This window comes from Acomys russatus, chromosome 24 (assembly GCF_903995435.1).
Source record: "Acomys russatus chromosome 24, mAcoRus1.1, whole genome shotgun sequence".
Classification (NCBI taxonomy): Eukaryota; Metazoa; Chordata; class Mammalia; order Rodentia; family Muridae; genus Acomys; species Acomys russatus.
The window spans coordinates 58,011,629-58,072,576 of NC_067160.1; the positions used below are offsets into that span (position 1 = coordinate 58,011,629).

The 60,948-nt window shown below is 55.9% G+C and overlaps 1 protein-coding gene across 1 annotated transcript; it reads left to right on the top strand.

The window, feature by feature from the left end:
- Nucleotides 1-14,132: 14,132 nt before the first annotated feature.
- On the top strand, nucleotides 14,133-60,711 carry Kcnt1 (potassium sodium-activated channel subfamily T member 1). The gene is made up of 32 exons (XM_051166476.1): nucleotides 14,133-14,312; nucleotides 24,685-24,726; nucleotides 30,855-30,934; nucleotides 31,560-31,659; nucleotides 33,836-33,892; nucleotides 34,181-34,229; nucleotides 34,852-34,911; nucleotides 35,258-35,332; nucleotides 35,401-35,484; nucleotides 36,029-36,123; nucleotides 37,445-37,625; nucleotides 41,860-42,024; nucleotides 42,314-42,450; nucleotides 43,833-43,896; nucleotides 43,996-44,104; nucleotides 44,653-44,761; nucleotides 44,975-45,124; nucleotides 45,439-45,677; nucleotides 46,813-47,047; nucleotides 48,571-48,676; nucleotides 49,302-49,474; nucleotides 50,053-50,124; nucleotides 50,283-50,417; nucleotides 50,628-50,739; nucleotides 53,291-53,392; nucleotides 53,672-53,755; nucleotides 53,883-54,008; nucleotides 54,365-54,385; nucleotides 55,102-55,432; nucleotides 56,686-56,748; nucleotides 59,852-59,939; nucleotides 60,150-60,711. Exons 1-32 carry the CDS (start codon nucleotides 14,158-14,160, stop codon nucleotides 60,268-60,270), a joined length of 3,720 nt encoding a protein of 1,239 aa, XP_051022433.1. The 5' UTR covers nucleotides 14,133-14,157; the 3' UTR covers nucleotides 60,271-60,711.
- Nucleotides 60,712-60,948: the final 237 nt, after the last annotated feature.

Sequence of the window (60,948 nt, forward strand, 5' to 3'; positions counted from 1 at the left end):
TGCCGGGTGGGCTTCTGAGCCCAGGAAAACATCAGGCACTGCTGCCTCTCGTGGGGACTTAAATTTAAAATGCCTGTGGGGTGCTTCCCTGGCTCTGCACAGGCGTGGCTGATGGGCAGTCAAGCCTTGCTGCTGCCCACACTTAATCTCTGGGCTGGGGTGCTCAGGGGAGGTAAAATGGGTCATCCGGGTCAGAAGAGCCAGCTCACTGGGCTCCAGGAGCTAACCCTGGATGTCACTGTGCAGCCCAGCCTTCCGTGCCCGTGCATACCCTCTTGTGCCTCCTATATGATTGAATCAAGGCCTGATTTGAGCAGGAAGAATGGGGATGAAGTCTGAAAGGTTCTGGACTGTTCCAGGTACTCTCAGGTGTCCTGAGCTAAATATAGTTTGAGACTTTTCAGGTCATTTGTCCAATTCTGTTTCGCCTCAAGTTGCCACACTCAGCTGTACATGGGGATGGGGGAGTCGCTCATGTCTCCACACTTGGAGATATCCGGAGTCCCCCTACTGTCCCCTGGGCTCCGTAACAAGAAACAGAGCCTGGGATATGAGGCCTGGGGCAGAGAAGCCAGGTGACCCCTTGATATGAGTTGTAGTCCTAGGGTTGGCTCCACCTTCCTCCTTCTGGCTGTCCCTGCCTGGGTGTGGGCGTTGGGACTTAGGCCCTTAAGGCTGCGAACAAGCAGGACCAACAGATGGTAGGTGGGATAGGATAAAGGGACTAGAACACAGGGGCAAGGAGAGGTGTCGGTCCGAACACGGTGCATTTGTGGGAAGGCCATTGCACTGTGGAGCTATGGGTGCTCCTCAGCACCCTAGGGCCCACATCTCCATTCATAAAAGACACCACCTATGTTGTACACGATCAGTAGTTCCTGTGTGCCCACGCTTGTGATGTCCAGAGACACCCTGAGATGGTGCATCTGGCATCTCCAAGGGCTGAGTTCCTCCTCTCATCCTCTGAGCCAACACAGCTAGACACATTGCTTGGCCTTCTTAGGCCATGTCCTATGTCCCCTCCGCCCCCACATCCTAGTGACTCACTTGCATGACTCAAAATCAGAGTCCTCTTGAATTAGCATATAACAGAACACAGAAGGCTGTGTGTGGAGGGGCCCCCTGTGCGGTCATACAGAGGTCATGATTAGTTGGGAGAGGGGCATTGCAGTCTCTGGGGTTCCCCTGCTCCTCCACACACCTCCTATAACCTGCTGCATGTGCCCTCTGAGCTCCTCCTCCATTTGAACGCAAACAGGAAGGCATGTTGTGTTGCCTTTTGTCTCTGTCAGCTGTGGGCAGTCACGGGCAGGCACTGAATAGCCCTCAGGGACAGCTGCCAGCACAGACAGTTATTCTCACAATCTGGTCAGAAGTAGCCATCAGGTTCCTGCATGTGGCTAGCAGGTGCTGGTAGATGGGTTGGAGTCCGCTGACTGTGCTCACAGGGATGTGTGTGTGCAGGCTCCTCTCTCTATGAGGGCACTAACCCTGTGGTGAGGATCATCTCAAGACCTCATTCAACCCCAACTGCCCCCTACACCATGTCACTGGGAGTGGGACTTCAGTGTAGGAAACGGGGAAGACAGGTCAGTCCATTGCAGGTCTGGCTGCCGCAAAAAGGCTGATGGGAGCCTCTCAAGAGACTAGACAGTGCTGTGGTTTTGAAACTTCACAGCTGGTACCAGGGTCCCTTCATCCCCACAGAAAGCCCCTGCCTATGGTCTCCTCGCACCCCCCCCCCCCACTGTAGCACTCACCAGGTTTCCCAGTGTGCTGGTCCAGTACTAGCGTTTAATCAGCCACACGTCTGTAGGGCTGGAGAGATGCTCAGTTGGTAAAGCACTTGCCTTACGAGCATGAGGGCCTGAGATCAGGCCCCAGAAAACACACTAAAAAGCCAGAGGTGGTAGCTGGTGCTTGTAAAACCAGCACTGGGGAGGCAGAAATGAGGGTTCGCTGGCTAGCCAGGATAGCCTAAGTGGTGAACTCCCAGCCAGTGAGAGCTCTTGTCACAAAGGTAGACCAGTGGAGCTTCCTGCTTCCTGAGTATGACACCAAACGGTGTCCTCTGACCTCTATATACATGTGTGTGCACATTTATCTACATAGCACACACGCACACACACACACATGGACACACATGCACACACAGACAGACACAATTGCACATACACGGACACACATGCATACATGGACACATGCATACACACAAACACAAACACACAAATGCACACACAGATACACACAAACACAGACATACATGTGCAGGCACACGGACACATATACAGACATGTGCACACACACACACATGCACACACACACACAGAATTGCAAGCACTCATGTGGGCATTAGCTTCTCAGGCTTATGTAGACAGACATGTGGTCACCAGTGAGGAGCAGGGCCTTAGAAGAGAGCCTTGCTGGGGCCGCAAAACTTATGGTCTGCACTAAGCTGGCGTGAGCCACTCAGCCCCAACTCTGGACATTTGCCCTCCAGAACTGAGAACTCATAGGGCACTGTGGCTTCAAGGTACTCAGTTATGGTGGCCCCCAAAACACTACTACCACCATCAGAGGTTGCAGCTGTCCTAAGAGGCCAGAGCCAAGAATCTGGAAGTCACTAGTGGGGAGCATGCCTTGCCAGGCCCCATGGCACTAGCTCTGAAGATGGCATCTGACAATCCAGCCCTATCCTGGGGCTAGGCTGCTTCCCTGCGAGAACCCAAGTAGCCTGGAAATATGCTGGAAAGTGGAGATGCCGTGAGAGAGGTGCACCCCATACCAGATGAGGTGGGATGGAACAGGAACCCCCTGGCAGGCCAGCCACCTTGCTGCCTGCCAGCTGACCCTCAACACTGAGACAAAAGGTGGAGATTGCATCCTTCCAAACTTGCCTTCCCTGAGAGGCCAAGAAAGAGACCCTTTGCAGCCAAGAAGCGTCATCTCAGGGACTCATCCCCTAGGCCTCAGGCTTGTGGGGCGGGGGGTGGGGGTGGGGGGACGGGGGACAGTAAGAGCCAGGAAAGGAAGGTGTCCTGAGCAGGCTGATCTGAGCAGGATGGGTGAAGGTGCTTCAGGCAAGATGAGGATTTGTGTGGGACACTTCACAGCTCTTTGCTGGGCAGGGCAGCCATTAACTAGCAAGTCTAGGCAGATCCCAGTTTCACAGGGTCCCGGGTGCTGTCCCTGGGTTGTCAGCCCCATGAAGTGCTCGGACACTTCAGAGATAGAGCTCCCTGGGAGCAGAGGCAGCCTGGGAGACTGACTGATGGTGAGGTTCTAAGCCCAGGGGCTCCCCTCTGTTGCTTTAGATGTGGGCGGAGCCACGCCTTCAGGGCTGGCCCCTCCATCGTTCCACCCACACCCAGAGTCCAGCCTCAAGAAGCTCCTCAGTAAGTGCAGCCTGCCTACCCCAGGAAGACAGAGCTCTCTTGCCCTGAAAGGTTCTAGCAGACTCAACTTAAAGGCCTCATCCTGTCCCACTGTCAACTTAACTAATTTGCACAGGCCCAGCACGGAAAGGGGGCTTAGTCCTATGTCCACATCTGGAGGGGACCCTCTTGAGCCAGACAATAGCTGTCATGTCCTCAGAGGAAGCTGTGTCATTGGGCCAATCAGTTTCCACCCAAAGGTATGTCTGCCCTCCCAGGCTCCAGAACACCAACTGTGAGGTACCCTCCCTCTTCCCTGTAGCACCTCCTATGACACCCGGCTTACCCCACATCTGCCCCTGCATCCTCTTGGCGGGAGATGGGGCCTCTGGAGAGCCAGGAATCACCCATAGGGCTAAGGGGTCTGCCTGAGACCCTTTCCCAGGTCTCTGAACAAAAGCCTTCAAAACATCTCTATGTTCAGTTCCTGAGACCTGAGACGAAGACCACATATTACCTTGAAAGGAGTTCTATGGGGGGTTTGAGAAAGAAAAGTTGTCCTGAGAGGCAGTCACAAGTGTCCTTATAAGAGAGAGGCAAAAAGCCAGGCGTGGTGGTGCACGCCTTTAATCCCAGCACTCAGGAGGCGGGGGCAGGTGGATCGCTGTGAGTTCGTTAGACCAGCCTGGTCTACAAAGCAAGTCCAGGACAGCCAAGGCTACAGAGAGAAACCCTGTCTTGAAAAACCAGGGGGTGGGGGTGGGGAGAGAGGGGGCAGGGCAAAGGGCAGGGATACAGTTCACTGACACAGCATTTGCCTGATATGCAGATAATGGGTATTTTACTTGGAAAAAAAAAAAAAGAGAAAGAAATTGCCCAAACATGATGATGGAGGGCTTTAGACATGGAGTGGGTCTCTCTGTACCATCCAAGGTCTCCTCCTGCACTTGGCCTGCTTCCAGCATCCGTCCTCATGTGAGCCAGTTCTCCAGCGAGCCTTCTCATGTGCCTGTGTGCTGTATGGGTTCTGTTGGTCCAGTGAGCCTTCTCGTGTGCCTGTGTACTGTATGGGTTCTGTTGGTCCAGCGAGCCTTCTCGTGTGCCTGTGTACTGTATGGGTTCTGTTGGTTCTGCCCTCCTGGGGCCCCTGACTGTCGTGGAAGCAGATCTTCCCCTAAACTCCCCTATGAGCAGCCACCCTGCCGACACTTGGACTCAAGGCTCATGAGACCTAGAATTGGCCACGCCTGGCTCCGACCTCCACAACCAAGATAATAGTGTGTGCTGCTCCCAGTGTGAGCGCAGTACTTAAAGGGCCTCTTCATGGGGGCTCAGCTTCTCTGATAGCTTCGTGTCCATCATATACTGGCCTCTGTATCTGAGGCCTACTAGACCAAACTTATCTGATGCTGGCACCCTTGGGGTTTGTATGCTGTCTCCTGGATTGGGTACCCCCATTGAATTGGCCAGATGGGCCCACTGGCAGTTACACTTCTTTCCCCCTCTTATCTTTACTTTTTTTTTTTTTTTTTTTTTTTTTTTGCTTTTTCAAAACAGAGTCTCCCTGTATTAGCCTTGGCTGTCCTGGACTCATTTTGTAGACCAGGCTGGCCTCGAACTCACAGTGATCCACCTGCCTCTGCCTCCCAAGTGCTGGGATTAAAGGCGTGCGCCACCACGCCCAGCTTTTAAATTCTTTTTTATTAATTAATTTATATAATCACTTTACAGCCTGATTGCAGCCCCCTCCCTCCTCTTCTCCTAGTCCCACCCTCATGCCCCCCTTCTCTCATCCTTCCCTCCCCTCAGAGAAGAGGAGGCCCCCATGGTTACCAACCCACCCTGGCACATCAAGTTGCTGCAGGACTAAGCACATCTCTCACTGAGGCCAGACAAGGTAGCCCAATTGGGGGAAAGAGATCCAAAGGCGGGCAGCAGAGTGAGACACATCTCCTACTCCCCTTGTTAAGGGACTCCTATGATGACCAAGCTGCACATCGGCTACATATGTGTAGAAGGCCTAATTCTGTCCCATGCATGCTCTTTGTTGGTGATTCAGACTCTGTGCACCCTGTGGGGCCAGGTTAATTTATTCTGTAGATCTTTTTGTGGTGTCCTTGACCCTTATGGCTCCCTCAGTCTCTCTCTCTCTCTCTCTCTCTCTCTCTCTCTCTCTCTCTCTCTCTCTCTCTCTCTCTCACGCACACACACACACACACACACACACACTCTTCCACAGCACTCCCCAAGCTCAGCCTATTGTTTGGCTGTGGGTCTCTGCATCTGTTTCCACCAGCTGCAGGATGAAGCCTCTCGGAAGACAGTTATGCTAGGCTCCTGTCTGCAAACATAGAAGAGTGTCATTAATAGTGTCAGTGGTTGGCTTTCTTCCATGGGGTGGGTTTCAAGTTGGGCCAGTCATTGGTTTGCCGTTCCCTCAATCTCTGCGTCATCTGTATCCCTGCACATCTTGTAGGCAGGACACATTTTGGGTTGAAAGTTTTATGGGTGGGTTGATGTCTCCCTCCCTCCCTCCACCTGGCTATTAGAGGTGGGAACTTAGGCTCCATAATCTCAGCTACGGTGACCCTCATAGACTCCTGGGAGCCTCTCCCGTCCCAGAGACACCCCCCATCCCACCGACGTCTGTTCTCCCAGTCCTGATTCCCACCCTCACCCCATCCCCTCCCCCTCTCCCTCAACCAAAGAATGGATAAAGAAAATGTGGTCCGGGCTGGAGAGATGCTTCAGAGGATAAGAGCACTGTCTGCTTTTCCAAAGGTCCTGAGTTCAATTCACAGCAACCACATGGTGGCTCACAACCATCTGTAATGAGATCTGGTGCCCTCCTCTGCTATACAGGCAAAGCACTGTATATGTAATAAGTAACTAAATCTTTAAAAATAATAATAAAAAAAAAAGAAAATGTGGTCCATTTAAACAATGGAATACTGTTCAGCTATTAAAAACAAAGACATCATGCAGCCTGCTGGCAAATGGATGGATCTAGAAAATACCACCCTGAGTGAGGTAACTCAGGCCCATGGTATGCACTCAATTACAAGTGGATGTTAGCCACAAAGTACAGAATAACCATGAATCAGTTCATAGGCCCAAAGAAGCCAAAGGGGGTCCCAAGGGAGGATGCTTGACTCTCACTCAGAAGGAGAAATAAAATCGTCATCTGAGGTGAATGGAGGGAGGGAGCTGGGTGGGAGGAGCAGATGGAGGGAGGGAGCTGGGTGGGAGGAGCAGATGGAGGGAGGGAGCTGGGTGGGAGGAGCAGATGGAGGGAGGGAGCTGGGTGGGAGGAGCAGATGGAGGGAGGGAGCTGGGTGGGAGGAGCAGATGGAGGGAGCTGGGTGGGAGGAGTAGATGGAGGGAGGGAGCTGGGTGGGAGGAGTAGATGGAGGGAGGGAGCTGGGTGGGAGGAGCAGATGGAGGGAGAGAGCTGGGTGGGAGGAGTAGATGGAGGGAGGGAGCTGGGTGGGAGGAGTAGATGGAGGGAGGGAGCTGGGTGGGAAGAGTAGATGGAGGGAGGGAGCTGGGTGGGAGGAGTAGATGGAGGGAGGGAGCTGGCTGAGAGGAGTAGATGGAGGGAGGGAGCTGGGTGGGAGGAGTAGATGGAGGGAGGGAGCTGGCTGAGAGGAGTAGATGGAGGGAGGGAACGGGTGGGAGGAGTAGATGGAGGGAGGGAGCTGGATGGGAGGAGTAGATGGAGGGAGGGAGCTGGGTGGGAGGAGTAGATGGAGGGAGGGTACATTTCCCTTTTACCACAAGATAAGTGAAAGAACTAGCCCCTTCCCCATGCTACGCCTTCTTATTTCTCAGTGTACCCACTTCAGCCTCAGTCTGAGAGTGGGATTTGATCAGCAGCAGCGAGAATTAGTTGTGCCCCCAAATTATAATTCCTTCCAAAGACACCCTCCACTCTCCCATTACTCTCTCTCTCAGAGGGATGAAGTTTAACAGCTGTCCCACACAAAGGCAAAGCCATGTCTCCTGCACTCCTCTCCGTGAGCATCATGGGTATAGGAATGTTTACTCGCCAAGTCGACCTTGCATTAGTATCGCTGTGCTGATCCTGGAGGCCCGAGACCATCTGATCCAGGAGACACTTTACAAGTGGGATTAAGAGCCATGTGATGACATGGTACTTAGGGTTCTCTACGTGGCCTGGTACCATCTAGGTTTCTCTAATGAGAGGCAAGAGGGCCAGAGCAGAGGCAGAGGTTAATGTGATAATTGAAACGTAGGCAATCAGAAACCCCACCCTGAGAAGCACATGTGGTCACTAGAAGCCGGGACCGCAAGCATTCTCTCCTACGGCTCCGGCAGGAACCAGCCCTGCCCACAGATGATAGACTTGGAGACCATGGGACTCCTCAGCCCAGAGCCACACGATTCATATATGCCGTCAGCCAGTAAGCTTCTAGTATTAGAAGCCAGAGGACACCTGGGTAGCGCGTGTTAGTGATAGTGCCCTCTGTTCCGTTCCGTCTCTCTGGCAATGCCCTCAGAGCACCCCTGCCTGAGGACGTCCTCCTCCAGGGACTGTCTCTCCTGTGAGATGATGTTGGGTCCACAGTCCCAGCTCAGAGCACCTTTATTTTGAATTGCAGCAGCTTGCACACTCCCAATGTCTGCTAATTATATTATTCTCTTTACTCGACAAGCTGTAAAATCACCACAATCTGTTCTGTAACCAGGTTTTGAATAATTATCTAACACTCCACTTACAGGAGTTCCTGCTGACCACGGGCGTCCATTGTGCCCCTTCTATTCTGCCGCTCTTCGACTTGGCATTTCCGGGAACTGTCTGCAAATAACCTTTGAAGTTATCCACCGTCCCCAAAAAGGGCATCTGTGGCTGTGCCATGTTCTTGTGTGCCCCTCTGCACCTAGGGCTCTCTGCACCTGGGATTTGGGTGCTATTTTAGCAGGGTGTCATAGTTCTCTGCCTTCTGGCCTTGGCAGGTACCCTTCCGCATCTTGTGTCTGCAAATGTCCTTTGTCCTTCAAGTTCCGTAGATTGAGGAGGGATGAGTATCCAGGTATACTGTGGCCTCTAGCTTATTTCCCTGGAATTCAGTGCATAGCTCTTCTCCTCCCTGCACAGAGTGGTTCTAAATGCTAAGTATGTCTTAGACACTGAGGCCCATTGGAGACTCTACCCATGGGGGTCCAAAGGCCTGATGGGACAGTGCCCTCCACCCCTGATGCCTAGTCTGTGTGTGCCTCTGCCATGTGATCAGAGCCACTGGCCTGGTCAGTAATTCCATTTCCAGCCATCTCTTCGGATTCAGTTTGATTCACTCTGTAATACTGGGATGCTGCCTGGGTCCCCAGGGAGCCTGAGTTGTAAAACCTTTCTCTCCTTCTATCTGTGGAGATAAGCATAATTATGTAGTCTCTCGGAGCTTTTCTTATTGAATCTTGTGCTCATTAAGCTGAGAGGTGCCTCTAGCCCTGGTGGCCAGTTTCCTTCTGGCCTGGGGTTGGGTTTTGCTGACAGCCAGGCTCTCTGTCTTTGGACTTCTCTTTCTCTCTCACCTGGTACAGTAAGCATAGTCACACTGCTTTGCACAGTGAGCATAGTCACACTGCTGTGCACAGTGAGCCTAGTCACACTGCTGTGCACAGTGAGCCTAGTCACGCTGCTGTGCACAGTGAGCCTAGTCACGCTGCTGTGCACAGTGAGCCTAGTCACACTGCTTTGCACAGTGAGCCTAGTCATGCTGCTGTGCACAGTGAGCCTAGTCACGCTGCTGTGCACAGTGAGCCTAGTCACGCTGCTGTGCACAGTGAGCATAGTCACACTGCACAGTGAGCATAGTCACGCTGCTGTGCAGCTGCCAGCACTGTCCATCCCCATCACACTGTTCCTTAGCCCAGCCCCTGACACCCAACTCCTACTGCATGTCTTTGTGGAGCCAAGGCCTCTGGGACCTCGCATAAATGGAGCCCCACAGGCTCTATCCTTTTCTGAAGGCTCATTTCCCAGCACAGCATCTTCCTCTGTGGTAGCACATGGCAGGCTTCCTCCCTGCTGAGGCTGGATGACACTGGGACTCTCTATCCTCTTGGCTGTTATGTAGTTCACACCATTTCTGCTCTTCCAGTATATGACCACACTGCCTTTCCAGAAGCCCAGAGGTGGAAAGGGCTATGTGTGCCCAGTTCTGGACCTGTCCTTTTTTTTTTTAGATCTTATGAAATCCTTACCTAGGGTATCCAGACCATCTAGCTCCATGCCCTTCCCATGGGACAGTCTGAGGGGAATGACCTTATAAAGAGGTTCATCCCTGGGGCTCAAGAGATGGCTCAGAGGTTAAAAGCATTGGCTGCTCTTCCTAAGGGTCCTGAATTCCATTCCCAGCAACCACATGGTGGCTCACAACCATCTATAATGAGATCTGGTGCCCTCTTCTGGCATACAGGCAAAACACTGTATACTTAATAAGTAAATAAATCTTAAAAACAAAGAGGTTCAGCCCTGATATCTCACCAACTGGACAACAATGCAAGTCAGGGCAGCTACTTGCTGCCACCTGTGTGCCACCAGGGAACCAATGGGGAGAATTCTCAAGATCTATGATTGTCTCAGTTTAGCCTAAAATGGTGACCAGGGTGAAGAGGCCAAGCCTTCAAGCTTACTTTTCTCTCAAGTAGGGTATCTAATGCGTGCCATGTTTCTGTACACTGCTCAGCTCTTGGGATCTCTCCTGTAGACGTGGGTGACATCTTAGCTGGGTATAACAGCTTTCTTCGGTACTTGATCTCCCTGGGACTGCCATCTCCTCATTCTTAGCACCCCGCTTCTCACACTGTTTTGTGGATGTGAATCTGGTGTGCCTTGGCCTGGCTTGAGTCTCAGGACCTGGATTCTGTCCTTTTCTACATTGGTTTATGTCCTTTGGGTCTGGGAGGCTGCCTTCCATTGTGGTTCTTTCAGCACCTGCCCCTGCAGGCTTCACCCACAGGGAGCAACTCCAGGTGGCTTACAGCTTCACGTACCTCCTTGTAAGGTCACTTGCAATGTCACCTGTAGCCTGGTGTTCCTAAAAGGGGGTGAGGTGTCATTTATCTCTTGGTTTCTATGGCATTCATCCCTTGGGACCTTGGGGCTCTAGTCTGTCCAAGCTTGGCACCTGGCACCCAACTTCCCTTTGCCTCACTCCATACTAGGTTCCTTGATTGGAAACTCTCCTGTGCTCAGGTGCCTGGAGTTACTCTTCCCGTACAAGAAACAGCACTGGACTCTGGAACCAGAGGTGTTGGCTGTGCTTAAAATATACCTGCTCTACAGAGATTAAGGGAATGGCAGATCAATGGCTGGCCCAAGTTGAGACCCACTCATGGGAGGGAGCCAACCCCTGACACTATTACTGATACTCTGATCTGCTTGAAGACAGGAGCCTAGCATAACTGACTTCTGAGTGGCTTCATCCAGCAGCTGATGGAAACAGATGCAGAGACACCGCAGCCAAACAATAGACCGAGTTTGGGGAGTGCTGTGGAAGAGTGGGAGGAAGGATACAGGGAGCTGGAGGGTCAAGGACACTGCGAGAAGACCTACAGAATAAACTAACCAGGCGCCCATGGGGGCAACCAGAGATTGAACCACCAACCAAAGAGCATGCATGGGCTGGAACTAGGCCCCCTACACATATGTAGCAGATATGCTGCCTGGTCATCATGTGGGTGCCCTAACAGTGGGAGTAGGGGCTGTCTCTGACTCTGTTACCTGCCCCTGGATCCCCTTCCCCTAGCTGGGCTGCCTTGTCAGGCCTCACTGGGAGAGGATGTGCTAAGCCCTGCTGTGACTTGAGGTGCCAGCGTGGGTCTCTGTCCTGTGATCTGCAGATGTGGCATCTGAGCAGCCTGCATTACTCAGCGATGCAAATGTGTACTCTCTGAACACGGAGCCCTGCATCCCTGACACTAACGCAGGCCTCTAGGTGCCCAGGAGTCCTAGCACTTTCTCTGTGCTGCAACGTATGTGCACAGCATCCTAGGTTATGCTGGGCCCTGCAGCCTTTTAATTTGATTTCCACACATTACTGTGGATCATCCCACGACATGCCCTTGGGGAGTTCCATGGCCCCTTCTTGGGTCCCTGAGAAGGGCAGAGGGACGTCCACCTGGAGGAGCACTTGGTGGGTACAAATGCCTTGCTCCCCTATGGCCAACATGAGCTGTGTAGTCCAGGGATGCTCACATGAATATTGGCTCAGACACCAAGGGCTGGTTTTATGAGGACTTGGAATTGGGGCAGATAATTGAAAGAGGCAATAAGACAGTTTTTTTTTTTGTTTGTTTGTTTGTTTTAATCCAAGACAATTTTATTTGAGTTTAAAGGAAAACCCTGGGGCAGGCAAGCAGTAGAAATCCCAGCTGTTGTCCAGAGAAAGAAAATGGAGGAGAGAAGGGAAAGTGTCATCCCATTTAGGCTGACATGGTGTTCTGACACATGGCTGACAGACAGCTGTGTGCCGCGGACAGAGACGTTAGTGAAAGAGTAAGGTGGTTGCAGCCGTGCACAGCACACACAGGCCTACATTCACACGGACCGACGCATACACCCTTGCACGCCCCCATACTAAACCACACCAGCCAAACCCCATAACAACCTGAGCAGTGCACAGTGGGGAAACTGAGGAGCAGAGGGTCTCCCCACTCACCTGAAGTGATAAGGAGCAGAGGAGGATCTGAAGAGATTTGAAAAGAAAAAGAAATAAAGAAAAACATTGCAAGTTTCCGGATAATCCAGAGTACATGCTGATCTGTGGCCCAACAAGGCTGCTGTCCCAAGTTTCTGTGTTAGTTGGGGGCCAGGATTCTGGAAACAGAAAGTACAGTATCTCATTAAAGAATTAATTATTCTACCTATCTCTTTAGCATGGCTGAAGGTGAGCCCACCTTTGTCAGGGTGGTCCCTTAGCAGTTATCTCTCAAGCACAGTGGTGGCTCTGGGTGTGGGTACCCCTGATGAAGCAGGTCAAAGACTGTGCCTCAGTTTCCCTCAGCAGCCCAGTCCACTGGCCATCATGGCTGCTCTCTACCAGAGACAGATGCTACATCACCTTCTCCCAAAGGACTCAGTGCCCGGAGGACAGCCCTGAGCTGTTGTCCTATTTTGCCAGGATACATGGGGGCCCAGCAAGGATGATCCACCCAAGTGATGAAAGGGTTCAAGGAAAGGAAAAGAGTGAATCCCTACTGTGTGAGGTCCCCTACTGTGTGAGTGTGTGGTGGGCGGGGACACTCCCTCAGCTAGTCAGTACCACTTGGGAGTGCAGAGCCGGCCTTCCCCTCACAGACTTCCCAAAAGGGTCCTGATGGTTGATGGATCCTAGTAGGGAAAGGCTGGGCAGGCGAGGCAAGCCTTGGTCCTGGCCTGGGTGGCTCAGGAGACCCTGTTCAGGACTGCTGTGCACCACAGAGTCTCCTGTACCTGGCTTGGATGTTGGATTCGCCAGACTTCCAGCACAGACACCTGTCTGCTCTTACCCACCTGTTACCTGGGTGAGTCACCTGCAGCCTCAGCTGGGAAAAGGCTGGGCTGCGCTGGAAGAGCCGCATCCCAAGGCTGAATCAGCCATCCTTCCCTTCAGATCCCTGTCCGGCTCCTTACAGCTTCAGTTTAGTGAGGGGACGACACCTCCTTGTCCCTCGGCACCTCAGTTTCCCCACTGGGCACTGCTCAAATTGTTATGGGTTTGAGTTTGGTTTGGTTTAGTTTAGTGTGTGTGTGTGTGTGTGTGTGTGTGTGTGTTTGTGTGTGTGTGTGTGTGTGTCTGTGTGTTTGTGTGTCTGTGTGTAGGTGTATGTGTCTGTCCATATGACCGTAGGCCCATGTGTGCTGTGCATGGGTGCACGTGTACGCATGCACATGTCCGTAGAGACTGGGTCAACCTCAGATGTCTGCCTCAGTCACCTTCTACCTTAGTTTTGCTTGTTTGTTTTTGTATTTTGAGACAAGGACTGGGGCACACCAGTTCGGTGAGGGTCAGCAACCTCCAGGAATTTGCCCGACTCTGCTTTCCCCGGCCCTCAGATTTTCAGTGTGTGCTATCACCACGTCTGTCTGACTTGTTTGTTTGTTTGTATTTAATGTGTGTGTTGAGAATTGAACACAAGTCCTGTGTTTGCCTGGCAAGGACTTTTAAATCACCCTGAGCTATCTCCCCAGCTCTTGCTTAGGGTGAGGTGACACTGTGCAAGTCCCCAGGTACCTGGCACAGACTTATCCCCTGTTTCTGGAGTTGCCACACACAAGATGGGGATCCACTAGCATTCAGTGATCAGTAACTGCTCTTGTGGGACATCTGCAGCAGGGAGGATGGGCACACACTTACTGTTTCCCATCTGGCTGGAGGACTGGGCCACTTCATTTGGTCAGGCCCTGAGGTAGGAGTTAGACGATGGGCGGGGCTTCCTGCCATGCTGACCCAGGACACACAAGGGTACATACCTGGCAGAGATGGCTATCTCCTCTCTCACCAAACTTCCTCTGCAGGTGAGCTGTCCCCTCCCTAAAGCGCTATGACCATTACTTCTGGTAGGAGTTGGGGTAAGACTGGAACTGAGTCTTCCTTGAGGCATCCAGGTTGGGACGAAAGCCTGGGACCGACCTTGGTGCACGGGGACCCAAGCTGACGCCCTCCCCATCCCGGACCATTCCACTGTGCTGCGCGCATTGGGGGTGAGGAGCGCGGTGGTTGCGCCCGGCGCCGCCCCCGCTACCGCTACTGCCACCCGCGCCAAGCGCTCCCGCAGGATGGCGCGGGCCAAGCTGCCGCGCTCTCCATCCGAGGGCAAGGCGGGTCCAGGGGACACCCCAGCCGGCGCTGCAGCCCCCGAGGAGCCGCATGGGCTCAGCCCGCTGCTGCCGGCCCCCGGCGGAGGCTCCGTGGGCAGCGACGTGGGCCAGAGGTAGGGACGCTTGCGGGGACCAGGACCCCGCGGCTGCGCGGGAGGGGCTTCGCATCGCTCGCATTTTGTCTAGCACGAGTTCTGCTCCCCCGCACCTGGTGTTGCCCATAGCCCTGGAAGAGGGCGTCCTGGGGTCCCACCACCCCTTGTCTGCAGCCTGGCCTGGGGAGCCTTAGACCCCAGCCTCTTGCTTAGTTGTTGAACCTAGGGCCCTGCAAGTATGAACTGGGCTCTGGGCCAAGTGGCCCTGGCCTCCACTGCTCCAGGAAGCCCCACTCGGGTGGGTTCAGCGAGGGACCCTAAGGAAAGGTAGGCACTTGAGAGGTAAGCAGCTGAGGCCCAGGCAGGCTACATAGCAAACTGGCTGGGATTCAGTAAAGGCATGGTCATGCTGAGTACCAGCACGGTGGGCAGCTAGGATGCTGGAGGCCTTTGCAGAAGGGAGCCCACCCTTTTCATCCTCCTGCAAGCTCCAGGCAGGATGTGGTACCCCATTTCATGGATGAGGACACTGAGGTCTCTGCAGCAGTGAATCCCTAGCTGTCACCTGCCTGTGCCAAGAATTCTGCTGGCTGCTGCGGGGGAACCAAATGAATCAGACCTGGCCTGGTGTGGGCACATCGTGAGCTCCAAGCCTGTTCTGGTAGCGCTTGGGGCAGGACTGTACGGGAACAGGCCAGGCAACTTCCTGAGCGCTGGCTTTTTAAGGATGAACAAGAGTTGGGGTGGGGGTAGGGCTTTCTGCACAGAGAGATGTCGAAAACCCTGGGTGGGGTGCCTGTGCTGGGTCAGGCCTGATGGGTTGGCAGTGGCTGGGCCAACAGATGGCTGGACTGAGGTGATCAGAGCACCTCTACTTCTTTCCTTGCTTCTCCCATGGGAAGTTTCTTGCTTCTTACATGGGAAGGCTGCTGCCACCCTGTTCTGTTTGCTGGAAGCGGCTCTGGGGGGGGGGGGGCTCCCACAGCTCATGGCCAGCTCAGAGAAGGAGGCTAGTGCTGCTCAAAGCCCCCCAGGGATCCCTCTTGGCCTCCAGTGATCTCAGAAGCTCCCTTCCCAGCTGATATGGCCCCTTGAGAGGTGGGCTGCGGGGATGGCAGATTTTCCCAAGATGCATCTGAGCCCAGAGTGCAACTCCGGCTGTGGCCACCTCCTCCAGGAAGCCCGTCCCCACTTCCGCCTCTGTATGTTGCTGCCCTTGGCCCTGTAGACCACAAGCTGTGCTGCTGGCCCTTTAACAAGGATGGCCTCTCTCCCCAGCATGCAGGGTCCTTGCCAGCCTCCTTCTGCAGAGCAGCTGGGCCCAGGCAGCACCTGGGCCAGTAGCTGGCATCTGAACACCTGCTGTGATGAGCAGTTGGGAGCCAAGGCAGATCCCAGCTGAGAAGGATGGGGTGGTTTGTTGAAGTTTCTAGGCAAGATCATGCATGGCCTCGGACTTGCTTTCACCCCTGTCCTATGTCTGGGCTGCTGTCCAGGAAAGTCAGAGCCTGGGGCCTCTCAACCACTAGGAAGGTAGCGAGGTAGAAAAGTGTCTTTATAGCCCCATGCATGTCCACAATGGTGTTGTGGTCCTGCCCACATAGTCCCTGATGCGCTGGACTTTCTTAAAATACGGCAGGCCTGGGCCCTCTCGCCACACCCAACCTGAACCCTTTTTCTTCTGTCTCCCACTGAGACTTAGAGTGGTTAGGAAATGTGAACTGGGGCAGGAGAATCTATTCCAAAGCTTTGGACCCTAGGAAGGGCTAGGCCATTAAAGGACCTCTCAGTGGGTCAGGTGCTGGGGCCCCTTCTTGCTTAAGCCTCAACACCCCTGGATCCAGCTGACTCAAGGCCCCTGTGGAGACCCTCCCATCTGCCCTCTCTGTCGACTCTCTCTCAGCTCCATGTGCTTCCTTAGGGACTGACTGGGCCAGTGAGGGATGCTTTATGCCCGAGGAGAAGGGACTGGAAGGTCAGGGGAAGGGGCCGCGCCTCTACACAGGCAGGCCAGAGGCCGTACCTGAGCTGTGCCCGTGGGGCCGGGGTTGGAGGACAACTAGAGGGGTTGGATGGAAGAAACGGTCCTAGAAGTTGTCCCTAGTGGCACGCGTTGGGGATCTCTGGGTGCCCCAAGTGACACTAGTGTGTTTCATAGTCAGTTGTGGGATCAAGAGAGCAAGCAGGTGCCCTGGAGTGCTGTGGTGGATGGGTTGTGGGCAGAGAGCTGCAGAAAGACCTAGGAGGTAGGTCCGACTCTGGAAACAGGAATGTTTGCAGCCTGGGCCCATGGGGTCTCCATATCCCAGGCAAAGGGAGGGGATGAGGCTCCCAAAGACACCGCCATGGGGAGCTTCAGGGCCAGGAAATCATCTACCTTTTTGACATCCTGGGGTCTCAACATAAAGATGTAGCTGTGGAAGAGCCACGGGTGCTGGAATGGATCAGAGGCAGGGCCTGAGGGATGCTGCCGAGGCTTGACATGGTCTGGGCCCTCTCCCATCCTTGACAAGGGCTCCAGAGATAACCACTCGCATTGCTGTGTCCTCCCTGGGGCCACCCCTTTGGGCCTGGCAATAGTGAAGCTCTCAGGCTACTGAGGGGAATCTCCTATCAGAGCAGGAGTAGAGGCTGGGGCAAGGGTGCCAGGAGTCCGCCCTCGCCAGCCTGCTTCTGACCTGCCCAGTCCAGGATCAGCCATCAGCCTTACACCTGAGCCGAGCTTCCCCAATACTTGCACACTCATCACTGTCATCCCAAATCAGAGTGTTCTGAGGGCTAAGGTCCCCGCCTCCTGGCTTTGTACCCCACCCCCAGGACGGCCTGCGTCTTCAGCTTTCTTACCAGCCGGCACATACCTTCCTTGAACCTGTTCTCAAAGACCCCATCCTGACATCATCTACTTCCTGGCCACTTGCTACCTCAGTGGGGACATAGCTTCGTACTCTGTGGCACCATGCCTCTCGACAGATAGACTCTCGGTCACACTTCCGTTCCCAGCTTTCATCCCTGCTCATCATATGCCAGTGACCCCCCCCCACACCATCATATGCCAGTGACCCCCACCCCACACCATCATATGCCAGTGACCCCCCCACACCATCATATGCCAGTGACCACCCCCACACCATCATGTGCCAGTGACCCCCCCACACCATCATATGCCAGTGACCCCCCCACACCATCATATGCCAGTGACCCCCCCCACACCATCATGTGCCAGTGACCCCCCCCACACCATCGTGTGCCAGTGACCCCCACCCCACACCATCATATGCCAGTGACCCCCCCCCACACCATCATATGCCAGTGACCACACACACACCATCATATGCCAGTGACCCCCCCACACCATCATGTGCCAGTGACCCGCCCACACCATCATATGCCAGTGACCCCCCCACACCATCATATGCCAGTGACCCCCACACACACCATCATGTGCCAGTGACCCCACCACACCATCATATGCCAGTGACCCCCACACACCATCATATGCCAGTGACCCCCACACACACCATCATGTGCCAGTGACCCCACCACACCATCATATGCCAGTGACCCCCCCACACCATCATATGCCAGTGACCCCCCCACACCATCATATGCCAGTGACCCCCACACACCATCATATGCCAGTGACCCCCACACACACCATCATGTGCCAGTGACCCCCCCACACCATCATATGCCAGTGACCCCCACACACACCATCATATGCCAGTGACCCCCCCACACCATCATATGCCAGTGACCCCCCCCACACCATCATATGCCAGTGACCACACACACACCATCATATGCCAGTGACCCCCACACACACACACCATCATATGCCAGTGACCCCCCCACACCATCATATGCCAGTGACCCCCACACACCATCATATGCCAGTGACCCCCACACACACCATCATGTGCCAGTGACCCCACCACACCATCATATGCCAGTGACCCCCACACACACCATCATATGCCAGTGACCCCCCCACACCATCATATGCCAGTGACCCCCCCACACCATCATGTGCCAGTGACCCCCCCCACACCATCATATGCCAGTGACCCCCCCCACACCATCATATGCCAGTGACCCCACCACACCATCATATGCCAGTGACCCCCACACACACCATCATATGCCAGTGACCCCCACACACACCATCATATGCCAGTGACCACACACACACCATCATATGCCAGTGACCCCCCCCACACCATCATATGCCAGTGACCCCCCCACACCATCATGTGCCAGTGACCCCCCCACACCATCATGTGCCAGTGACCCCCCCACACCATCATATCTCAGTGACCCCCACACACACCATCATATGCCAGTGACGCCCCCACACCATCATATGCCAGTGACCCCCCCACACCATCATGTGCCAGTGACCCCCCCACACCATCATATGCCAGTGACACCCACACACACCATCATATGCCAGTGACCCCCCCCAACACCATCATATGCCAGTGACCCCCCCCAACACCATCATATGCCAGTGACCTCCCCCACACCATCATGTGCCAGTGACCCCACCACACCATCATATGCCAGTGACCCCCCCAACACCATCATGTGCCAGTGACCCCCCCACACCATCATATGCCAGTGACACCCACACACACCATCATATGCCAGTGACCCCCCCCAACACCATCATATGCCAGTGACCCCCCCCAACACCATCATATGCCAGTGACCCCCCCACACCATCATGTGCCAGTGACCCCCCCACACCATCATATGCCAGTGACCCCCCCACACCATCATATGCCAGTGACCCCCCCACACCATCATGTGCCAGTGACCCCCCCACACCATCATATGCCAGTGACCACACACACACCATCATATGCCAGTGACCCCCCCACACCATCATATGCCAGTGACCCCCCCACACCATCATATGCCAGTGACCCCCACACACCATCATATGCCAGTGACCCCCACACACACCATCATGTGCCAGTGACCCCACCACACCATCATATGCCAGTGACCCCCACACACACCATCATATGCCAGTGACCCCCCCACACCATCATATGCCAGTGACCCCCCCACACCATCATGTGCCAGTGACCCCCCCCACACCATCATGTGCCAGTGACCCCCCCACACCATCATGTGCCAGTGACCCACCCACACCATCATATGCCAGTGACACCCACACACACCATCATATGCCAGTGACCCCCACACACACCATCATATGCCAGTGACCCCCACACACACCATCATATGCCAGTGACCCCCCCCCACACCATCATATGCCAGTGACCCCCCCCACACCATCATGTGCCAGTGACCCCCCCACACCATCATGTGCCAGTGACCCCCCCACACCATCATATGCCAGTGACCCCCACACACACCATCATATGCCAGTGACGCCCCCACACCATCATATGCCAGTGACCCCCCACACCATCATGTGCCAGTGACCCCCCCACACCATCATATGCCAGTGACACCCACACACACCATCATATGCCAGTGACCCCCCCCAACACCATCATATGCCAGTGACCCCCCCCCAACACCATCATATGCCAGTGACCTCCCCCACACCATCATGTGCCAGTGACCCCACCACACCATCATATGCCAGTGACCCCCCCCAACACCATCATGTGCCAGTGACCCCCCCACACCATCATATGCCAGTGACACCCACACACACCATCATATGCCAGTGACCCCCCCAACACCATCATATGCCAGTGACCCCCCCCAACACCATCATATGCCAGTGACCCCCCGACACCATCATGTGCCAGTGACCCCCCCACACCATCATATGCCAGTGACACCCACACACACCATCATATGCCAGTGACCCCCCCAACACCATCATATGCCAGTGACCCCCCCCAACACCATCATATGCCAGTGACCTCCCCCACACCATCATGTGCCAGTGACCCCCCCACACCATCATATGCCAGTGACCCCCCCAACACCATCATGTGCCAGTGACCCCCCCACACCATCATATGCCAGTGACCCCCCCCACACCATCATATGCCAGTGACCCCCACACACACCATCATATGCCAGTGACCCCCCCACACCATCATATGCCAGTGACCACCCCACACCATCATGTGCCAGTGACCCCCCCACACCATCATGTGCCAGTGACCCCCCCACACCATCATATGCCAGTGACCCCCACACACACCATCATATGCCAGTGACCCCCCCACACCATCGTATGCCAGTGACCCCCCCACACCATCATGTGCCAGTGACCCCCCACACCATCATATGCCAGTGACACCCACACACACCATCATATGCCAGTGACCCCCCCCCCCAACACCATCATATGCCAGTGACCCCCCCCAACACCATCATATGCCAGTGACCCCCCCACGCCATCATATGCCAGTGACACCCACCCACACACCATCATATGCCAGTGACCCCCCCACACCATCATGTGCCAGTGACCCCCCCCACACCATCATATGCCAGTGACCCCCCCACACCATCATGTGCCAGTGACACCCACCCCACACCATCATATGCCAGTGACCCCCCCCACACCATCATGTGCCAGTGACCCCCCACCACACACACCATCATATGCCAGTGACCCCCCCACACCATCATGTGCCAGTGACCCCCCACACACACACCATCATATGCCAGTGACCCCCCCACACCATCATATGCCAGTGACCCCCCCACACCATCATATGCCAGTGACCCCCCACACCATCATATGCCAGTGACCCCCCCACACCATCATGTGCCAGTGACCCCCCCACACCATCATATGCCAGTGACCCCCCCACACCATCATGTGCCAGTGACACCCACCCCACACCATCATATGCCAGTGACCCCCCCACACCATCATGTGCCAGTGACCCCCACACACCATCATATGCCAGTGACCACACACGCACCATCATATGCCAGTGACCCCCCCCACACCATCATGTGCCAGTGACCCCCCACACACACACCATCATATGCCAGTGACACCCACACACACCATCATATGCCAGTGACCCCCACACACCATCATATGCCAGTGACACCCACACACACCATCATATGCCAGTGACCCTCCCACACCATCATGTGCCAGTGACCCCCCCACACCATCATATGCCAGTGACCCCCCCACACCATCATATGCCAGTGACCCTCCCACACCATCATATGCCAGTGACCCCCCCACACACACCATCATATGCCAGTGACCCCCCCCACACACACACCATCATATGCCAGTGACCCCCACACACCATCATATGCCAGTGACCCCCCCACACCATCATATGCCAGTGACCCCCCCCACACCCACACACAAAGGCCAAGGCCTGTGTAAGGCAGCTTCTCAGGCTCAAACATTGCCTTGGTGTTCTCCCTCGCCTGTCAGTCCAGCTGCAGGGAGCAGAATCCCTCCCCACCCCCCAGCTGCAGTCACTAGTATTCTTGGGCTCAGGAGGGAGTCCCTTCGATCTTCCTTGCTGGGACTTTCTTGTCTACTATGTCCAGAACCTCATGGGCCCCACAACACTGTAGGATCCTGGGTCCTCCCCTTCCCCACCAAGTGGCTCCTCTGGACAGCTTCCATACAGTGCCTTCCTAGGCTCCTAAGTACCTCACTCCCTACTTGGACACTCGGACACACCCCAGCTCCACACATTGCACCCCAAGCCCTTCTGAGGCTCACCTCAGTTGATACCCGTTTGCTCCACTCTCTCCCCACCCTGTGCATGCCTATCTTGGAATATGCATGGATGCCAGGCTCAAGTACGGGGTATACCCCTCCCCAGTCCCTTTAATGCACAGAGGTTTCCTTATTAAGTGGTGGTGAGTTTGTGGGGACTCTTAGAGGCTGGGGTGGAGACCACAGGACTTGATTTTTCTCGTGGTTTGGGGAGCTGGATGTGGGCAGGCTGCTCCGAGACCTCTCCCGCATTCAGGCCATCCTCCTTGGGTAGTCTCACAATCTCTGCCCCTCCTTCTGTCCCTCCCTGTGGTTTGGGTCTTAAACTCTTCCCACCAGCAGAAGCCTGTCTGCATGGAGTCCACCCGTAAGATCCCATTTCAACCTAATTTCTGCAATATTTTCCCCTAATATAGTTAGTTATACCCTGAGTTCCAGGAGTCATGGCTATAGCCTGTGAATTTGGGGGACACAACCCAGTGAAGAATAAATGGGCTTGTTTTCTTGTTTTGTTTTTGTTTTTGTTTTTGTTTTTGTTTTTTAGTTTTAGTTTTTTGAGACAGGGTTTCTCTGTGTAGCCTTGCCTGCCCTGGACTCACTTTGTAGACCAAGCTAGCCTTGAACTCACACGATCCACCTGCCTCTGCCTCCTGAGTGCTGGGATTAAAGGCGTGTGCCACCACTGCCCGGCTGGGCTTCTTTTCTTTTCTTTTTTTTTAAAATATTTTATTTAATTTTTAATTTATGTGCGTTGATGTGTGGCTGTCAAATTTTTTGGAGTTACAGACAGTTGTGAGCTGCCATGTGGGTGCTGGGAATTGAACCCGGGTCCTCTGGAAGAGCAGGCAGTGCTCTTAACCACTGAGCCATTTCTCCAGCCCCTGGGCTTGTTTTCTTATGGAACTTTCCTGTCATGAACTTAATTGTCTGAAAGCCAAAACAGCGTCCTCAGAGACTCAGGGTTCATGGGGTGTAGAGAAGTGGACATCCATATATCCTGACCTCCCATCAGCCCACAGGACTTCTAGAAAGCTGCCCCTTTAAGGTTCAAATGAGGTGTGACTGTGCCTACCCAGAGGCTCCCGTTGGGAGCCCCAGGCTCTGCGGAAAGCAGCAGGCTATGGTGCAGAGAGGAAGCCAGGTTGGAGCTCTCATTTACATGGTGTCCAGGCTCCTTAGGGCTCTTGTGATGATGAGGAAGGCACAGTGGTACCTAGGTCACTAGTTGCTGTCATAGATCCTGCCAGGCCATCTTGGCGTTGGATGCTACAGATGAGCTTGCCTTCTTTCCCAGCATCCCCTGCCCTCCGCAGCTCCCTTTGCAGGTGAGCTCATACCCTCTGGCACCAGTCCTTGGCAAGATGTGCACCAGCAAATGAAGCCCATGCCTCTTACACAAAGGCCATTGCCCTTTAAGGGGAAGATCTGAGCCAGGTCACATTGCAAACGTGGGAACCTCCCAGACAATGGGGAAGTAACCTCCTCAGTCCCAGCCTCAGGCACTGCATGGCTCAGGAGGCCAGATGGTGCCCATGCAGACAGGGATTGGTCTGACCTAGGCAGCGGATCTTGGTTGTAAGCATCAATCAGGTCTGGTCCTCCATGCTAGGGCCCACATGATCTCATTCCCACTGTAGCAAGCCATAGCTCTGTTCGGCTCTTCAGACCCTTCTCTTAGATCTTGTGGCAGAGCTGGGTCCAGGAGGGGAATCTCAGCTATACAAACAGACAGGGCATCTGGAGGCCCCCAGGGATGCCTAAACTTCATCCCACCCACCCCCGTACTGCGCAGAACTGTGCACCTGCTGCCTTGAGTCTTCCAAGGGTCCATCCATCTTCCACCTCGTCCACCCAGGCCAACATATTGGGCTATGAAGTGGATCCTGGCCTCACAGAGGTCCCGACACAGGTTGTACGGGGTGCTGCGTGACGTCTGTAGTGATCTTTGATGAATCTTTGTTTTCTCATCTGGAAGATAGTTGCTTTGAAAACTGAGAGGCTCCAATGAAGTCCTTGGTTGGAGAGACCAGCCCAGACAGCACACAGTCAGCACTAGGCACAAGCTACACTGCAGAGCTGCTGCCTCACCCTGAGCCCCTTCTCCACACAGGATGGTGTACGGAAACTCAAGGTCAGGGTGTCTGGAGCTGGCTAGGTAGGGGGGTACACCCCTGTCACCCAGGAAACATCAGCTCCAAATAGGAAACCAAGAAACAGGCCATCCAAGGTATACTGTGCCAAGTGTGACACTATATAGGGACTCCTCTGCTGTCTTCAGCTTCCTCACTTACAGTGTTCCTGGAAGGGTCACTGCTGGACACAAGGTCACAAAGAGGCCTGAGGTCGGCTTAACTGGAGGGGGAGAGGCAGATCTTTGTCTCTTGGCTCAATGCAGGGCCCTGTCCTCACCGCAGCTGTCACTCTCTCTGGCCAGAGTGCAGGGCCTGCATGTGCCAGCACCTATGGACTCTGCTGCTTTCTCCAATACCTAGGGGTTAGGCCTGGCTTCTACCTGCCTTGCATGCTAGGCTGCCTGCCCTGACACTACCTTTCATGCCTGGGACTCCACGGGTCACAGATGGGGGGCGACTTCAGGCATATCCCATTACTCTGGGATACTGCCTGGAGCCCTGATATGGTCCTGGAGTCCCAACTGCCTCCTATGTTGATGTGTCCACTCTGTGTCTCCAGGCACCATGTGGAAGATTTCAGCCTGGACTCTTCCCTCTCTCAGTAAGTGCTTCACAAGGGAGGGGCTGTCTCGGGGACAGACGTGGTGTCCTCATACCCCTGAGAGCCAGGCCCATGGGAAGGGCTCCTCTTGCTCAGTGCCATAGGCCGACAGCCAGGCAGAACCATGGCAGTGTTGGCCAGCATTTCCCAGGACAGGCACATGCTTCTTGTCCTAGAGCCTGGGGTTGGAGACAGTGGGATTACTGGTCCCCTTGGGGACAATGTGTGGGCAGGACGTGGGCCCCCCAGAGGTGGATACCTGGTCTTGGTTACTCTTTTATTGCTGTGATAAGACACCATGACAAGGGCAGCTTATAGGGGAATGAGTTGATTTGGGCTTATAGTTTCAGAGGGCAGAGTCCATGCCCATCATGGTGGGAACATGGAAGCAGGCAGGCAGGCAGGCACGGTGCTGGAGCAGTAGCTGAGAGCTCACATCTGAGCCACAAGTATGAAACAGAGAGAGCTAGCTGGGAATGGCAGGGGCTTTTGAAACCTCAAAGCCTGCCCCCAGTGACACCCCTCCTCCAACAAGGCGACACGTCCTAATCCTTCTCAACCTGTTGGTGGCCATTCTTTTTTTTTTTTTCAAGACAGGGTCTCTCTGTGTAGCCTTGGCTATCCTAGACTCACTTTGTAGACCAGGCTGTCCTCGAACTCACAGCGATCTGCCTGCCTCTGCCTCCCAAGTGCTGGGATTAAAGGCGTGCGCCACCACTGGCCATTCTTATTCAAACAATCACACTGGTGGCCTCCAGACCTTCAACAGAAGCCACATGACAGGATGCAGGCCTGCCATCGTGCTTGCGTGGGTACAGTGCTCGTGTGTCCCCAGAGCCTCCAGCCTGAGGTCTCCAAGGGCTCTGCTGGGTACCTCTCTATCTTCAGCTAAGATTTAGGTCAAATGACAAAGCCTTGGAGCCTGGGGCAGCCAGAGCCTCTCAGGGAAGTCTGTTATGGCATGCTCCCAGGACCCAACACACCACTGTCAGTGTGGTCTCCAAGTGGGGCCTCGGCTTCATTTTCACTGATTAACCGTCAGAATTGGTGACCACCATGTGCTTAGTGTTTCCAGCTATTGGCAATCTGGGGTGCTTCCTGCTACCGTGGTTCAAACTATTACGAGCCCACAGATGTAGGCTGGGTAGCTGGGGCCACAGCCTATACCTCTGTCTCCTAGCTGAGGGCCCTGTGGTGCAGTAGATAATAAACATGGGTGAGAGGCACCAACCACACCCAGTGCTCTCCTCCTCCCAGGCACCCGAGGAGCTGGGCCTCAGACCTGGTAGTGGTGAGGGAGCAAGAGCCTGTCAGTGTCCATGCTGCCCCAAAGCCAGTGCCTACCAATCAGAGCAGATGTCCTAGGCTCCTCAGAGAGCCCCAGGGTCTCAAGAAGGCTGCCTGGCTACTTGAGTTAGTTTAAGAAGCCTGTGCCCATTTTCCAAGGCCACATTGGATCTCTTCTCTCAGTGTCCCAGGTAGAGCTTGAGGACCCATACCTGGCTAGCCTACCTCTGCTCCCGGCCCCCCAGGCTCTGTGGGGCTGAGGCCTGGAGCCTTCTCGGAGAGCTAATCTAGGATGGTGAGAAGCTAAGAGGGCTGTGAGCCCCACCTTGCTTTTCCAGCAGGATCCAGAGCCACCGGAAGGCACTACAGATGGTGTTCTTCTGAACTCCCCTGGGGATTATGAAGGCTTGGGGTTGTGGGACATCCGGGCTTTTCCTACTTGGTTAGCCCCTGCAGATGCAGAGGGGAGCGGGTTTGAGATGCCCCTGGCAGCTTGTTCTCGGGCCCTTCTCACCCAAGCAGGCAGTATCATGCCTGGGCCCTAGGTCTGTGGGCGTGGCTTCTGTGTGTATGCAGCCAGTCTGTGGGTTTGCAATGGGACCCACGGAACAATTTTGCCCTGAGATGGCTTTCTAGTTACCTTGACTTTGACCCCCATGCCAGCACCCTGAGGTGCTGCTGCTGGTCCTGAGCCCCGTACCCATCACCTCTCACTATATCCTCTCTCTGAGCTCGGTCCCTGGGGACGCAGCGGGACGCGTCCTAACTTCACCATTGACAAAGCGCTTGCATCTGCCGGTTGCTGTGTGACACTCTGGGAGGGCATCATTGCTCTCATTGCCAGTGAGGAAGCTAAAGACAGGTGAGAGGCAGAGCCTGCACCTGCGCAGCCTCCCGGGGGGGCACTGGCTCTCGGTCCTTAGGCTCTGCCTGCTGGGCCAACACAGCTTCTGTGACTCCCATGAACTTCACATAGGCCCAGGGGTGCCTGTGAGCAGGAGCTATAAAGAGATGCAGGTCGCTCACAAACTCCCCCTGCTCCCGTAGGGCTGTGCCCTGTGCCTTCATCTTCGGGCAGATCAAACATGTTATCTTAAACACAGATTGGAGTAAAATGGATAGCTTTAATTCCTGTTTTGTGTGGTGCTAGAGGAAGTGGGTGGCCGCAGTTCATTAAAAATGTAAAAGTAAAAGAAAAATGTTCATTGATTTCTCTGGCATTGCAGAGCTGTGACTTCAAGGGAGCCGAGCAGGCCTTGTGCCGCCCGCCCCTGGAGAACACCTTCAGTCATAGGTGGGCCCTGCCATCAAAACACCTGGGCCATACAAATGGGGCTTGTCAGCCTCCTTGGGAACCCTGCTGGGAAGTGGCTGTGTCACTAGTCATGGTCAGCCTGGTCTGGGGAAGATGTCTCTGGAGCTGGAGGAGGATGCCAGCAAGAGGCAGGACTGAGTGTCACAGGATCCTGGCTGTTCACTAGGCAGCACAGGGCCGTGGTAGCTTCTTGGTCTTCATGGAGAGCCGAGTGTTCTGATCTCAGGATGCTCCCAGGAAGATGACAAGGGCAACAGGAGGTAGCCTTGAGGGCTGGACCCTGGAGAATGGAGCAGGAAGTACCATGGGCAGGGGTGGAGAACTGGGTGCTCCGGAGACCTGGAGACAGTGACCAGACACACCGGAAGCAGCAGGGATTTCCAACAGGAATGGCCGGTGAGAACGCCAATGAGATGGGGCAGCAGGGTGCAGGGCCGGAGGCAGGGCCGGAATTCTGTCTTTCTCCAGGTGGGATCCCTGTGGTTGGAGCTGTAGCTACAACAGAAAGCATACAAGGGTTTCTCCAGTGTGTTTCGCCAGTGTATACTGGGACAGCCATCTCTGAAGGGGGAGGAGAGGAGGCATTGGTGGCTCAGCAATGGATAATTCTGTGTTAGTCATAATCTGGTGGAGTAACGGAGGAGCTTAGGCAGCTCAGGTCAGAACCAGTGTCGGGCCAACATCTTGCAGGCAGAGGTCTGAGGTGGTCCCGGCACCCCACATGGCAGGAGGGAGCACACATGAGTCTGACTCTTTGGTTTCCTCTCTGCCTATGAAGCCACCAGGGCTGACTGTGGGTTCTCCATAGTGATCTTACCCAATCCTAGCCCCCTGTCAGAGCCCCCCCCTCCACACACCACAGCTGTATTCAGTTTCTATCTTCTTCCTGCCTCTTAGGGATTAAACTGTTAACGCATGAGACCCTGGGGACACTTCATTTTATACTGGCATGAAATAGCAGAGGACAGTGAACAGCCAGCCCGGCCACTGGGGACACTGCCATGGCAGGCAGAACTTGGTGCCTTGATCTGGTAGATTGCAGAAAACTCCTGTGGCCATCCCCTAGGCTCCCACATTTAGAGGTATCATGGGAATAGAACCAAACACAGGGGGCAAACCCCAGTGGATCAGAAAAGTCTGTGGTCTGCACAAAGGGACATAGACTGCCACCTTGTTGCCTCGGCAAAGGCCTTGGGCACCTGCTGTGTTCTGCTCAGCAGTGCCACTAGTCAGGGTCAGCTTGGTTTGGGGAAGATGTCCCCGGGACTGGGGGAGGGCCCTGTGAGGCTGGGCATGTGGGAAGACCCTCCCTTGAGGCCTTCATTGTAGAGGAGGTGGGTGGATGGGAGAGTGACTTGTAAGCTCCATGCGTGCTTTTAGGACACAGGTAGTCCCTGGACCCATCTCCATCCAGCCTGTCACCTAGCTTCAGGCTCCTTCAGAGAGAAAGGTTCACAACTGACTCTTCAGAGCCACTATGTACAGTGTCCTCTCCTGCCTGGGGCTCCCAGCACCCTATATAAAATAAGCTGTGCTGCCGTACAGTAGGGTACAGTTTTGGACTGGGCACAGCATGGTATACCAAGGCACCGTGGGGACCTTGTGGGTGTTCTGGATAAAGTGGGGTACAGCGGGGTGATGTGATATAGTGGGGGTGCTGGACAGTGTGGGGCATGGAGCTTGCTGGTGCATAGTGCCATTTGTGGGGCACAGCACCTGATGTATGTTGGTATAGCAGGGTGTTTTGAGGTACAGTGGGGGTGCTCAGTAAAGTGAGGTTCAGAAATATAGTGGGATATGCTCAGATACACCAGCCATTAGCACTGGGTTGGCCGCTACTTGCCTGACTTGCTGTGAGGTCCAGGGTGGACCCCGTCATGGCCCTCCACCAAGCCCCAACAGTGCCTTGTTCCAGGCAAGATAACCAGACCCTTGGAGCCTACAGGAACTCTGTGACCCAGATCCTTCCCCCAGCCCATGAATAGGACATATGACAAGGCTGTTGTGCACGTGGGGTCTGCACTCACTCATCAGGCTTTAGGGGATGCTGATTGGTTTTTATAAATCTATTTGTATTGCTTTTGTTTTGTTTTGTCTTTTTGGTGTGTGTCAGTCAGGGTATGCATATACCACAGCATGCATGTGAAGGGCGGTGGATGTCTTGGAGTGGTCAGTTCTTTTTCTACCACATGGAACCTGAGATCAAACTCAGGTCCCTGGGCTTGGTGTCAAATGCCATCACCCACTAACTCATCTCACTCTCCTGATAGTGACCATTTCAAACTCTTTGGGGGCTGTTGGAATAGTCAACCTCAGCCAAGCGATGACGTCAAACTCTCCAGCTGTCTTGACGGAGCCAGGGCCTGATCAGGGGGAAAAGCTGTCCCTGGGCTTGGTGCCCCTTCCCCAGGAGTCAGTAACAGCGAGGGGGAAAGGGTAGACACAGAACTCTAGGCTGGTGTTTGTCTCCTTTGCCGACAGAGAGGCAGCAGCCTTCTCCATCCCCCGCAGGATCTTTCCAGACAACAGGACATGCCTGCAGGGCACACTGTCCCTCTGCCCTTCTGGGTTGTGGCCCTACACTGTGATATGGTCCCAAGGGCTGTGTCATTCCACCCTGGGGGTGTTGCAGCCTGCTGAGGAGGCTGTACTGGTAGGAGTCACGTGTCCATGGAGCCCTGTGTCCATCAGAGTGAGCCTTGAGCCATACAAGGGCTTATCATTGCCCGGTTCACAGAGGTAAATGCTGCTAGCTGGCCACGCCTGCTACAGAAGTCTGTCTCCTGCTTCATCTCCTTCTGAACGAAATGGGTCTGAAGGACCACATCTGAAGCTCAGGGGCTGAGAACAGCGGCTGGTCTTCCCTTAGCCATACTGTTATTCCCAGTGAACGTGTGGCTCTTCCTGGGTGAGGCATTGAGGCATCAGTGGGTAGTCAGGCACTCACTCTGTATTTACGCTGGGTCATCTTAGGACTTCAGGGAATGTAGGTGTGACTCCACCTCAGAGGCTGGGCTGTGTGCGGTACCATGGGAGGTGGAGGATGGAGGTCAGAGGACTGATGGCTGGGGAGGGGCGGCTCACAGATGACTGCTTCCTGCTGGCCCTTCCAACCACTGCCCAGATTATGATGCTTACAGGCCTCAGAATACAAACCCCAGAGGCCACCCGACATAATGGCGTCGAGCTCCTGTCCAGGAGCTGTTACTTTCACTACAATTTGAGCACCCAGTGCCTGAGGCGCCGTGATCTCCTTGGGGCCTGGAGGGTTCTGGCTGCTGAGCAGATGCTACACCAGTGGCTTCAGGTGTGCAAGAGGAAGGCTTTGGGGGAGGACCCCTGGCTGCTTTCGACACAGATCCTGATGGTCCAAAGTAGGGACAGTGTCCCTCCCAAGTTCCTCTCGGCTCCTGTGGTTTGGAAGAACCCAGTTGGGCTTGGGGCTCTGGTCCTGGCTTGAGGCTCCAGCTCCTGCCTTGGGCCTGAGCCTCATGGCCCCAAGCCCCAGCCTCCTCTCCTCCCTCAGGGTCCAGGTGGAGTTCTATGTCAATGAGAACACCTTCAAAGAGCGGCTCAAGCTGTTCTTCATCAAAAACCAAAGATCCAGTGAGTCGGGGGCCTGGAGTGCTCGGGGTGGAGAGGGATGGGCAGGGGTTTGGGGTCCAAGGAGATGTCCCATCTATATGGGCAAAGGGAAAAGGTCACCTTGCCTTCACATCCCCAGGGAAGCTCAACCTGTTGAGACAGCACTCGCCTCCATGCTGGACGCTGAGGTGAAGCTGGCTAGGCTGTCCATAGGAGCCTGCTAAGTCACCTCCCCATGTGTCAATCCAGCCCCCACCCTAGGGACCCCAATCTCCATGTTTTCCTTATATTCCTCCCCAAACTTTAAGCTTGGCTACTCTGGACCCACCTGGGATGCAAGAAGGGGCTCAGAGGTAAGGCTGTGGCCCCAAGTCCCACAGATCTGTTCCCATGAGTGACGTGGCCTTAGGAAATCCCCTGTCCCCCAGCCCCTGCACTGGAAGCCTCGGAGCTTTATCTAGACAGTGGTCAGAGGGGTCTGGTGAGGGGAGGCTGGTGCAGCTATGTCTGACCTCTGCATCAGGAATAAAAGTGTGAGACGGAGGTCTATGCGGGTCCACTCTAGGAGGGAGCTGTTGAGAGACCCCAGCAGAGTGGGTGGGGTCTGCTCCTTGATGCCCCTGCCCTGATGTCACCCTCCCCACAGGCCTGAGGATCCGGCTGTTCAACTTCTCTCTCAAGCTCCTCACCTGCCTGCTGTATATCGTTCGTGTCCTGCTCGACAACCCAGACCAGGGCATCGGATGGTGGGTGACCTGTGGGGCTGGTGCCAGGGTCCCCGGGGCTGAGCCTTTCCACTGTGCCCCGCTGGCATTACAGGCATGTGTATGGGAGACTTTGTAGCCAACACTCCAAAGAGCCTTGAGAGTCTTTCCTTTGCCCACTGTGGCCCTTGTCCCGGAGTCATGCCCAGGGTGGTGACTGGGTTAGCGTGAAGACAGGGCCCCCCCCCCAGGAGACAGAGGCTCCCATGGTGGAGCTGTATATGCAGCCACGGTGTGTATTTCAACCACCTTTGGGAAGAGGTGCCTGCTGGGAAATGTCCCCATGGGAGCCCAGCAGATGAGGCTGGGAATTCCTCCTCCAACGTCTTTTCTGCAACCCTCCCACTACCCTGGCTGCTTTGAGATGTCAGTGCTATTTCCCAGCCCAGATCCTTGCAGGGTGCCATTGCCTTCCCGGAAAGCCTCCGGCTTCTCTATGCCTGCCGATGCCCTGGCATGCTTCTAGCTCATCCCTGGGCTGATCCAGACTGCCAGGGTTATCTTGAACTGTGTCCTGAGGGGGTTGGAAGCTGGGCCCTGGACTACCTGTATGCTTGTCACTCCTACCTCTTACCCTGTCCCCTTTACTCTCTCCATTCTGGTCCAAGGTGGTACCCGTCCCCCAGATCTGAGTTCCTGCATCCATTATCACCCACATCCCTCTGAGGATGCTGGGCCTGGCCCTTCCCTTTGTCAGTTACACCCACTTGGTCCATTTCTTTTGACCTCAGTTGGTCTCTGAGTTGCACACCAGTGGATTGACAAGTGGGCTTAGATGCCACAGGACTCCTTAGTCAGAGCCTGGGTTTGAGTGCCACCGCTGGGCCATCTGTGGACCCTGCCAACATTGAGTCATCTCTTGGGCTACTCAGGGTAGTCTCTTCCTGAACTGCCGAGGTCCTGTGCATCTCCAGGCCGGGAGCCCGGATCCTGGAGCCAGTGTGCGAAGTTTTACTGAAGTCCCTTTTCATCTGTTGCCCACTTTCAGGAACACTGAGGTTCCCAGACCAGAAACCCTCAGGTTCTGTTAAGAACAAACCTGACATCACTGTCCAGGCCAGAGGAGGGAAGAAGCCTCTGTAGTTGTTTGAGAAGAAGTAGATGCTATAACAGACTCTAAACATTCTTTTCTGGGTCCCAAAGGCTTCAGGACTTCGGCTTCCACCTCCCTAGAAGACCCAAGTCTGTTGTATCCGTCACCATCATAAGCAGGGAGAGTGGGTAATGATGGATGGGCACGTGGTGGATACTGTACAGCTGGTGGATGGATGGCAGAAGTAGCCGGGCAGATAGGAGACAGGATTCTGAGTAGATGTTGGATAGGAGGATGGATTGATAATAGATGGATACATGGATTACAGACTAGGTGATGATGGAGAGATGGACACATGGACCACAGACGAGGTAAAGGATGGATAGATGAGTGGCTGCTGATGAAAGATGAATAGATGGATGTCAGATACAAGGATGAGAGAGAGAGAGGGGGGCGGCTGGTTCAGAGACTTCTGTGGGTACTGAGTGCAGCAACCCCAAAAAAGCTCAGGTGAGAAGCAGGTCAGTGCCAGAGGAGAGGGCAGGAGCTGCCCCTTTCTGGGTTCTGTGAGCAGCGAGGTCCCTGTGGTAGTCGACCCTGGTGCTGGAGGTGACCTGGAGCAGAATTAGCACGCTGGCTGTACCCTGACAGCTCTCACCGCTGGTTCCAAGATGCTGGATCTTCAAGTAGCTTGGGGATGAGAGTCATTGATGCATTTCCTTAGGACAGGAACGTTCCTTGCGACTCTCAGGGACTATGCAGGCTTGTTAGGTAGCTCCGGCCTCCAGAGGGTATATGTGTCCACCCTGGGACGTCTGTGGCTGGTCAGGGCTTATCCTTGGAGCTTGTCACCTGCACAGGCAAGAGACCTCTCTTTCTCCAGAGCAGCATCTCACTGTAGGGCCCAGATCTCCAGACAGATGTGTTCTTTATGCCTCTTGATTAGAGCGCCTCCCTACGCAGCCACTGCAGACAGGCAGTCTCCTCAAGCCCTAGAGCATCAGCTCCAGCTGGGACCAATGGCGGCCCTTTGCACTTACCCTGAGCCCATGGCGGCTCTGCAGAGGGTCCTTAGCGCTGGCCCTGGAAGTCTGTGGCTGGGCCACTGCTTTTGTCTCTTCACAGCTGGGGCTGCATGAAGTATAACTACACGTTCAATGGCTCATCCTCCGAGTTCCACTGGTGAGTCTGCCCCTGGCTCCCATCTGTCGGGCCCACTGGGCCAGGGCAGGGGTAGACAGGTCCAATCGGTCCCCTGGGACACGCTCAGCTGCACCCGGCCCAGTGGCTGACGTCAGTGCTGAGGGTATTTACCATCCAAGGGGAGAGATTCGGACCTAAACAACCGTCAGTCCCCCCACATCTGGCCACTGGTCTCTCTCCACCTTGGTGGCATTCTCCTGAAGCCTGAAGAGGAAGCGCCCCGGCAGTTGTGACCCTGTCCAGGCCTCACCTCCCTTCTTTTCCTAGGGCTCCCATCCTGTGGGTGGAGAGGAAGATGGCTCTGTGGGTGATCCAGGTGAGTCCCAACCCACTTCTCCTCCCTGCACAGGGCAGGCTGCTCCTACGGGCTCAGTAAGGAGAGAGCTCAGGTTAAGAGAGCCGAAGTCCCATATTCAGTGAGCAAGGGACTCAGGCTCAGTAAGTGAGCAAGGGACTTAGGCTCAGTAAGGCCTAGCAACTTTAATTTGCCCGGAGACTGCTGAGGGCATACCACTCCTCATCACTTGGCTAGAACCTCTCCTTCCTGCTGAAAGCCCCCCATCCTGCTTGCTTCCTGGGAAGCAGAAGTGGGGGTCAGTAACACAGGCCAGCTTCTGAGGGGTTTTCCCAGCTCTGTCCCAGAGGCCTGAGTCCCCACAGATGCTCGTAGTGCAGGCTGCATCCCTACCCTGGACCCAAGGTGGACTGCCAACTATGCCTCGCCCCTCAATGCCACCTCCACTTCCTAGGGTGGCTTTTGTGGTGCTCTTCAGTTCTCCCCCCCCCACCCCGCCTGTCTGTCCACAGGGTGCCTCAGGAGGGCATGGACTGAGTCTGCTTTGCCCTCTGCCCTAGCTGCCTGCAGGTCTTTCGGAGTCTCTCATAAGTCAGGCCTCGTTCCCAGAGCTGCTCCAAGCCTCTTTGCTTTCTTCATTCAGGTCATCGTGGCCACGATAAGCTTCTTAGAGACCATGCTCCTCATTTACCTTAGCTACAAAGTGAGTTCCTCCCTGTGCCTCCCCTGCCCTGCTTCCCCACCAAGCCCTTTCTCCACAGCACCTCCCCTAATCGCCATGATGCCGCTTCTAATCCTTACCTCTCCGCATTTCCCAAGCTCCCAGCCCCCTCTTCCCCGGTTGCCCTGTGGTCCCGCCCCTGGTCCCACCGCTGCCCCTTGCTGCCTCTGAGGTCCCTCTGGCCCCTCTTCCCTGGCTGCCCTGAGGCCCCACCCCTGCCCCTCGCTGCCTCCGAAGCACCTCTGGCCCTCTTCCCTGGCTGTCCCGAGGCCCCGCCCCTGGCCTCGCCCCCTCCCCTCGCTGGCTCTGAGGTCCCTCTGGCCCCCAGGGCAACATCTGGGAGCAGATCTTTCATGTGACCTTCGTCTTGGAGATGATCAACACGCTGCCCTTCATCATCACGGTGGGTGAGCCCCAGCCCCGAGCTCTGCTCCCCAAGTGCCCCCCTGACCTCTCCCCTACACACCACAGGTCTTCTGGCCACCTCTGCGGAACCTGTTCATCCCCGTGTTTCTCAACTGCTGGCTGGCCAAGCATGCGCTGGAGAACATGATTGTAAGTGAGGGCTGGCCCTTGTCAGCTCCAGAACAGTTTTCCCACGCACTGGCAGGGCCAGGAGGCTGCACGCCATAGTGATGTATTCCAGTCCAGCCTTGGGCTTCCTCTTTCTGTGAAGACAGCTTTGCCAGGGCTGAGGAGAAGGTGGGACAGGGTGTGCAGGTGTGGGCAAGCACAGCCAGAACTGGGTCACAAAACCAGGGCCGGAAGAATGCAGGTTCCAACCCCCCCCACCCCCCACCCCCGCTAGCTTCCGCTGGATTCCCAAGTGTACTGTCTCCTGTAAATGAAAGCCAGGCTTACAGCCATCTCCCTGGTGGCTTGCCTCCTCCTGGCCTGTCCCCTTGTCTCAGACCTGTTCCAGTCGCACGGTGACAACAGTTTTGAAGTCAAAGGTTATCTGCCCCCACGGTGTCATCCTGTGACCAATCTGAGGTCAGGGTGACCAGCACAGGGCAAGATGGAAGTGTGACCAGATCACTGCCTATTATGCGTGAGGGAATGTGTGGGCCCTGCCTTCTGACGGCTGCGTTCTCTGCAGAATGACTTCCACCGTGCCATCCTGCGCACACAGTCAGCCATGTTCAACCAGGTGCTCATCCTCTTCTGCACCCTGCTGTGCCTCGTCTTCACAGGGTGAGTCCCATCAGGTGGCCATGGCTAGCACACTCCTCGGGCAGACCTCAAGCCAAAAGGCCAAGGAGCAGTGACAGATGGTCGCAAAGTGGACTGTAGCTGTGTTTGCAGCTCTGAGGAGAACTGGACCCTTTGGTTGGATGTCCAGCTGAGAATGGAGTCTAGAAGCGGCCAGGGTCTTTTGGAGGGTCACCTAGAATGGGGGGGGGCTTCTGGTCACGTGGGCTGACCTGCCAGCCTCCTGTATCTGCCTGTGGAGTGGCTCTGCTCCACGCCCGCATCCTTCAGGCAAGGGCTAGTGGTTGCAGGGCCTGGAGGACAGGCTGGCAGGGCTTGGGTTAGGAGCAGCTGCTGCTGTTTGTGGCAGCCCCACCCCATCACTGCTGCAGCCACACCCCTTTGCTCCTGAAGGACGGCCTCTCACCCTTGCAGCCCCGCCCCCTTACTGCTGATTAGAAGCTTTCCCAGGCTCAGACTTAAACTCAGTGCCCAGGATGGGGAGCAAGGTCCACTAGTGGGTGGTGTGCATCTGGGCCCAGCTCCACACCTTCATTCAGTATCCCAGTGTCCAGGGGCGCATCACTTAGGTTCTAGGTAACAGGGTCCTCAGGACTGATCTAACCTTGCGCCTTTAGGAGGAGGGAAGGTGGGAAGACCCTGTTCCCTTATCCACAGCAGCCAACTCAGGCAGCCGCACTCCACACTGCAGCCCAGTCTCTTACCTTTCACCTTCCTCCATCCATGCCTGCAGCCTGTGTCTCTCGCTGCTGCCGCCTTCCCTCTGCTGCAACCCCTGCCCCTAAGTGCTGCAGTATTCTTCAGTGCTGCAGCCCCCCCACTGTTGCAGCCTCCCCCACTGCATCACCCCTCCCCCCCACTTCTGCAGCCTCCCCCACTGCTGCACCCTCTCCCCCACTCCTGTACCCCTCTCCCCCCACTGCTGCAGCCCCTCCCCCCACCGCTGCACCTCTCCCCCACTGTTGCAGCACTGCTGCACCCTCTTCGCCCACTCCTGCACCCCATTCCCCCCACTGCTGCAGCCCTCTCCCCCACTGCTGCAGCCCCTCTCCCCACTGCTGCAGTCTCCCCCACTGCTGCAGCTTCCCCCACTGCTGTGCCCCTCCTTCCACTGCTGCACCCCTCCTCCCACTGCTGCACCCCCTCCCCTCACTGCTGCAGCATCCCCACTGCTGCACCCCTCCCCCATTCCTGTACCCCTCTCCCCCACTTCTGTATCCCTCTTCCCCCACTGCTGCACCCTCTCCTCCCACTCCTGCACCCCTCTCCCCCACTGCTGCAGCCCCACTCTTTGGGTTTCCAGGACCTGTGGGATCCAGCACCTGGAGCGGGCAGGCGGGAACTTGAACCTGCTGACCTCCTTCTACTTCTGCATCGTCACTTTCTCAACTGTGGGCTTCGGTGATGTGACACCCAAGATCTGGCCCTCCCAGCTCCTGGTGGTCATCCTGATCTGTGTGACCCTTGTGGTTCTCCCCCTGCAGGTGAGTCGTCAGCACAGGGACCGCCAGGAGGCACTCTGAGGAGTGGCAAAATGGCAGGAGGGATCCGTGGGGGTCCTACACACGCATTGGAAGGCCACTGGGGCCAGAGAAGGCGGTCCCTGTTTGCTGGTCACTGCAGTTGTCCCTTGGTGAACAGTGAGGTGCTGTTCTGCCCAGGAGCAGCCAAGGCCCATGGGCTTTCCTTCTGGAGGGTCATAGGTGCCCACAAGACCCCTTGAAGAGCCTGTGCAGAGACAGGTTGTGGGGGTGAACCTCACCCTATTTCCCAACCACAGCCAAGCAACTTTTAGGCCCACAAGGGGCAACTTGCAACCATTGCTGCCTTAAGCTCTGCCCTTGGGCCAGTCCCATCTCTGGCCTTACAGCACTGGGCCCCAAGCCCAGCAGGCACCCCCCTACTTCTCCCAGAAAGAGCTGCCTGCCTCCCCACTGCCCCCGTCCAGAGGAAGCTGCACTGAAAGCCTGGGGTGTGCTAGTCCTGTCCTCTCACCCATCGCTGACCTTCCAGGTGTTTCTCCCCCACCCATTAGCTTCTCTGTGTCCGGCAGCCAGCCCTGGAGCTCTGTTTCTCCTAGCTGCTGATCTCTGGGACCTTGGTCCGAGCCTTGTTCAAGGGCTCTGCCCTTCCCCAGCCAGTCCAGGTTTTAATGAGGTCTAATCCACCAGACTTTCCCTTCACATTTTTTCCTGTCTTGCCTAAAAGGACTGGTCCCGCCCTCAGTCACAACCCTCTTTTTCTTGCAGAATTTAAAGTTAGCTTTTCACACAGAGGGCCAATCCCACTCAGAAGGGAGTGTGCACCGGTAGGATGGGGGTGGGCCCACCTCAGCCTTCCAACAGCACTTCTATTCCAGGGGCTCTGCATAGAATACTCTGGATGGTTGTCTCCAACCCTCCCCCTCTGGTTCAGAGCTTCCCAGTCCTTGCTGCTCTGTGTAAGAGTTCTAACATACAGGCCAGGCTCTCGTAGTACCCACCTGTAATCTCAGCTTCAGAGGTTCAAGACCAGCTCCCCACGTGAGAATTTCTATGAGAACTGTATTGACACAGGTGTCAAGGACCAGGTTCTGTCTTACTAGCTTTTTAGCATTTTCTAGCAAGTCTCTGACATTCCCTGGGCTTTACCAAATCTGTGTAGGCCAGGCTGGCCTCAAACTCACAGAGATCCTCCTGCCTCTGCCTCTGCCTCTGCCTCTGCCTCTGCCTCTGCCTCTGCCTTTGCCTCTGCCTCTGCCTCTGCCTCTGCCTCTGCCTCTGCCTCAGGAGTGCTAGGATTAATGGCACATACCATGACACCTAGCTCTGGAACCTTCTTAAGCTTTTATTGTAGTTTTATCCAGGGTGCAGAGCTCTTGTTCTGTTTCCTCGGGCCACATTGTATTTTTGTCCCATGCAGACACAGCGTTCCTGCTTCTGAGCACTGCTAATGGCAGTGTGTGGGGATACATAGATCTAGCAAGCCATGCTGGTCACTGGTCAGCTTCCATGCAGTACCCTTGAAGAGGGGCAGTGCCACACTTCCTCTCCGGTCCTGATCTCCCTGTGACAGCCTGCTGAGCTGGGTAGATACCCTTCCTCTGCTTAAAGACCTTCTTTCTCATCCCAGTTTGCTGAGACCAGAAATTTTTTAAATTAAATACTTATCAGTCCAGTTGAGTATTTTCTCCTTAAATTGTTAGGGTCATACGTCTTATATACACAGATGGTGCTTTTTTGTTTTTTGTTTTGTTGCTTGTTTGCTTTGTTTTTTTCAAGACAAGTTCTCTCTGTGTAGACCAGGCTACCTTCAATTCACAGTGATCCACCTGTGTCTGCCTCCCAAGTGCTGGGATTAAAGGTGTGCACCACCACACCTGGCTTGGTATTTTTTTTTTTTTAAACACATTTAAAAATGTATACAATTGTCTAAATACCCATCCTTGAATTCCTGGGAGAAATACAACCTATGATATTTTTACAGTGTTATGCTGGAGTCTGCTGAATTTTGTTGGGTTCTTTTAGTTAACCTTGTATCTGAGCTGGAACTGTGCTTCGTTCATGTGTATCACACCCAACATGGCTCTGCTTTGGCCCTTCTGTGCCTCAGAGTCTCTGGGTGTCTTCCTGGACTGCTGAAAGGTGGCCACATACCATGGACTTAGGAGCAGACACAAGTCCTCCACAGATGTGGAGGCCACAGGTCCAGACTCTGGTGCTGTGGTTCTCAGGGTCTACAGGCATGCTGTTGGCCCTGCCCCAGCTCCCGGCCCTCTGCTGCTCTTGGCCTACAGACTGTCATTCCAGACTACCTGCCTGAATATGACGGTTCCTCTGTCGCTCACCCTCTCTTCCTCCTACCCCCTTTTCCTTCCTTCTAGCTGCGCTTGGCACCCTCCAGCTTTTTCAGTGTGGGCTTTGATGGTTTGACACCCAGGATTTAGCTGTCATGGCTCCTGGTGGTCATCCTGATGAAGCATCAGGTTCTGGACATAAAGGCCACATCCTGATCTCTACAGCCCACCCCACACACTCACTTTCTTTTCCCAAATGAAGTCACATTCCTAGGCCGCCTTCACTCGTTAATGGTCCTGCCCTCACTGTGCTGCCCTACCCCCTCTGCAGAGCTCCATCCTGGCTTCTCATCTCTCGGCTTTTCCAGCTTGTCCACGATACCCTGACCTAGCAGAAGCTGAAGACAGTGCCAGGGATGGGTCCACAGACAGGCGGCCCCAACCCAGCCATCTGAGTCTCAGCCCTCATTTTCTATCAGGACTCTCTCTCTCTCTGGATACCCCAGTCCCTTTCCCAAGCAAGGATAAGCCCCTGTCCCGGTAGCCCCAGAGTCACTTGGAAATGAAGTAGGACTAAACCTCTTTTTTTTTTTTTTTTGCCTTCTCGGAGGCTCTGGATTGGTGCCCCGACCCTGAGCTCATTCTCCTCCATGGGGCCCAGGGGGCGAGTGTTTGAGACTCAGCGTCTGCACGTTCAGGCAGCAGGTGTTCCGGGGGCCAGGTCAGTTGGGGGCCAGGAAGCTGCAGTGGGGCTTGTACTTTGAGGGCCTTGGGGTGCTCAAGGCCCAGTATCTGGTAGTCGCCGCGGTCCTGGTGGCCTCCTGACCAGCTCCTCTACCTTGTACACATCTCCATGTGACCTCAGTGGCTCCTGCAAGGACCCCATGGATATTGGATTTCGGAGTCACCATAACGCAAGATGGCCTCAGGTCAATAAGTTACACCGCCCCTGCCCCAGTCTGCTTCCATCTCAAGACTCTGAGCAGACAGTGACATTAGGAGTCGTTGTCAACCCTCATTAGTTCTCTTGCCCCTGACCAAAGCCCTGCAAAACAGGCACTGTCCATACACTTTTCAAGTGAGGAAACTGAGGCCTGAGAGAGGTTGGAAGCCAGCCAGGTGTCCAGCCGCTGTACCCCATCCTGGACCACCTGCAGAGGGTTCCTGTGTTCCCCAGCCCTAAGGTCTTGAAGACAACACACACACACACACACACACACACACACACACACACACACACACACACACACACACACACACACACATCCCAGCCACAGGTCTCCTCATGAAGATGCTTGGAAGTGAGACAAGGATTACATCACCCATGAGAGTGGACACAGCAGTCAGGGCCCACTGCCACAGTCCATCCGAAATGGGCTAAGGCCATATATGGTCGAGATGCTCAAGATGGAACAGACAGCGGACACCTGGCCTCAGAGCCACACGCAGTGTGAGGCCGTGGGCAGAGCCAGCACTGCGCGGCTCACAAGGCCCAGGCAGACCTGGCAGTCCTCACCACAGCTCTTCCCACCCAGCCCAGGGAGACGCCCCCTGGCAAGGACCGCACACAGAGCTTCCACTTCAAGAACCTGATGATAGAGAGGCATCCCTAACTCCAAATGCTGAGGGTTTCCTGATACCATCAGGAAAGCTGATAGGAGCAGCTAAGACTGCAGGTCTAGCGTCCACTACTGTCTATGCGCTTCTGAAGCCACGAGCTGGACTTCCCAGGACCTGTGTCACACACCGTCTCCTGGTCCTGCTCTGGTCACTCCTGCATCCCGCCGGGCGGGCAGGCAGGCAGGCCTGCTTTACTCTCTGTGCGCGGTCCCCCCCACCCCCGCACTTCCACCTAGGACAGCCCCATGCCACTGTTGCTCCCCCAGCCGGCCCCACCCTGTGTCCCCCACCAGATGTCCGTGCTTACCTCTCCCTCTCCACAGTTTGAAGAGCTTGTCTACCTTTGGATGGAGCGACAGAAGTCCGGGGGCAACTACAGCCGCCACCGAGCACAGACAGAGAAGCATGTGGTCCTGTGTGTGAGCTCCCTCAAGATTGACCTCCTCATGGACTTCCTGAATGAGTTCTATGCCCACCCCCGGCTCCAGGTAAGGCTGTGGGCACCCCCTGGGGAGCCTCAGATTTCTTCCAGGCTCCCAGAGCAGTCACCTCCCCACAGCCCCCAAGCCCCAACTCCCCCTCTGGCACAGAACTAACACCACATGCTTGGACAAGGCTCCCGAGCACTCTAGACCCTGGCTATCATATCCAGTGTGTGTGTTGGCTTGGGCTCTGTGGTGGTCCAGTGAGGTGCTAGGAATGACAGCACCCAGGGAACAGTACAGGCTGGGGGACCGGAGCCTGCGCAGAGGCACTGACATACAGTCTTGCCAGCAGGACTACTATGTGGTCATCTTGTGTCCCTCCGAAATGGATGTCCAGGTGCGAAGGGTACTGCAGATTCCCCTGTGGTCCCAGCGGGTCATCTACCTCCAGGGCTCTGCCCTCAAGGACCAAGACCTCATGCGAGCCAAGTGAGTGCCGGCCAGGACAGCACAGCCAGACCTAGGCCTGAGGCTGCCTGGAGTTCCCAGGTACAGGTTGGGCCATGACAGGCAAGGCTGCCTGAGGCAGACAGGGGTCCCATGTGGAGGCAGGGCCAGGGTGGGTGAAACGTCAGGGTCTAGACCCAGGTGAGTGGGACCCTAGGACCCAGCTCCATCCCTTCATGCTGGGCTCTGCTGGGCAGCCTAACAGACACACCTGGCCAAGCTGTGGTCTCGCCTCAGCTGTGAGTCTTGCCTTGGGGTACTTTTCCCTCTGCTGCTCTGAGTCTCTGGCTTCTCTCTGTCAGGTTTTAGAGAGCTTAAAATAGACCAGGGGTGGGAAAAAACGGCTGCCGAGAGAGTCAGTGGTGAAGACACAAGGGCTGAGGGTGGCTCTTGATCTAAAGACAAGTTGACAGAGTGACTTGAGGTGACAAGAGCATGCTGCTAACATGTAGCTAGAATGTGCGACTGCACCATCTGGGATTCTTTCCCCCAAGCCTGTCATGGCACAGTTTCATTCCAGAAGGTTCCTGTATCCTTTGTGGTGTGGTGCAGGTGATGCAGGGCCAAGGACAAGAAGGATGGCGGCTGCCCTTCTTGCCGGGGCTCCCATGCATGCAGCCTCTCTTGGAGTCCTGCCCAGTCCACATGAGTCTTCATGTGCCTGTGTCTGGCTCTGGGCTGGCAGGCAGGAGAAAGGAAGTGCAGGTGCCAGTGTGAGGTGGTCTGAGGCTTCACTACCTCGCTTCTGGGGTAAAAGTTTCTCACACTGGCCCTCAGCGGGGCCGAGCTGTTCCTGTAGCCAGTCTGCTAGGAATCTGGAAGGAGCTAGGCGTGATCACCCAAGTCCAGGCTGCTGACGAGGGGACAGGTTCTATGTTTCATACAGGGTTGATGGGAGCCCAGGAGATGGGCCCCAGATGCTAGACAGTATCCCCATGTAAGGTCAGCTGCCCTAGGGCCTAGGTCATCAGCACCAGTGAGACAAGAAGATCCATTCTTTCTGACCCTAAGCCGGAGTGTGGGGCAGAGTGTGGCTCAGAGACCCCTCGGGCACTGGCATTACACAACTTGGAAATCCTGAGTGCCTTCCAGGGCAGGCTTGGCTCATGAGCTTTGCTCAGCATCTGAGCTTGGACTCTGTTGCGGGGGGTGGGGGGGGTGGGGGCTCCTGGCGTCCTGACCTGCTCAGAATGTGCTGGAAGGCCCGGGAGTGTGCTGTGGGACGTGATGCTAGCACGTGCTGGGCCGGGCGCCAGCTGTCTTGTCAAGGTCCTTGCTCGGCTTGGCTATCCTTCGGGCCTCTCTGGGCCTCCTGGGGAGGCCGTCTGGGTCCTTAGCCTCACTGAGCAGCCGCTGTTCTGCAGGATGGACAACGGGGAGGCCTGCTTTATCCTCAGCAGCAGGAATGAGGTGGACCGCACAGCCGCGGTGAGTCTCAGCAGACCCCCCCCCCCAGCCTGCCCTGCCTGCCCCCCTTAGCAGGAGGCCCTCCAACAGCAACCACAAACTCCCCCCCCGCAACCCCAGGACCATCAGACCATCCTTCGAGCCTGGGCTGTGAAAGACTTTGCCCCCAACTGTCCCCTCTACGTCCAGATCCTCAAGCCCGAAAACAAGTTTCACGTCAAATTTGCTGGTGTGTTTGGGGCCCCGTGGCGTCCTGGGTGTGCAGGCTGCGAGGTGGTGGAGGGTGGGAACGGTGTATCCCCTCATAGGCTCAAGGAGAGTTCCCCCTTGGTACGACATTCCCTCTAGATCTCGGCTTCAGGGCATGGGGAGAACCAGGAGGCAGCCTTGGCAGGTGATCTAGCCTCCACCTGGGGCCACAGTCTGAGGCCAGGAGCCAGGGGTGGTATATGGGGAGCAGAATCTCTATGGACAGGGGCCATGGTGCACATCTAGGGGTCAAGTGAACAGGGCCCATGATGGGCACCTGAGGGACAGGTAAGGGCCCGTCTGAGTAGAGCAGGGGTGATCCCAGGAATGCAGATGCTCCTTTGGGCCTCAAAGGGCAGCTTACAGAGGTCCTGTACTAATGCTGAGCAGGAGCAGGCTGTTCAGGATGGACTTCGAGGGGACACTAGGCTGGAGTGTCTTCATATATGTAGAAAGATATGGGTGCTGTGGGGGGGGGGGAACCACAGATAGCAGGGGTGGTGGGCCCTGACCCTGCAGTTCCCACAGACCATGTGGTATGCGAGGAGGAGTGCAAGTACGCCATGCTGGCCCTGAACTGCATCTGCCCGGCCACCTCCACCCTCATCACCCTGCTGGTGCACACGTCCCGTGGCCAGTGAGTGCCCTGTGCCAGACCGACTACCACGCCCTGGCCGTCCCGATCAACCCCACAAGGCAGGGCGGGCTCCCTGGAGGAGGAGGGCATGCAGTGGGCAGAGGTCTGGCACAGGAAGGGGGTCCAGGGAGATGCAGGGTGCATTTAACCAGTTGGGTAGGAGGGGCGGCCCTGGCTGAGGGTGACAGCCCCCTTGCACCGCTCCTCCGGTAGGGAAGGACAGGAGTCTCCAGAGCAGTGGCAGCGCATGTACGGGCGCTGCTCAGGCAATGAAGTGTACCACATCCGCATGGGTGACAGCAAGTTCTTCCGGGAGTACGAGGGCAAGAGCTTCACCTACGCAGCCTTCCATGCACACAAGAAGTACGTGGGGCTGAACACAGAGTTGAGCCAGGGTCAGGCCAGCGTAGGGGGAAGGGGGACTCTGAGGGCTCAGCTAAGGACAGGAGAGCCTGGCTTTGCCCACATGGTGAGGATGGCCAAGTCAGGGCATCCCAGGCCGGGGGTTTGTGTAAGAGCCCGCCACGGTCATTCTCCTCCAAAGCGTCCCCAACATCCAAGGTGAGGGGCTTGTCCAAGAGGTCCAGGTGGGGCCCCTGGGGAGGGGACTGAGTAGTCGGTCAGGCGGTCAGCCTGAGCAAGCCACAGGGTGCCAGGAGTGGCCCCCGTCTGCTCAGGTATGGCGTGTGCCTCATTGGGCTGAAGAGGGAGGAAAACAAGAGCATCTTGCTGAACCCGGGGCCTCGACACATCCTGGCCGCCTCCGACACCTGCTTCTACATCAACATCACCAAGGAGGAGAACTCAGCCTTCATCTTCAAGCAGGAGGAGAAGCAGAAGAGGCGGGGTCTCTCGGGGCAGGCACTTTACGAGGGGCCCTCCAGGCTTCCAGTGCATAGCATCATCGCCTCTGTGGGTGAGCTGGTGCCGCAAGCGGGTGGTGGATGGGTGGCCTCCGAGGGTGCCACTGGGCAGGAGACCCCTGAGGCTCAGCTCTTCCTTGGACGGTCGTAAGCCTCTCTGGGCCTCAGGTTTTGGGTCTGTCCAGTTGGGGTACCTGCATCTATTCTAGTTTTGGCGAGCATCAGTTACCTGGGTAACTAAGAGCCGGTGGGGTACTGTGGTAGCTGTGCTGAGGCCCCTGGAGGTCTGTCATTGCAGGGCATCCGTTGGAGAGAGGTAGGCTCTGGCCTCCACTGGGTGTGACTGTCTGAGGTTATTAACAGTTCAGCTTCAGAGCTTTCCCCTGGGATGGCCGCCTTCCCAGAACTGGTTCAAGTGACAGGGTTGGGCTAAGACTCAGAAGGTGACGCCTGTGGCATGTGTCCCCTGCCAGTCCTCCAGGGCAATGACCTTCCCGTGTGGTGCTAGGCCCAGGCTGTGATCCACAAAGCCAGTTGACACCAATAAGCACCCATTATATGCCCGGTCTAAGTGGTCTCTAGGGACCACGTACTTTGACTCTGCTACACATTCTCAGTGACATGTGACATGTGCCAGCAGCTCTCAGACTGAAGTTGCCACTCCTGCCGCAGCAGCTTACCCGAGTGGTCAGACCTGAGGAAGAGTTTGGGGTTGGGGTTGCTGCTGCCCAGGCCAACCTCTATGCATCACCTGCTATTTGCTGACCCTCATGCCTTCTAGGGAGACAGTGACTCCGCCCACCCCTCAGTTCTGGCCCACAGAGGCTACAAGCTGCATCCTTGAGCCAACCGCCAACCCAAACATAGTAGCCCTGGACTGAAGTGCGAGCAACAGAGACCGGCAGTAGCAAAATGGTCTCGCTGCTCCTGTACGGCCACACTCCCTAGCCCTGTCCTTAAAGCAGATCAACCAGTTTCCCATGAGGCCCAAGGGCTCCCACCCTGAGGAGGTCAGCATCAGACACAGCAACCAGTGTGGATGGGGGTCCATGGGGTCTGTTCAGCATTACCACCCCTGGTATGTGTGGGGTGTTCCTTGTCCTGAAGAGGAAACAGGCTCAGGGACATGGCACACAACTGGGCGTGGGGTGGGAAGGGCTGCTGGTCAGGTTTAACCCCTCTGTCCAGGGACAGTGGCCATGGACCTGCAGAACACAGATTGCCGGCCCTCCCAGGGTGGTGGCGGTGGGGGCGGCGGCAAGCTGACTCTGCCCACGGAGAATGGCTCCGGTAGCCGGCGCCCCAGCATTGCACCTGTTCTGGAGTTGGCTGACAGCTCAGCCCTGTTGCCCTGCGACCTACTGAGCGACCAGTCAGAAGATGAGGTGACGCCCTCAGACGACGAGGGGCTCTCTGTGGTTGAGTGAGTGCTGAGTGGAGCTCAGCTTTCCGTGGGAGGGGCAGGTCCCCCCACCCAGTGCTGGCTATGCCCCATCCATGGCAATCCATGGTCCCAGCACACAGGGAGTCAGAGCAGTGGTCCTCTACCTCACCCCAAGCCTAATCCTGGGAAACACTCGAGAGCATTCTGACCAGTGTGCTAGGCTGGAGTCAGGGTAATGGGGCTCACAGACCTCACATAAGCAGGGTGGGTGGCAGCAACCCTGTACCTGCTGGGCCACTGAGCTGTCTGCCCCCAGTTACTGCACCAGTTGGCGTAGAGCCAGGCAGTGACCCACACACATTCCTGAGCTCATCTCCCCGCTGGTCAGCTCCTCTGGGCACTGTGGGCATGACCTACCTCACTTCAGGTGGGTGTTCTTGGGGTCAGGGTCTGTACGGTCACCAGCAGGTGATTTGGTAAGGCCTTGTCTGGAACCAGCCTACCCAAAGTAGCCATCCTGGCTGGGGGGTCCGAGGCCAAATCTTCCCATTTGAGACCAAGAGGGACCTTAGTCCTCAACAGTTTAGCTACTTTGACTTCCATCAAGAGCATCCTCCTGTTGGAGCTGCTTTAAAGTTGAAGGGTCATTGGTGGGTCTCCCAGACCCTGCAAGCAGAAAGTACATGGGTTCCTGTGACTGTGTCCCTTAAGGCACGTGGAAACAGAGCTAAAGGGTTGTGGCTGGTGCTTGGTGTTAAAGCATGGCATGTTGTGTATTGGGCACTGGAGGCTGGGGAGGAGGGAAGGCAGCCCTCTGAGAGGCTAGTCTGGCCCACTGGAAGCTCAGGCCCTGGTACCCATCTTATCACCTCAGGTACCATGGGCATCACTCAGGGGACTGGTGATTACAGCCCTGGTGTTCTCCTCGGCTTCCAGGCTCCAAAAAGAGTGGAGGGAGGGAGGGAGGGAGGGAAGGTAGGAAGGCAGGAGGGAGGGAGGAAGGGGAGGAAGGAGGGAGGGAAAGAGAACATGGAGGTGGGTTGTTATTGCTTGTGTATACATGTGTTTGTGTACATGTACATGTGTGCAAATGTGTGTGCAGGCGTGCATGCATGCACGTATCTGTTCCTGTGTTTTCTTCCACGTGTATGTGTGTAAATGTCTGCACTGAGTATACTGTGTGTGGAATTTTTCTCCAGTGAGATAAGGCTACGCTCCTGCCCCCTCTCTGAGTATCTGATGGCTGACTGTTGGGGGAGATGCTCCCAGCTCTGCTCCTGGGGGAGCAGTAATAAGTAGCCCCTCTGCACGCCACCTGAGCTACTGTAGGGCCTTGGTGAGGGCCAAGCAGGCCTGTCCCAGCCCTAGCCTGGGAAGCAGGGAACTCAGGTCCCTGAGGTCATGTGGCTGTCCCAGGCAGAGGTAGCGTTCAGGAGCTGGGAGACAGTAAGCCATCTGTGCTAGTGCCAGGTGACTCCGTGAATACCCCAGGTAAAGGGCAGCTTTAAGGGAGCCAGGCCACCGTACCATGGTGCCATGCTGTGGTCCCTGTCTCCTCCCAGGTACGTGAAGGGCTACCCCCCCAACTCACCCTACATTGGCAGCTCCCCGACCTTATGCCACCTCCTGCCTGTGAAAGCCCCGTTCTGCTGCCTGCGGCTGGACAAGGTAAGGCTGAGCCTCCACAGCTGCCCCTGGACCCTCCTGTGGCATTGTGCTTTGGTCGTGCTGTAGAACAGTGCAGGAGACCCTTCCCTGCCTGACTCCACCTGTAAGGTCAGGACCATCGTGTCCCTCGCCCTCAAACACCTGTTTCCAGACCGCGAGGACTATCTCCTTATATCGCCCCATTGCCAGAGTCAGGCAGAGCCAGGGTCCGCTCTCAGGTGGCACCCCAGGCTCCAAAGGTCTTTGTCATTGTTTAAGGCAGTGCATGCCTGTCATTCCTCCCTCTGTCTTCTTTGAGATCCCTTCTTGGCCTTTGAAGAACTTGGACTTATGGTACGGTGTGATAACACACACACACACACACACACACACACACACACACACACACACACCCTGTGCACACATGATTGGCCTCCTGTATTTCTGTAGCTAAGTGCCCCATTGGCTGGCCTCCACCAAGCTTTGTGGGGGCGCTGACTTTTGTGGCCGCCGCAGGTTGTGTCCTGGTGGCCGGTGGCCCCATGGCTCCCATGTGCCACGCGTTGCACGGCCCTGTTGTTGTTGGCCCACCAGCTTCTCCCAACAGCCAGGGTGGTGCCCAGCCTGGGTTCCCCCACATCCCCAGGGCTGCAAGCACAACAGCTACGAGGACGCCAAAGCCTACGGGTTCAAGAACAAGCTAATTATCGTGTCTGCTGAGACAGCGGGCAACGGGCTCTACAACTTCATCGTGCCTCTGCGCGCCTACTACCGGTCCCGCCGGGAGCTCAACCCCATCGTGCTTCTGCTTGACAACAAGTAAGGCAGTGTCAGTCCTTGTGGTGCGTGCGTGTGTGTGTGTGTGTGTGTGTGTGTGTGCGCGCGCGCGCGCGCGCGCGTGTCTGTGTGTGCATGTGTCTGCACATGTGTGCATGTGTATGCACCCATGCGTGCATGCACCCGCATGTGTGTGTGTATTTGTGTGTGTGTGCACGCATGCGTGTGTGTGTGTGTGTGTGTGTGTGTGTGTGTGTGCGTGTGTACATGAGAGGGGGGTGCTGGTTGTTCCCCTGCTGTCTTCTGCGCTCATACCTCCCTTGTCTGGGTGGCCTTAGCAGCTCCTTCCTCTAGTTTCCTATACCTTCTTTACCTCATGTCACCATAACTGAGAGTCCCAGGTGGCAGGACCACTGGGATTCCCCAAACCACAGCGCCTTTCAGTCCAAGGACCCCAGAAGCCTGGCAGCCGGAGCCCAAGGTCCGTTCTTGGCTGTATAACCTCAGCACAGACACTTTGGCCTTAGACCCCTCTCAGTCCTATGATTTGGGGGCCCCAACAGTACGGGGAGGTTAAACCACTGAGTTGGTGGCACCTCCAGGTCCTACTGTCCCCACAGGCCTGACCACCACTTCCTGGAGGCCATCTGCTGTTTCCCCATGGTCTACTACATGGAGGGCTCCGTGGACAAGTAAGATGAGAACAGCCGTGGCCAGGGGAGCCTGCTGTCCCTCTGCCATCCTCCCCTGAGCTCCTCAAATGAGTAGTGTGCCCCAAGCTAGAGAGAAGGGGGGGTTGAGAGGGGACTGGGGGTGATGCTGTGGCCATTCTCCTCCTTGCCCTGAGTAGCCTCGACAGCCTGCTGCAGTGTGGCATCATCTATGCTGACAATCTGGTGGTGGTGGACAAGGAGAGCACCATGAGTGCCGAAGAGGACTACATGGCAGACGCCAAGACCATTGTCAATGTGCAGACCATGTTCCGGTGAGTACCCGACCCATGGGGGTGGCCTCATGTGAGGTCTCCGCAGAAATGGATACAGAGCCACCATGAGAGCCCCAACCACAGGACCCACCGGAATCCACAGCCCTGACCCCACAGCTGTGACTGTGGGACCCATCAGTGTCCACAGACCTCACCCCAGGACCCTCAGCCCTGAGTGGAGGGCGACTCTCCCAATTGTCCCTCCCCCAGGCTTTTCCCCAGTCTCAGCATCACCACGGAGCTCACACACCCTTCCAACATGCGGTTCATGCAGTTCCGTGCCAAGGACAGCTACTCTCTGGCTCTTTCTAAACTGGAAAAGGTAAGTAGGCTCTTTTTGGTGGGGCCATCCTTCCCCAAGAAGCCAAAAGAGAGCAGGAGAATGGGGAGGGAGCAGGGCGGGGTAGGGTGGGGGTACGGGCTTCCATCGTGTAGGAGCCAAGGAGACAGGCTCTCCCCGTGGGGCTACTTCCCTAAGCACGTGCAGGTCAATAGTAAAAACCTCTCTGCTGGGCACTGTTAACAGTTCCCTACAGCCCACCTAGTACCAGACGCCACCTCTGTCCGGGATCAGAGAGTGGGAGAAACCTGCATAGATCACACAACAGGTGGAGCTTGCTTGCACTTCTGACGTTGGACTTCCATGGGAGGTGTATCTGCTGGGCCAGATGTGGAACTTAGGCACACAAGGGCTTAGTAAGGTATTAGGGACGCGCCAAGGACCCAGGCATTGGGGGAAGGGCAGTGGAGGCCAGGTGTGGATGAGGAGCCTGGGCCAGCGAGCTTGTGGAGAGCTGCCAGAGACCAACATGGCTGACTGAAGAAAGCCCAGGAGTTGTCTGGGCCAAGCCTGACTCCAGACATGAGGCAGAACAGACAGCCAAGCTCTGGGGTCTCTTACTGCACATGAGCACAGCTGTGACCTGAAGGCAGCTAACAAAAGAAGTGGCCCATAGGATCCTGGGATCTGGCTGAGCCAGAGAAACATGCGGAACCCAGGTGGGCAGGGCCCCAGATGACAGCTTAACTCCTGCTGCCCAGCCTGCCCCCGTCTCTGGAGTGTGCCCAAACAGCCAAAGGTGCTAGGATCATGTGAGTGGACACTCAGACCACTGCCCCAGGGTCCCCCCAGTGTGACCAAGTGCAGACCAGGCTGGTGTCAAGACATGGAGTCCTAGCGGAGCTTGTGTCTCTACACACAGTCACACCTGGGGCCAACCCTGGAAATGGGTGAGGGCAACATAAACAGCCAGTAACTGCTCACACAAGCAGGCCCTCTAAGGCAGATGTCAGGACACTATGCTGTGTGAGTCCATGGATGGTGAGAGGCTGGGATCCACACTGGACAGTGTCCTGGGCCATGGGCAGACGAGATAAGGAAGGAGATGAGGCACACTGCAGGTGCCATGGTTCCCTGGTGACGGTAGAATCCACAGTCACGCCCACTCCTGCTAAGGCCTGTGTGTCGCTGAGGGCCAAGCGTTGTAGGGCTGTTCATCTCAAAGAGCACCGTACGCTCCTGGTCTGAGATAGAGGGGAACTAATGAAGAAGAGACTAACTGAAGAGACGAATGTTCAAAGCCCTTAGGGCCCACGGGTGCTATTTGTAGCAAACAGTGAACCGCCTTAGTTACCACAGGGGTTCACCCTCATTAGGCACACGCCATAGTGGCAAGACAGTGACCACAACTGCAGAATCACCACGTGGCACAGCCATATCTTGTAGCTCAGACACACTTGGCTCTTCAAGCCCACACATCCTAGCCCCACTGTTTCAGTCACTGACCCAGCGCTTCAAGCGACCCTTGTCCTCTTCTGCTTTGGGAGTGCACAGAAGGACGAGAGGAAAGGCACGTCTGCCTGCCACGGTCCCTTCTGCCACCGGGGAGGCCAGCTGTAATGCTGCTATCCCAGACGTCTCTAGGGTAGTCTGCATTTCCTTGAAGCAAGCTTCTTAATGCTGTGTGAAGTGTCCTCAGATGCCAGGCGCAGGGACTTGGCAGATGGGACCACGGTAAGGAGCTTGAGGTGGGAAGTGGTCCTCCATGCCCACGCTGGTCCCACATAATCAAAAGGGGACGTGACAGCCAGGATGTCAGAGACAGGAAGTGGTCCCCCTGCTGCCTTTGAAGATGAAGGAAGCGGCCACAGGCGGAGGACTCTGGGCATCTTTGAGCTGACAAGGTGGGGAAAGGTCTTGCAGAGGCTCCGAAGGGCAGGAGGCCCGCCTGGCCCTGACTCCAGCCCCTGGAAGCCCCCATTAAACTTGCACATTCAGAGCCTTGAAATGAAGTTCTGAGCCACTAAACCTGTGGCAATGTGTCTCCCCTCCCAAAAACCCATACTATGGGTCATCAGGTCCAGTGCCTGGAACCTTGTGGACACTGAAGAGGGCAGCAAGACGCACAGCATGCCCCCCTCCTGCTGACATGCGCAGTGCCCCTGACATCACAAAACGTCACTCAAGGTCAAATTATTAAGGTTACTGAGACTCATGCTAGGGGTGTGGCTCAGTGTGTGGGAGGCCCTGAGTTCCAAATACAGGATGTATCTTGCAGGTCCTGGGTCCCACTCTTTTCTCAGAGGCCCAGACTCCCCCCAGGCCTCGGCCCTGAAAGTGTCTTGTTGGGGGATACAGCTGGATATTCAAATCTGCTGTCCGGAAGTCTATTGGTGTATGCACAGATGCACATGCATAAATGCCATGCACACATGCTAATACATCACACATGCATACAAAATGCATGCATGCACATACCATGCACACATGTATACACATGCATACATACACCACGCATACACACATCCCATGTACACATCTTTCCTTTGGGGACCACAGTCCTGTGTGCCATCAGAGGACCCCTTCCTTGCAGCAAGAACGAGAGAATGGGTCCAACCTGGCCTTCATGTTCCGCCTGCCATTTGCTGCTGGCCGCGTGTTTAGTATCAGCATGTTGGACACACTGCTCTACCAGGTCAGCCGGGATGTGGAGGGAGGCGGGCCAGCGCCCACAGTCACCATCCCGCTGATAGCTGGTCAGTCACACTGCTCTCAACAGGCCATCCCGAGGTCCCCTGAGATTTGTTCCTGCTGGTGCAGCAGGTCTCCCCACCCTCAGGGATACCCTGGTACCACTCTGGGCGTTTTGGGGTGCTGGTCCTTTTTGGACCTCATGTGCTGGGATGGCAGGCAGGTGGTTTCTGAGTGTGCTGAGGCCGGAGCATCTGCCTCACGTGGCCCTGCCGCCCCACAGTCCTTCGTGAAGGACTACATGATCACCATCACCAGGCTGCTGTTGGGCCTCGACACCACACCAGGCTCCGGGTACCTCTGTGCCGTAAGTGCAGGCCGGGCGTGCAGGGCCACAGGACATGGGCCCCGGCACCCTCCTCGGGTCACTGCAGTTCTGGGGCTCTGGGTACTGCTGTAGCCCCTCTCAGCTCAGGGCTTCCCGCTCACTGCAGATGAAGGTGACCGAGGACGACCTGTGGATCCGTACTTATGGCCGCCTCTTTCAGAAACTCTGCTCATCCAGTGCTGAGATCCCCATTGGCATCTATAGGACCGAGTGCCATGTCTTCTCCTCTGAGGTGTGTGCCTGTTGCTGTGTGGTTTACATTCTTGCAGCCCAGCTCTGTGGGGCTGTGTGGGGCTGACGAATGCCAGGGGCTCCTTCCAGGCAGGTTCAAGTGGCTAAAACATGGCTCCAGTGAGGGCAGCTGCTACTCTGGGGAGAGTGGTGACCTTGGGGGGGGGACCCCAGAGCTCCAGGGGACTGGGTGGGGTATTGAGGGAGATCTGGGTCCAGCTACTCCACCTGTGGGCAGCATGCTCTCCCCCACCCCACCCCTGCATGGTCTGTATGGGCTTTGAGAGGCTGAGGTGCACTGAGGTGGGGGGGCCAACACACCCACGGGTCCCACACAGCCCTTGGTTTCCTTTCCAGCCACATGACCTTGGAGTCCAGGTGAGCACCCCCAGGCCCCATGTGGAGTTTCCGTTTTATCCTGGGAAGCAGACAGGAAATGAAAATGTGTTGGCCATTGGGCAGCTCAAGGTGGGGGTGGGGGGCTTTCAGCAGTTAACCATCCTCCTATACGATGGGGGAAACTAAGGCAGGGGGAATCACCTATAGGCTCACCCACACCATGTGCACCACCCCTCTCCCAAGCCCAGCTCCATGTACTATCAGCAGGTCACACTGTAGCCCCCAGAGTGGCAGGCACCTCTGTAGTCTGGCCTGACCCCGCCTCCTCATTATTCCTCCTGTGGAGTCCTCACATTGTCCCCACCTCACGTGCCCACTTAGTCACGCACAGCCTACCACACCCCCTCTCTGTTTGCTCTGACTCTCACCCAAGGGTGTGTTTGACAGGGACTGTGTCCCACCTGCATATGAGGAAACAGTATGGACAGGGGCCCCTGTGCTAGTGCGAAGCCACAATATGCTGGGCTAGACCAGGCAGACCCTAGACATGATGGCCTGAAGAGGTTAAGGACCCACCCTCAGCCCCAGGACTTGGGGCTGCGCTGGCTCCACCCTGGGTTGGATTTCAGGAGGCCACCAACGGGAACGTGGGGCCTCACAGTTACGGCTTGGAGAAGGCTGGGCTTCACACTGTGGCCCCAGGTCCTGGCACCTCAAGCCACAGGGCACCCCAGCCATACTCCTGCCTGGCCCAGTCCCAGATCTCAGTGCACATGGAGGATTGCGAGGACACCCGGGATGCCAAGGGGCCCTGGGGCACACGGGCTGCATCTGGCAGTGGCAGCACCCATGGCCGCCACGGGAGCGGTGCCAACCCCGTGGAGCACCCACTGCTGCGCCGTAAGAGCCTGCAGTGGGCCCGCAAGCTGAGTCGCAAGAGCAGCAAGCAGGCAGGGAAGGCACCTGTGGCCACGGAGTGGATCACCCAGCAGCGGCTCAGCCTGTACCGGCGCTCAGAGCGCCAGGAGCTCTCGGAGCTGGTCAAGAACCGGATGAAGCACCTGGGGCTGCCCACCACTGGCTATGGTAAGGGCAGGCCACAAGGCAGGGCAGCTAGCTGACAGGCACCTCACATCTGCCTGACCCCCTACAGCAGGGGTGGCTCCAGCTCACAATGGCCGTCTGGGCCTGCTCAGCAAAGGACAGAGGAGTCTGCACCCTGCTAGTGTGGAGAAAGTTCAGAGTGACCCACAAACGAGTTCTCCCCAGCTGCTCTGGAGAAAGTAGAGTGGAGAGCCAAGCCAGCTCCCCAAAAAGCTCACGACCTCAGTAGTGATCCAAGTTCACTTTTCCCATTTCATGAGAGACATGAAAAGCAAGGAGTTGGCAGGACCACAGCCCATCCCTGCCCTGCCGGTCATCACGGACAAGAATGGCCTACACACTTCTCTATCCATCCCATGCCCTTCCTGAGGCCGGCATCACATCTCTGTTGTTCAGAGTCAGCCCTAGGGCAACATCTATGTGAACAGATTATTGTAACCCCTTTCTCTCTGCCATTTTTTGGGGGGAACATCTGTGTAACTTTGATCAGGCCTTCCTCTAGAGGTGTTGCCTCCTCTGATGAGGTCAAAGGGGCCCAAGACCTCTATTCTGGCCCGTGCCTCTCCCACTCCTCCGGCATCTCGGTGCCAGCCATTGCCAAGGCCCACCCTGCCCTCTGATGATGTCTTTCATCACTCTGGAGATTCCTCCAAGTAGAAGGAGCTGCTCGGAGGTCACTGGGGCTGAGACTTGTGCCGGCAGCTCACATTGGGCATTCTGGACATATTTACAAGGCACTGCTAGACCTCACTAAGGGGAGTGTCCGGGGCAGACTGAGAGTAGGGTGTTGAGGATATCGTGACCATCCAGAGCCTTTCCTAGCACTGGTATGCAGTGTCCCTACAATGCCCTAGATTGAACAGTCCCCCTGGGTAGCCTGCTGGTCCAGGGAACTAACCACCAAGGCTAAGTGGATTTCAGCATTCACCTAGCAGATACCAAGTCCAGCCCGCGTGACCACACTCAGAAGTGTCACCTGCCCTGTGTACCCCTTAGCCTCTGCAAACTCCGCTACCTGCCGGAGCCTGGCAGATAAGGGCTAGATTCCCTTTGGCAATTGACTTGCTTCTGAGGTGACTAGCACTGGCCACCACTATCCCAGCGTGGACGGTGTCTGTGTGCAGCTGGCCGCTGCTCTGCGCCCATTCTGCTGTGCCAGGGTGCCCACCCCGCCACTGCTTGCTGACCTGTCTCTCTCTCTGTTTCTGTCTGTGCCTCTCCTATGTGTTCCATAGAGGACGTAGCAAATTTAACAGCCAGTGATGTGATGAATCGGGTAAACCTGGGATATTTGCAAGGTAATTCTGCTCCAGTGGCTGCCAGCCACCACACGGGATGTGCCAACCCTTTGCCACCTTGGCTGGGCCAGGCAGTGACCAGGAGAGATGAGAGGGCTTTGCATGTCCATAGTGGGTTGGTTCTCAGACCTTCCTCTTTGGTTTGTTTTAGCTGGGGTCATGAGAGACCAGATGATGGTGCCTACCCTGGCCCCAGGGCTTAGCTCAAAATATGTCACCCACTTCTGTTGTTAGGATATTGCTGTGCCATCCAGCTTTGCCCCGACGTGGCAGTGGGCCATCCCAGCAACAGATGGCCTCTCTGGCTAGTGCCATGAGATGCCCCGAGTCCCTGTGTGTCTTAGTGGGCTTCCTTAGTGAGCGTGAGGATGGAAGTTAGGGTTGGCATTCTGTGCCAAGGCATCGGCGGGCTTGGATTTCTCAAGCCAGGTGTACTTGGGGCTGCAAGAAAAGGCTCTTTCTGTTTGGTGTACTCACTTCTCATCTGGGTGCTTAATGCTATGAGCACCTCCTCTGAGGCGCTGTCCTACACTGAGGCCTGTCAGCACTCAGAGCAGAGCCTAAGGCAGTGCCTTTGGTGCCTCCCCTCCACACACGTTCTCCAGGAGCGTTAGGGGTATCTGGGCCCAAGTAGCTATCAGTTTAGCTGGGTCCTTATTTGCAAGGATGGCTTTGGGCAGCCACAGAAGCAAGGTGTTGGCATCTCCTGGGCTTGTGGTTTTCCTCATCCTGCCCTGCCTCCCGTACAAGCATTCATGGAAGCTGGACCCTCCGCCAGGCTCTTGGGGTTCTGATCTGTTGGTGACTTTCATGAACCAAGCATATCCTGCACCTAGCCACATCTGCTTCCTGTGTGGCTCCTAGGCAAAGGGGGCAGGCGAGGGCTTGGGCAGCTCCCGCAGGGTCACAAGATGCTCTTTGGTGTTCACTGAGCATCACCTGTGTGTTCGCTGGGGAAACTGCTGGAACTTGGCAACAGGGACTCACAGTAGCCTGCATGCAGCACGGAGTGATGATGTCAGGATGCCAGGCCAGAAAGGGTCAACACCCTGGGGGCCTTGTGCCCAGATGCTCGGTGTGCACAGGAGACAGGAGATCTCGAGCACAGTCCCTGAAGTTATTCTGGTTCTGAGATGAGCAAGCTGAGGCTCAGGCTGGGAAAATGGTAGATGCCCAGGCCTGGGTCTAGGGGGAACTCGGCTAGGGGAGGTGAGGGAAGATAGGGCCATGGCAGAGACCTGACCTGTTGGGAGTTTCCATTCTAGAAGTGTATTCTAGCCAGGCCTTGCCCCTGCCCTTAGCCCTGCCCCTGCAGTCCACTTTAACCAAACTCAGGCATGCTGAGGCTACCTCGGGCCAGACAGACTGACCACAGCCCCACCTCGGCACTGCAGCTGGGATCTGGCATGGCTCCTCAGCTCAGCACTGAGCCAAGCCTAGTGCTGCCCTCCCTCCCATGGGCTTGGCTAGCCTATCCCTGGCTGGAGGAGATGGTGGCCCATGGCCCAGCCCTAAGGAGGGAGGATCGAGCAGCTTCCTGACACAGCTAGGGCTTCCGGCTGCCGCCCCCACCCCCACGGGCTACCTGGTTGGTGGCCCCTGACAGACACCGGTCAGTGGCCTGGAGTGATGTGAGCATACCAGAATTACCCCTGCACTGCCCACCCCAGAACTGCATGAGGGACTTGGTCCCAGAATCACAGACCTCTCACTTGGCTCCCAGCATGAGAGCCGTACATTGAAGGTTCCTGACTGTAGGATTTGGGCGGGGAGGGGGGAGCAAAAACTGATGCTTATGGGACAGACAGCACCCCATTTTGGAGGGCAGACCACGAGGCCTTCCTACCCTGCAGAAGTAGACAGAGGTGTTGCCTCCATTTGACCTACCCCAGGTACAGACAGCTTGAGGAACAGGTGCGGACTGCTCTTGTTCTACAGAAGTATTTTGTGCCATGTTCCCTCATCCTGGGCTATAGCTTTGATGGCCAAGGCATGCACCACCCTGGCTCAGTTGGCTCCCTGGCAGAGTCTTCAGTTTTACAGAGGAGCCAGGCTCTTTCTTTCGGCTATGTCCAGCCTAACCAAAGGACAGAGAAAAGCGGAAGGGTCCAGGCAGAGGATGCCCTGCCTAGGGTCACCTTCACCTTTCTATGTCCTTTGATTCTAGAGGTTCCTTTAATTATGAAGTTGGTAAACCAAAGCCAGAGAGTTCAGGGCCACTGCCAGCACTGTGTGGTCATGGTGCCCTCAGTGAGGTAACTGCCCAGAACTGCCCACATTTCTATGGGTCACAGCCACGGTCACCCTCTCGAGAGGGGCAGCAGCATGGCCACAAGCAGGAGGGAATGACTCTGTTCTCTGAGTCCAAAGTACAGGGAACAGAGGTGCCCTTCCCAGTCCCCAGGGATGGTGGCGTCTGCAGAGCACTTCAGGGAGGGTGATGGGAAGGCCTGTGCAGCTAAATGGGTATGTAGGTGAAGGGGTGTGTCTGTCTGTGTGTGTGTGTGTGTGTGTGTGTGTGTGTGTGTGCATGTGGATATTCTAAGTATGTGGGTGTGCCATGTGCAGGTGACCAGTAGTGTTTATGAGTGCACACAGGTATATGTGCAGGTTCATTTATGTAGGGTTTACACAGGTGCTTGCAAATGTGGATGTGTGTGTGTGTGTGTGTGTGTACAGAGGTGTGTTTAAGTGTACACAGTTATATATGCAAGTGAAGGCATGCACAGTTGTGCACAAGTGTATTCAGGTGTTGTGCAGGTATGTATGCATGTAAGCATCTGTAAGGAAGCAGGCATGTGCAGGTGTGCTTGGTGCCTCTGCCCAGGCTCCTCCAGCACGCACGCACGTGCCTGCGTGCACACGCACACACTAGTGAGATGCCATCTGAGGTTGCCTGTCAGCTGAGCAAGCTGCACAGACAAGTGGGAGCCAGTGCCCTGCTGTTGCTCTGCTGAGCCCTGCTCAGTGCAGGCGGGAGCTGAGGACAGGTGTCAGGGAGGACCAATCAGTGACCAGAAAAAGTGGGAGAACTGCCTCCTCTGGCCCCTCCTGATCTGTACCTGGTGGAGCTGTAGTGATGCTTGGGCTATGTCCTTTGCAGATGAGATGAACGATCATCATCAGAACACTCTTTCCTATGTACTCATCAACCCCCCACCAGACACGAGGCTGGAACCCAATGATATTGTGTGAGTACCGAGTGCTGGTCCTCCCAGCAGCAAGCATGGGGCTCCAGTACCGAGTGCTGGTCCTCCCAGCAGCAAGCATGGGGCTCCAGTACCGAGTGCTGGTCCTCCCAGCAGCAAGCATGGGGCTCCATGACCTACAGTTCGGCACAGGTCTGGTGTGGCCGGCTACCCGGCTTGCCATTCCAGGGCCTTCCTTGGTATCTTCTGCAGGTACCTCATCCGCTCCGACCCCCTGGCCCATGTGGCCAGCAGCTCCCAGAGTCGGAAGAGCAGCTGCAGCAACAAGCTCTCATCCTGTAACCCTGAGACCCGGGATGAGACGCAGCTCTGAGCGGCAGAGAAGCCCATGTTGGGGCCGACAGGTGGACACAGAAAACAAAGGGAACATTGTCACACCCTGGCCTGGGCTAAGCAGGCTGCACTATGACTTTATACAGTGGCTCTAAGCTGACCCCGAAAGGAAATTGTCTCAGTGGGGCCAGCGGTGAGGCCACTGGACTATCCCGGAAACTGGCAGAGGGCACTTTTTAACCTATTTTTACAAATCGGTATGATTTACATCTCCTTACCTAGCTGTACCACAACTCGTGACTGGGGTCTGGCCAAAATGTGAGGCAGGTGGCCAAGAAGGGACGGAGCAGGGACTGGATGGACACTGCCCTGGATCCCACCACCTTGCATGGCTTCACTTAGTAATTTCTGAAGGGGTGCTGGGGGTGCATGTGAGAAGGAAAGACCTGGAACTGGGGTTCTCCTGCACGGAAGCCTGCTGTGTTCTTCAGCCACACAACATACTGTTCTGATCAGAGCTTCTGCATGGCTCAGGACTACACCAGGGCCTGTGGGTTGCCTCTCCCCAGGACTAGGTAAGGAGCCAACCAAGAAAAGTGACCCGCCCTTCAAGAGGAGGAGAAAAACAAGGGCTTGGTAACCTGGTCAGGAGGCCCCATCCTGAGCCTGAGCTCTGCAGCCCCCTGCAGCTGTGGCTACGGAGGTCAGGTGCTGTTTG

Coding starts and splice junctions, on each gene's coding strand:
- Kcnt1 (XM_051166476.1), top strand. CDS start 14,158: ATGGCGCGGGCCAAGCTGCCGCGCTCTCCATCCGAGGGCAAGGCGGGT. Junction 43,897..43,995: donor AGGTGGACCGCACAGCCGCG/GTGAGTCTCAGC, acceptor CCGCAACCCCAG/GACCATCAGACCATCCTTCG. Junction 48,677..49,301: donor GCTGCCTGCGGCTGGACAAG/GTAAGGCTGAGC, acceptor CCACATCCCCAG/GGCTGCAAGCACAACAGCTA.